Source organism: Sorghum bicolor, chromosome 7, assembly GCF_000003195.3.
Source record: "Sorghum bicolor cultivar BTx623 chromosome 7, Sorghum_bicolor_NCBIv3, whole genome shotgun sequence".
NCBI lineage: Eukaryota > Viridiplantae > Streptophyta > Magnoliopsida > Poales > Poaceae > Sorghum > Sorghum bicolor.
In genome coordinates this window covers 13,755,804-13,827,451 of record NC_012876.2, presented here as the reverse complement: position 1 = coordinate 13,827,451, position 71,648 = coordinate 13,755,804, and the positions used below count along the sequence as shown (strand labels likewise).

The window sequence follows — 71,648 nt, the reverse complement described above, 5'->3', positions numbered from 1 at the left end:
TACCACGGTGGAATCTGGCAATTACCTTGCCTGCTTCTGGACCGAGACTCTGGAGAAGGGAATGGTGGTCAACCTTAACCTTAACAGGGATCGCAGCAAAGGACTGGGACTCCATTGCTAAGAAAGAGAAGCTTGATGTGAGCACCGTGCCCGCGATAACTTTTTTTTTTAAGCATAGCAATTCAGGCCCTGTTTGTTTCAGCCTGTGGAATGTGGATTGTGAAATGGACAAGCATCTTAACAAATTAGCAGTCAGCTTGTTTGTTTCAGCTAATTTGGGGGATTAGAGCAAAGTTGGGGGCGCTAGTACTTTACAGCAAACGAGGCAGTTTCGGATCCCACCCGCGGCTTTGCCAATTTGGAGTCCACCGCTGCCGCAGTAGCACTGCACTTTTTTTTCCTGAATTGCAGACTCTCCTTGCAGTGTGGCAATTCGGGATCTATTTCAAGACGGAGAGTCCCTGGTTCTTGACTTCTGCTGCTTTCTGATTCTCAGGTTCCAGTGGAAGAGGCTTCTTTCGTGCATTCTGAACCTCCCCAGGATGGCAGCGCCCCACCCGTGGTTTCCTCTGACATGGAGGTGCTTCATGACAAGGTTAAGAAGCAAGTCATCAAAGAAGGCCATGGCAGGAAGCCCATCAAGTTCGCGACGTGCTTTGGTGAGTATGTCGGAAGTGGTTGGTTCAGTCCATATGCTCATGCTCCGGACGTCCAATTTTAGGATATATGCTAATATGTTGTGCCTTCCATGTTTCTTACTCCTATAATAATGGTCTCTGGTATGTGTTTTGTTTGAGCGATCATGGTCATGAGATGCTTTGGCGTTGTTCACACTCTGCAAATAACAGCTAATGACCGAAATGTGCATATGTAAACAGATTCTCTTGGTTGCTTTCTCACCAAAAGACAATACCTACCTTGCATGTAAACTTGTGGAGCTGCAGAAATTTTTAATTTTTCTTTATACTCTTTATATTTTTATTTGTCACTCACATCTAGTGCTCTCTCTTTTTTTAGCATGCATCGGGGGCGGCATCCAACCATGTCGGAGGGTCGCCAGGATCGCACGACGTGCTATGCACACATGGACCGTCGCCGGGATCGCAAGCTGGGGCGTCCCAACCCTCGCCGACATCGCACTGGACGGTCGTCGTGAGCTGTCTTTGAAGTTGTTTTTTATATATTGAACTTGTGAACTTGGAATAATATGTACTCTTGAACGTGTGGTTTGTAATATATTCTGAATTTCGTATAAATTTGGTCATTTGTGATATATATAAATGTGGTTTGTGATATATTGCTGTTGATTTTTGGATTGTGATATATATATATATATATATATATATATATATATATATATATATATATATATATATATATATATATATATATATATATATATACATATACATATATGCTTTGTTGATTAAATGAAAAAGCAAAAAAGAAATTTCAAAGTGGCTTCCCCGAGTGCACAAGCCTTGGCTCTCGGGAAAGAAGGTGCCTTCCCCGAGTGCCTGGGAAGTGGCTCTCGGAGAAGAGGCTGTCTTCCCCTAGTGTTTGGGCTGCAGCTCTCGGGGAAGAGGGTCTCTTCCCCGAGTGCCTGGGCCGCGGCTCTCGGGGAAGAGGGTGTCTTCCCCGAGTGTTGCACTTGGGGAAGATTTTTTTTTAAACAAGTAAATGGCGCCGGCTACCACCAACGGTGTCAACTCTTCCCCTAGTGCTAGGACGGCTCTCGGAAAAGCCTTCCCTGACTGCATGATTTTTGGCTCTTGGAGAAGACGCCTTTTCCGTGAAGAGATACCCCGGACATTCTTCCCCGAGTGTTGCACTCGGGGAAGGCTTCTCCGAGTGCAACTAAGCCTTTCCCAAGTGCATTTGACACTAGGGGAAGCCACTGCTTCCCGTAGTGAATCCATCCTAAGATATAGCCATTGATCAGGCAGCTGTATTGTTGCACCGTGAGGGCAACCTAATTAAGCTCTATGTCGTCTAGATCTCGCATGTATCAAGCATGCACGGGACTTCAGCAAGACTATGGCTAATTCGTCAAACGAGGTTTGTTCAATATGTGTTCTTCATGTATTCTGGTCCTAAAGCTTATGATCCTACAAATGGAACAATAGTAACTCAGGTATATTTCATATACATAAAGGCTAGAAATTCAAGTATATACTCTGGTCAATCGGACGTACTGTCGGAGTAACATATTTATATCTTCGCAAAAAGAACATATTTATATGCAGCAGCATCCACGGTTGCTAATTTGTTTAGTATCATTATAAAATTTCATCAGAAGAAAGAAGAGGAAAAATTTGCTCACGCGTCTGCAAGGAAGAAGAAGAACTGGTCACGGTCGACGCCAAAGCTCTGAGCCCAGAAGGCCTCGCACCGGCCCGAGCTGCGCCTCACGGCAGCGCGCGCCGCTGGCTGGAGGTCGACGCCGTTGGCTAGCTTGCCATGGTGGCGCATGTCGATGTTGCGCCACAGGTCGGGCTCCTCTTGCGTGACGCGGCGCCAGGGCCGGCACACATGGCCTGGCCCCATGAGGACGTCGACGGCATCCAGCCGGCGAAGCACGGACAGCAGCGCGTCCAGCGGCAGCTCCGCCCAATCCCTTGTCTCGTCCTCCACACCGGTAGGTAGCAGTAGCAGCTGCTGCACCGGAGGCAGCCCCTGATCAACAAGGTGAGGACGGTGATGTCTGTTGGAAGAAGACGCTGCCATCGATCGCCGGCCTTGCTACTTTGCTAGGATGTCGTATTGTCGTTGTTTGAAAGAGTCTGCTGGCACCCCGCTGCGCTTATATGGAGCAGAGGTTGATGCGAGGCCGGACCGATCGAAGTCCAAGGTCCATTTCACCGTTGGCGTTACGTACGTTGGTGCTGCGCTGGCTCACTAGAAAGCGACATATTTTGTAGCCGTTACTTAGCTTCTTGAGAAAGTCATGGAAATGTACAATCACTACAAGTTCGCTACATTTGGATAAGATATCATTTTTTTGATAGTATGAATTGTTTGTAGGGGATTTTATTTTATTTGATTACTATGGAGATATAAACAGTCACTACCGGAAACGCAGGCTTTGCCGAGTGATGTAGCCTTTGTCGGCACTCGGCAAAGTGACTAAACTTTTGCCGAGTGCCCCACGCGTGGCACTCGGCAAAAAAAATTTCAAAAAAAACCTTTGCCAAGTATCTGCCACATCGGCACTTGGCAAATAATTTTCAAAAAAATACCTTTGTCGAGTGTCTACCATGTCGGCACTCACGGCGCCCGTTACCTTTGTCGACTACTTCTTTGCCGAGTGGGCTTTGCCAAGTACTGCCGGCACTTAGAAAAGGGGGAGTTCCCAGTAGTGAGTGGTGGATCCAAAAAAATGGTAGGGGTTCTAAGGTCTTGTTTAGATGCAAAAAAAAATTTAAAGTTTGACACTATAACACTTTTGTTTGTATTTGACAAACATTGTCCAACCATGGCCTAATTAGGCTCAAAAGATTCATCTCGCGATTTACAGGTAAATTGTGCAATTAATTATTTTTTATCCGCTTTATGCAAGCGTCTAAAGATTCGATGTGATGAAGAATCTTGTAAACGCAGGCTTTGCCGAGTGATGTAGCCTTTTCATTTTATTTTCTTTTTCTTTTCTTTTCTATTCTATTCTTTTTTATTTTCATGCTTCTTTTTTATTTTTTATTATTTATATTTTACATATTTCTTATTATTCTTTTCACTTTCTTTTATACTTTGTATGTTTCTTTTATTTATTTTTCTTTTCTTTCCTTTTTTTATTACTTCTATTTCCTTTTTTCACTTTATCTTCTACTTTTTTATATTATATTTTATTTTTCTATGTCTATGACACATGTGTGGTATGAACTTTTATGCAATGACTGGGTTCAGTATTTTTAGAAGAATTTTTACATGATTAACTCCTAGTAAGTTGTTACATTAGTTTCTCTTTTTATTTCTTATATTTCTTTTTCTTTTTGTATTTCTTTTGTTATTTTACACTAATTAATTATTTTATTTTTCATATACATATTTATTTCTTATTTTGCTATACATTTATCATTTGTTATTCATGTTTTATGTGTATTTTCTCTTCTTTGCTATTGTTGACTTTTATATTATTGTTGTTGTTACTAGAATTGATTAATTTTTATGTTCAGCTTTTTGTATTCTATATTCCATGAGATTTTTATATAGTACAGAGTTATGTTGTATGATGTTTTTTTATATTCATGTGGTATATAATGTCATGTCCTGTGATGTTTTTTATGACGTTCATGTAATATATATTTGATGTTTTATGATACTTTTTGTGATGTTCATGTGTTATAAATGTAATGTTCTATGATGTTTTTATGTCCACGTGGTATAGATGTGTTGTTCTATGATATTTTTTGTGATGTTCGTCTTGTGTACATGTGATGTTCACGTAGTATATAATGATGTTCTACGATGTATTTCGTGATGTTCATATAGAATACATGTGGTGTTCTACTATGTTTTTTTGATGTTCCACGGTGTATCTAGTGGTGTTTACTTACTATATACGTGATGTTCTACGGTATATTTAGTGATGTTCACTTACTATATATGTGATGTTCTATGATATATTTAGTTGTGTCTACGGTTAGTGTTGTTCGTGTAGTATACATGTGATGTTCTATTATGTTTTCTATGTTTACACAATATACATGTGATGTTTTATGATGTATATAGTGATGTTCACATAATATATATACGATGTTCTGTAATGCATTTAGTGGTATTTTATGGTGTATTTAGTGTTGTTCACTTAGTATATGTGACATTCTATAGTCTACTTTAGGACGTTTATAAGTATACATGTTATATTCTTTTTAATTTTTCTTTATTACGTTTTCTCTTATGCTTTACACTAAATTTTATTGTTATTTATTTATGTTATTTGTCTATATTTATTTTTATACCATATTATCATGAATCTAAACTAGAATATTATTCTTATAAACTAAGAATATTTTTTAATAAAGATGGAACATTATTTCTATAAACCTAGAACATCATCTCTACTTAATAATGTTGTATCTTCATAAGATAAATGTTCATTAATAAAATATTATCTAAATATATCCGTGTGAGATCTTATTTTGAAGGATTTATAGTAACAAAACCGTTGGTGTAATTAGAATATAATTTGAAAAATGATTACTATAAAGTTATGATTTTTTTAAATCCGTTGAAAACTGTTTGCTTGCGTCAGCTCAAGTCTGACCTAGGATGGGGTGGGCGTGGGTCAGCCTAGAAGTATCCACCCACACGCTGAGCCAAAACATGTTGGGTGTTACTCTTGGCTTGTGCGTGTTGAGCGTGAAAATCTGTCAAACCAATGTTTCGGGGGGTGGGGGCTCACACGGTCGGGACGGCCGGACAGTATACTGACACCGATGATTTTTTTCTCGTTCACATCTTTTCCCGCCCACATGCCAGCACTCAGGCCGGTAGCCAATAATTTTCACGCGCAGGCAGCCTGTATCGTTTCGTGGCACAGTACACGTCAGCTAACTTACGGAATCAACTAAAAAAGTGATAACTACTAAAGTAAATATTAAAATTAAATTTTGATTATACCATCAGATTTCTTATAATAAATTCTTCAAAACTTTATTAATGAACATTTATCTTATAAAGATAGAACATTTTTTAGTGAGTAGAGACAATGTTCTAGGTTAGATAATAATGTTCTATATTTGTAAGAAAAATGTTCTTGGTTTAGAACAACAATATTCTAGTTTTAGATTCATGAATTTGGTATTTTAATATACACAAAAATAAATAAAATACATAACATAAATAAAAATAATAAAATCTAGAGCAAAGTATAAGGGAAAAAAATTAAAATATGTAATAGAGAAAATATTTAAAAGAATATCACGTGTATACTTTTGAAACATTCTCAAATATACTATAAAACAACACATGTGTACTAAGTGAACATCACTAAATATATCTTAGAACATCAGTATATACATTATAGAGCATTGCATATATATTTAGTCAACATCACTAAATACACTATAGAAAATCACTAAATACATTATTAAAAAGAAAACATAAAAGCAAATAAAAGAAAAAAGAAATAAGAAATAAAAGAAATATAAAAAATAAAAAGAAACGGATAACAAAAAGTCACATAAAACCGAAAAAAAGAAATATAAATAAAAATGAAGAACAGAAAAAACATAAAAGATATTTCTGGTCGTTCGGATGCGAAGAATCCCGATGTTTCGGTGGACACTAGCAGCCCCCTGTTGCATGCATAGTTTTAAATATCCCGCTATAGCTGCCGCTATAGCCAGCTATAGCATTTTGAGGCAGAGTGCCGCTATTTGTGTTCATGTACAATTTAGCCGCTATATTCCGCTATAGCCCGATTTAGCTCCGCTATTAGCTGTTTTAGACATGAACCACTAAACATCTTAACTTGCTATTTAAAACATAGGTTGCATGCCTCTGCGCTTTCTTGACTCTCGCGCGGATATCAGACGACGGTGCGTGGATATGTATATATGCACATGCAGAGATGATGAGAACATACTAGCTAGCGACCGCACACGCAGAGAGGCTGCCGATGGGGCGACAGCGTGTGCGGCATCGTCACGGCATACTTCTCTATTCTCTTCTATAATAAAACACGAGAAAAGCAATCGTCCACCCGACTTCCCCTCGCTCCCGCAATCCTAGTCACGCCGCACTCCCTCGCTCCTGCAATCCCCAGCGACGCTGCACTCCCTCCCCTCCCGCAATCCCTGATCTCAATCCAGATCCAGCTCCCCTCCCTATCGCCTTCAAGCTCACGCCACTCCCTCCTTGCCACCGTGCGCCAGGCACATACCATTCACAGCAACTCCCGTTGCTCCCTCGCCGTCGCAACACATCGCCCGCACCATAGCGCCGCCCACAGCTCGCTCCTGGAGCTGCTCCGCCCACCGGACGCGCCGGCTCCCGGAGCTGCTCCGCTGCCCCGATGCCGCTAGACGCACCACCACCTACAGGACCTGTGCCGCCGTAGCATCTGGCACCACATCCACGCCGATGCCGCCATGCCTCCTCCACGACATGCCCTGCTGCCTCCCAGCCCTCCCCACTGACGCCGGCAGCTTGCCGCTGCCCTCAGCCATCCCGCACCCAGGAGCGCTTGCCCTCACCGTCAACGTCGTTGTCATGAGCCACAGCCAGCCTAGCAATGGCGGCAGCGAACTTGCTCTCGGGCTCCCTTCTCCCAACTCCCCACTCTAAACCCTACCCAAACCAACCACCTGAACCAGCCAAAGTCCCGCAGCCCCTTCTATCTCTATAGAAAGCATCAGATCCTCCGCAACTTCGCTGCCTACCACAACGCTCTCCAGGGGCTCTGCTCCATTGTTGGGTATGTCAGCCATGACGGTAAACAAGAAGCTCTCCATGGTAAAGCGTCAACGAGCTACGACTCACCCTCCACATGGGATTCGACCCTGCTAGGTACAGGTCTCGCGTTCTTGGATTTCTACTTCCTTGGATGGAGTGGACGAGTGGTGTCATTGAGCAAATGTGTCCGCACTTGCTGGTGAAAGAAATACCTTTATGTTGTTGTTTATTGTTTCAATTTTGGATGAATTAGAACTTTCCTCATTGGTGATGATGAAGGGCGTTTCTGATATTAGGTTATTTTAGTGAGTACACAAACTTCTTTGGCACAGTAATACAATATGTTAAAAGATTTAGATCTCCAATTCTCGATTAAAGAGGCCAGTGATGATTATTAGTTGGTGTGCATGTTTTATACTCCCGGGAGTAATTACTCCCACCGAGAGTATAGGCACCAGGGAGCTTCCGGCAATTCACACGATGCTTAACGGGTCGGGAAACGTGACCCATTTAGACTTGCGGTGGATGTACAACATATGTATTTGTATTTTCTGGATGTCTAGATAAAATCGGATCAGATTGACGCTGGGTTTGTTGTATACGTAGGTACGTTTGCACGTTTCATACTTACGGCTTCAGGACTCTAGATCGAAAGTCATATGTGAACGTACTTTTTCTTAGAGAGTATGTTCATATACACTAAGACAAATATAGTATGTGTACTTACATACTAGGTAGTATGCGTTCATACCTTTTTATTAGAGTATGTCGATATACCAATGGAAGGAGCGTGTATACTTGTGTCATTGTGTGTACTTTAATAAAAAAAACTAGTATGCCTATAGAAGTGCCTCATTTATAGTATGAGTATACTTTTTTTAACTGAAGTATATATGTTAGTATGGAGTATATGTACGTACTTTTAAGAATGGAGTATATGTACGTACTTTTAAGAATGGAGTATATGTACATTTTTTCGGAGTGCAACATACATACTTCTCAGAATGTGGTATACGTACATATGTACATAATTTTCAGAATGGAGTATCGGTACATAATTTTCAAAATAGAGTATTCGTGCATACTTTTGTTAGTACACCTTATTTGTTCCCAATTTTGCTTGCCGCTGAGAGGGAATTTTCATAGTCTTGTTCTCTGACTAATTGCTGCCATGCATAGTCTCCATCTTGTGGTTGCTTGGCTTCAACTCGTCTCCGGCCAGTCACAATGTTGTGCAACATACTCCGGCGATGAAACCTAAGGAAAGAGAGGCGCTGCACTGCGTGATGGTGATTTGTATTAAGATCAGATAAATAGAATCAAGATATGAGTATATATGCAAGGCAGAGGTGTAGAGGCGTACGCGCCCGTGCGGCCGCCGCCAAACGTCTGCTCGGCGTTCTCGCCGATGAGAGGTGCGGCTGTTCCCAAATTAATGCTAGAATATGAATCCCATCTTTACAGGAGGAGGTGTGCTTAACATACTAGACTGCAACAACGATCTGGAACATCGACGGTGAGGCCGGTGATGCTGCAGATCTCGCTCGCCCTCCACCGAACGCCACTCCACACAAGATCCATGGCTGCTGAAGAACTAGCTAGAGATGGCATCGTCGTCGTTGGAGAAACGGTCAGCCGGTACATCGTGTCGTGCGCCGTCGTGGGGGAACAGGGTAGGGTTCGACGCCACCGTGGAACGGGGTAGGGTGCCGCTGGTGCGGTGGAACGGGTCAGAGACTGCCGCGACCAGGCCCCTCGGCCACGCGAGGCCAGCCAACACTCAAGGAAGAGGCCGTGGGGTGAGCACCGACGCTGGGTGGAAGCGCCGCCACCGCTCGAGAGGAATCGCCGTCTCCAGATACGGTTGGCCTCTGGAAGCACATGTCACGGAGAGGAATGAATTCGAACGGAAGTCGGACCTATCATCTAGCGAGTCGAGCGGAGAAATAATGATTAAAAAATCATTTATTTGGTGGAATATGGGTATACGCGCGCGTGGATTGTATACATGTTATTGGGTTTACTCGTTCACAACCCGCTAAGAGTGCCAGCGTGGGCAGTGCATGGTTATTAGAAAGGAGTAACTACTCCTAGGGAGTATATATATATATATATATATATAGGGTAAATTTTTCCTACTCTCTGAGAGTAACTACTCCCTCCTTCTAAACCCACGTAGAGTATGCCGCCCTCACCCGACGCTCCTTTCAAGCCATCCGGCCAAATGGATACCGGGCATATATAGGAAACCCGTTAAGAACTGTTGATCCTAATTTTACGTTTCTTCTTTCTTCTTATATATAATCATCCATCCGCCCCATTGCGTCGTTTCCCATCTCATCTTGGCCATCCCCGGCCTGCGTCATTTCCCATCTCATCTTGGCCATCCCTCGAGGAACTGGCATGCGGCCGGCCGCCGGTCGACCACATCATTGGGCAATTTTGTTGGAAGGTACTAGCATCTAAATGCAAAATCCTTTTTCCCATTATATTGATTCTTTTTTGGTAACACAGATGAACGTGCGGCAACGACGACAATTTTGCTGGTTTAGTCAGATTCAATAGCGTAGCTGTTGATCATTAGGCCCGGCGATATTTTGATGCGGCGACTAGAAGGCAGAAGCATCCATCGATGGTGAAATCCATACATGGGTGAGACATCATCCCAAATCTTCTGTTATTTGGATCAATATTTTCATTATCTAATGCCTTGCAGATTACAGATCTATTGACCATATCCTCTTACCTTGCAAGTTTGAGGTGAAACAACCAATACAACAAGCAAGTTTGAGGCTACAAACAATTCCCCCATCCAAAAAATGGACGGACTCAAGAACCAAAAATAGATCCTGCAAATCCAATGCTATACGTGCCATCCATTGCCTGTATTTGCATCTATTTCAGATAAAGCACATACCTTTAGAAGATTTGGGATGACCAGCTGCAGAGGACCATGCTAGTGTGGGCACACGATGGGAGCAAGTATGTCTGGTGCTCAGGCGGCCAGCACCTAGGCGAACTGTTGGCTGGAGCACTGGCTGGGGCACCTGGTAGTCCGGTGGCCGGCACCTGATGCAGACGTCTAGTGCACCGGCGACCTTCAGTGATGGAGATTGGTCGGCGGGCGGCGAGGGCAGGAGCAGGGGCGTGGTAGGGCGCGGGCGGCCGACAAGGGTAGGGGCCGGGGCGGGCGGCTGCCTAATGGCTCGATGCGGCGGCCTGTGCAGCGCCGTACGAACGAAACCAACATGGGAGCAGGGAGGCGGCGTGGGAAGGGGCAGCGGGAGCAGGGAGAGATGTGTGGATGTTTTTCGTGTGGTTGGTGTGTGAAAACTAGGGTTTCTATCTGGCCAAAATTTTTGTGGGAATGGGCCGAAAACTATGCGCCAATGGATAATTTATTTAGCAACGGACGATCGGAATCAATTACTGATATATAGCGACGGACGATCTAACGCAAAAGTAAACTACTTGTAGCAACGGATTATCCATCTAAGTATTGAATTTTAGCAACGGAGGATCCGAGGGATATGTTTAGCAACGGACCGTTCAACGACAATTTTAATATTTAGCAACACACGTCTGATGCTATTTTAGTGTTGTGGTGTAGTGTTAAGGCGTTTCTTGAGCTGCTCCAATAATTCATCTGCTGCATCGTCCCTAGCTGACAGGAGAAGTGGCATGCAGATCCGTCTAGGCATCACATTTAATTTCTATCTGTGATTAATTAATTAGGAACATCCGTCGATGCGATCCAGGTAAGGTCGAGATAGTCCTAATCCTTACTGCAGTAATCGAGATATACAACTCGTTTCACATCCTATATTCTCGAGAAAGCTATGTCTGCATTCGCCTATATCATCCACGTGGTCCGCGTGTCCATCCCTGCGACGACCACGAAGCATTGGGTGCACCGAGCGAGGACCATAAGCAAGCTGAGAGATAAATGCTAGTAGTAAAATAATATACTCGTAATAATGTATGAACCAATACTTTTATTCAAAGAAAGGTATCTGTATATATGTATACTCATTTGTCAAAAAAGTATGTACATATACTAAGCAAATTTTTGTGTATCTACATATACATATACTCTCATTTGTTAAAAAAGTATGACGTGCTTTCTTTCTTTTTTTAAAAGAGTATTTTTCATACTTTTTTTTGGCAAAAGTACTAATTCATACTAGTTTTTCCACCTTGTGTTATGTGTGTATACTTGATTACTGTACATGTTGTATGTGCACATGCGTACGTACTCTAGTATCATACTACATATTTTTTAATATGACCTTGTAGTATATACTCTATTATTGTGTGTATGTGCACATACTCTTATTAAAAAGGCCATATATATATATATATATATATATATATATATATATATATATATATATATATATATATATATATATATATATACATGGACATACTTACCTGGCACGTATCGGCACATACTACTACCTGGCACGTATACTCTCTAAAAAAGTATAAACGCATACTATACCATATATACGTATACTTGCCACGACACCTGTGCGTAACAACTTTTATAAGGCAAGCGAAGCCTATCAACTGAAATCTAGGAGGAGATAAGTTCTCATGCATGCATGCATGAATTGTGAGAAGGTGCGCCTGACTAATTGTGAGAAACGCGTCCTATATATATATATATATATATATATATATATATATCTCCAACCCTTCCTCGATAGATCGAAGCTAAGTCTATCTCTGGCAATTTTAATATTCTGCAAATTATGGAATTGGCTGGTTGTGTGTTTTAAGTCAATTGAGTTCCCTAAATAATTGTAAAAATACCATTTCATCTTGACCAACTGGTATTTTCTCTGCTTGTTGGAATCCAGTTGTCGCAGCCATGCTTTGTTTATTATAATGATCAATCCTGGATTTCTTGACTGATAAGGTTAAATATTATAGATAAAATTGAGCTGCACACCAATTTACTAATTCTCTACTCTATTTCAAGTTACAGCTGTTTGTTTGATTTTTGACTGGTAGGTTGCGTTTATCTCAAACAAACAACCAAGTTTGCAGTCGGTGGATGTTAAAATGGTGGGTGCTCCTGTAGTTAAAGTGATGTATCTTTTACTTAGTTTATGCTCTATCTTTCCATTTTTTCCAAACAATTGTTCTTCATGTTGCTCTGCCACAAGATAGTTCGTGTAACCGCCTACTACTCCAATTACCAAGGCCATGGCCCATGAGTTCAGACTGGAGCTCTGGACATTTCGAGATGTACCTGCACCTTCCAACAAACTAATTGAATATGCACAATTTTAGTGAAAATACTCAGGCAGGCAGAGTAACCTTGCTCAATAAGTTGCCATCTCAACATATACAGTACAAATAACTCTGGATAAGATTCTTATCTGAGCCTCAAAATCCAGTATGTATTGGTGGTGATTTCTCTTCTCCTGTTTTTTTTTTCAAAATATGTTGGCGTTGTGTAGATCATTTCCCTGTATTATGCTTGGGTCCATACCGTCGGCAGCAGAGAAGATGATGGCATTGACTGTTGGATATAATTTAGACAATTCTTAGAATAATCGATCTGATAACATAATCCACTATGATTACTTGAAAATTGATTTCCCCTTTGAATAGGCTCATGGTTTGTCCTTTCTCCATCCCCAACACTATTTAGAATATCCAAGGCAACAATTTCTTGATTTTTAGTTAAGCTTCAAGTTTTATTTCTTTTTCTGCTTGCATTTTTCTGAAAATTTTTCTTTCAACCAATGACAGCCCTAGATCATAACTTATATTAGTCGAATGATGTTGTTGTGGAACTTGATTATGCATGACATAGTTATATACATATTTTCAGTGCAATGTGAAGCATGAGAATAATAACTGCTTGATGACAGTGATATGACTTGTGAGAATACCAAGCTCTGTACTATCTTTGCAGGAACTAGACATAGTGGCAGTGAAATATAGTGTTGAACAAGAATGACATCAATGTGATCAACATAAACTAAGTTAACCATCAAAATCAAGAAACCACCCACTGTGAAACCAGAGCACAAGGAGGTCATGCTTCGTGCAAGCAAGTGCGTGGTACATTTACTTCTCCTGCCCTAATTTTTCAATGAACATAATTAGTAAATTCTGGGTTAAGATGGTTGTTAAATTCCAGTTCTCAAGATATTGATATGTTTGGCTCAGAAATATGTTGAGGATTTGAAGTGTGTAGGCCCTGAAGTTTCCTGCAATTGTTAATGACCAGTTAGTCACCCTCATGATTCCTTCAAATTGTTTAATATCATTTGTTTGACACTTAAAAATATTTGTGATAGTATGATATAATCCTGACATTTGGCATACTCAGTTTTTCTCGAATGTTTATCTAACAAATATTGAAGTAAGGCTACTATATATCTATAAATGAAATGAGCTAGAGAAAACTGCATTGTTTAACTTCAATTTACTCTTTTACCACGCTCATTAGGTGGGTTTGGAGTGTTAGAAAATATGTTGAATACTGGATAAAAGATCTATAATGGAAAAGCAATATTTTTCCATTGCAGGGATCGGACAAAACGGAAGCAATACTATGTCTAGAAGGCATATTGCTGGTCGCTTGTGAGGCATGAAGTGGTAATCCTTGAACATAATTTCTCAACCTTGGTGTACAAGCTCCAGGGTCTAGGCATCATTGCATGGTCATTTTGTGGTCGCGCCATTAATCCGAGACACAATAAGAAGGTTGTCATCTAAGTTGTGAATTTGTCACAATAGGTAGGATACGAAACAAGGTTCTGCATGAGTTTGCCCATTGTAGCTATAAGGGCTGAGATGGAATTGTACAACCCAAGATCAAACTTAAAAATACCATGACATTATTCTGTTCATGTTGCAATGTATGTTATGGTATTATTTTGCTCTCGTTACAATACACAAGCATTTGTAATGACATAAATTTGTACTTGTGCGGTTGTATGTCATGAGATATCTTGTTTACCCATAGCAATGCACGGGTATTCAACTAGTCCACATAAATATATGGTTAGGCCGCCCGTACAGCTTAACACTTGCCGCGTCGTGCACGTACTCGGTATGTCTTGGCGAGTGCGTAGCCGAGGGAGGTTTTTAAAGTTTAACCGGTATTATCACTACAAGAAATAGTGCTTTACATGACTTTTTTTATGACCTTCTCAGCAAGCATCACAGAATTATATTATTTGTGCCAAGGGTGATACAATTATGACGATTGGACATCACAGAGTATTTTGACAATGCAGTTGTGAATTTGTGATGGACAACTCGGTTTGGTCACAGGTGAAGCATCCAATAAGGCGCTGATGTGGACGACCACATCAATTCCGGATAATCCTACGTGGACATATATAATATTAAATAAATAGAGGTGGGATGCACCTGTGTATTTGGGATGGTGGGCCCACCTGTCAGTTTATTAAAATGTACAAACAAAAAATTTTGGCATACCGTTCGAAGGATTCGAACCTCTGTCCCCTCTTTTGAAGAGCTAAGTGCTTACCACTAGGCTACTGCTGTGTTACGGACTATAGCATATCATTTAGCATTTTTATACGTACTAGTTGCATTGAGATTAAGAGATAGCTGTTCGCACTCGGTTCCTCCCGCGCCGCAGCTCAGGCCGTCAGTCGCGTCTGCTCGCCCCGCCATTCAGGCGACCGGCGCCACCTCTAAGCTCCCACTCCGGCCAACTCGCCCCTGCGGCACTGCCCCCTTCCCCTCCCCACCGCAGCTCACCCCGGCTCGCGCCCTACGTCTGCGGCGCTGCCCCTTCAACTGCTGCGGCATGCGGCTGCCTCCTCCCAGAGCCCCAGCACGAAGGAGCCGGGCACCCGCGAAGGAGCCGGCACCAGCGGCGGCGGCAGCGCCCCTTCTGCAGCACCGTCGAACAACCCCCCTCGGCAGCTTCAAGCAAGGTGAGCACAGTAGATGCAGAACACCCTAGTCCCTAGATCCACCCTTCAGTCAACTGTTGAAAAGTTCCTTATCTAATTCTTTTAATTGCAAATTCTCTCCTACAATTTGGAACACGCTCCTGCGCGTCCAGCCAGGCCACGTCGGCCGAAATTCCTACGGCCGTCCGATCTGCAGATCGACGGTCTAGAAAACACGAAGCGGATTCTATCGGAAGCAGCTTCACGTGTTTTATCTAGCTTCTAAGTGGCTTTTCCTTGGCTTCACTAGCTTCTCATCCGAATCCGAGCACACCAATATATACTCGGGCTTCCGCTTCTCATCCCAAATTCTTCTCCCAAATTCCTCCCTCTCTCACCCGTCGGTATCTCCCTCTCCCACTCGATCTCCACACGGACAAGGCGGCGATGGCACGGGCACGGGCGGGCACGGCGGCGGCGGCTGCGGCCGGCCTCCTCTCCTCCTCCTCCTCCTCCTCCTCCTCCTCCTCCTCTTCCCCACGCCTCGTGCTGTGCCGGCCATGTCCGCACCACCACCTCACGGCACGAGGTGCTGTGGTGCGGCATACCCCGTGGACACTGGCGATGCCTGCCCCAGGCCATAGCGCGGTGCGAGGGTGCGAGCTGCTGGCCGCAGGTGTGCCTGCCCCTTGGTGATGCCTCCTCTCTCTGTTGTGCGAGTGCTACAAGAAACCCTAGCTGCCTATGCTGCAGGTCTCGACGGCCCAGCGCCGACCACACCCCTGCTGTTGGTGCCCTCCTCATGCGTGGAGATGCTCGCTGACAACGCAGCGGCGGCTGCATGAACAACGAGGTAAACTCTCAGCTCCCCTGTCTCTAGCCCTCACTTTCTTCTAATTTAGTCTTTGGTTTTAGTTTTATAGTACTGATTAAAAGGGTTTGCAGGTTTTCTACATGGTTACAGGAAACTAAGAATGAAACATATGTACTAGAGAAAAAAAATGCAGATTCTAACATGTGCACTTCTCCATTCTTATTTAATGACAACAAGAAATTCCTTTAATAGTAGGAGGAGTAGGAGAATTGTCTGGTTGATATATTGCCCTATTATCATGTATATGGTTCTAATTCTGCAGTACATGTTCCACTCATTTCATGTATTTGTCCACTGTTGATAGATCTCATGTTTTTATATGTGCATGTTTCCATTGATTTCTAGCGACAAGGATTTACCATGCTTCTTAGTTTTGTTTCAATGGTGTAAACTTTGCTATACCTCATTTACACAAAAAAAAAAAACTTCTCTGCACTGTTAATTATTGTCTCTTCCAATTTGTTATAGCCATGCATGTCCTTGATACTCTGCCAAAAAAGAACCTTTTCACCGTATTTATAGATTGTAGTTGTCCTCTTTCCATAGTTGTTTGTAACTGTTAATTACAGTCTCTTCCAATCTGTTACAGGCATGCATGTCCTCGATACTATATCAAAAAAGAACCTTTTCCCCGTATTTACATATTGTAGTTATCCTCTTTCCATAGTCGTTCGTAACGAACTTACCCATTAATCTCAGTAACAATTGAAGATATTATGTCGTCTCACACCAAAAAATATTTGGAATGCCTCATGTGTATACAATAAAATTATTTTTCATACTGCTGCTTGCCTAATGTACAATAAAATTCTTTTTCATAATGCTGTGTGCCTAATTTTTTTTAGTGTGCAGTTGTATGATCTATGAAATATCTGGGTCCTAACTTATTCATATGTTGAGTCACAGTTTTTCAATGCAATGATTACTTGGCACTTTCTGTATTTTATCTTTGTTAACCTTATTGGTCGGAGTTGCTTGCCTTTGTCATATCCTTTAAGCACCTTACTTTTATGTGTGTGTTTTCTTCATTCCTGACCTATTGTGTGGAATATAGAATACTAGCCACAGACACAAGTGCTACAACTAACCTGCAGGCTCAATGTAACTAGAAACAACTTAGCCAATACAGAAAGAAATAAGGCTACAAGGCCTCAGGGAATAGCTGCTTTTTTGTTTATTATTCAGGTTAGTATTGTTTCAAATTTTATATGCATGAAACTAGACTTATGCATCCTAGAATTAATCCTGCATGAAACTGAACTATCTTGGAAGGTGTCCCTTCCACCAATTACTGCTAAAACTAATTGTACTTTCTGTTTGTCATTCATCTTAATGCCAACATGATCATACAAATTAAATATATTCATGTACCTACCTGTCCCTTACTATTTACTTGCCATAGCAACTTGGGATTGGAGTTTCAATTTACAGTTATATGTAGCTGAATGATTTAGTCTTTTGGAGTGATCTGGTATTATATTCATATGCTTCCATGACTGTATGCTAAGAAAAATGCCTCCATTATTTTCTGCCATGAGAAAATTATTTATCTAAGGAGATTGCAAATGGCTACTACGATGTTGATAATATCGATTTTGAAGCTACATTGCCATCCTTTGTTATTGTACGTTTCTTTTTGCACAAAAGAGGTAGATAGTGGATGGTTTTCCATAAAGGTGTGTGCTAGATTAGTATACCATACTGATACTGCAGTAAGTCATTTATGTCCCTTCTTTTATATGCAACTCAAATGACAGTTGCCTTAGCCCATTATATTTGTACAGATAATTATGAACAAACCTTTTAAAATGTATTGACGAATAAATTTCAGGCATCTTCGCACCAAATAGAACAAGCAGCCACTCAGGGTAAACATGAAGTCCTCGAATTACGAAATACTCATGTTTATCCCTGATCTTCGAAAATTTCATATCGACACTTGCAACTACAATTAGTCACATAGGTTACGACAATCCTAACAATTCTTAATATTTGTTTCTATTGGCAGACACCCTCACCAGGATTACATTACAAATTTTGAAACTGTCAAATTTCTGTACATTACAAAAGATGATGTACAGAAAGCAATGAAGACCATATTAAATATTATTGATCCATCAGTACCTGCAGATAAATGGTTTTCCTTTTTTTGGTCCAGAAAGACAGCTATTTACAACTAACAACTCATTTGTTTTGTTTCCCTTCACTTTTGTTCCTACAAATCTACTGCAACACATGAAGACTCCACTTTAGCTCCCGGGAATGTTCGGAAGCGTACCACAACATAACACCTGAGGATAAGGTTTGAACTAATTCTCCTTTTGTTTACATGTATCAACAATGATATATCGACAACAACCAAGTGTTATGAGCGTCGCCAACAACTATGTTTTAAACTTCTATTTCTCGGTGCACTAACCAAGTTGGGTCATGATTTTTTATATGAAGTCGAGAGGCACACAATAATATATTTGCTTATTGAGTCTAAGGTGGCATCCTACTATAAGAATTTTAGTGAGCTTGGCAACTTAAATGCATTCCTTTTTTATAGTGCTGACAACTTTAAAGATTTTGGTTTGTATTATATGAACTTCAAGTACTACTAACTAATGTTACCCATCATTGTTTTTTAGCTTGAACGCTTGCCACATGATTATAGTGGATCTGCGTTGAGAGTGATTGAGTCATTATCAAGGTCTGCTTTATGAAACTATAATGTTTCTATTTTTTACTGCTCTCACATATTGTCTTTGGTTGTTTAAAATATAAACTGCTATATTTTCTGTTATGACACTTCTGTTCATAAGATTGGTATGTGATGCCTCTCTGTTTGGCTCACGCAGCCTTCTTGTCTTATGTAACCTAGCAAAATCTGAGAGACGAATTCTCTGGCTTCCAGAAATCTGACAGTTGATGTCTTTGTCAGTTTATGCTATTTGATCATGTATATATACAGGATTTCAAGAATCAAATCAGCTTTGCCCTCTGTCATTGTTTTTCCTTTTTTGCTACTCACTATAACATGGATTTGCACTAGGCAATTTTTGCTACCATCTACCTTGAAGAAGGTGAAACCTATTGGTTGATCATGGAGGCTGTAAAAAGTATTAGCTCTTTTTTTCCTTTTCAAACCTGACATGTGCCTTTATTCTAGTTTTTATTCAAACTGTTCCAAATATTCACTTGAGTTCCCTTATCTGGAAGATAAAATCATTTGTAGGTTGGCTCACAACCTATTACATCTATGCAAAAAAAGAAACTGGGTGTTGCAGAGAAAATTAATTCAATGCCCTTCAGCCTCCACACAGGTATGTACATTTTGTGAGCAATCATGTAGATTACGTGATTACTGTTCAAGAAGATTAGAAACCCTCATGGGTTCTAGCAGAATATGTTTAACTCTAAATTTAGCCTATATGTGACGGAACACTTTGGCGGTCAACTCACTACCAAATCAGGGAGTCCACGACGTGATGAAAGCAAGGTAGGGTAAAGACACCTTTCAGTTCTGCAAAATTTAACAATGCAACATTTTCTAATTACATTTCAGTTCTGTAAAATAGATTGGATAGAGCTACAACTTCAAATTCATACCTGCCTTGCCATGTTTGCAATTTGTGTATATATGATTTCGCTTGCTGATGCAGTAATGATGGTGTTTCAAAGGTGCCTTATGATTTGTACATAAAAGCATCGAGATTTTTTATAGTGCTATAAGGTTGCCTCCTTCAGCGCCTTGCTCTGACTTTATATGTTCCCTCCAGTTCATTTTAAGGCAGTACATGTGACTTCATTCAGTTGAACAGCTAATATATGTTCTGCAGTACCCTGTCGGATGAATTTGTGCACTGCATCTCACAAAAAAACAGCACCTATCTAATTGTGTTCTCTAATATAAGAGCCCACAACCATCCCATAATGCTTCCATATGTCCAAGGAAGCCTAGCATGTACGGGATATAAGCACTATGAATATCATGTATTGTAATTTGTATGAATGGTCGCCCTATGTGTGGTACTTTGCACCTACTCAGTTTCTACACTCATACACAGAACCATATACATGTATCTCCATTGCTTCCACACAAGCTTCGGTAAGCCTTTACTGGACGCGCGCAGGGGCGCGCGTTTCCTACTAGTTTGGTCTACAAAATGAGTTCAGAAATTGGTACCTGCATTGTGATTTGTGAGTCTTGCATGTTTTAAACCAGTCTTGCATGTTTTAGACCATGGGTGTGTGAGCGGGTTCATTTTCCCCCTTTTCTCCATTGGGTAGAAAGGATTACATGAAACAGTAAAAATACAGTTATTTAATTTGTTGCGCAGACTATGAAACATATTAATTTGAGACTCGACTCAAGTTGTGTATATACCAAGAATGCAAGTGGGGTGGCGGTGGGCAGCCCACGCCATACCCGCTGGAGCCGCAAAGTGCTTGTGGCCACATGCGGCAGTTCGCATAGCACCACTTGCTTTTTGTGGGCTTCGCCGCAGCCCGCATGTTGCCACAACCAAAACAACTCAGCTGTAATATCTGCTATCCACAAGACGATATACTTGCACAAACCTTTGGGCAAGCAGTGGTCCTTCATGTTTAATTGCTGCTCCATTATCTGCAAGTCTAACTGCTAGCTCATGCTAAACTGCTACTACTAGTTGAGACAAGAACAGTGAAAAATTAAATAAATAAACTAAGAACAAAGCATCTAGATTATAGAACAGAGGATCCCCTGTTACTCTTCAGAGGACATCCATCAAAGAATTGAAGAGGTTCAGAGATCATCAATTTGGTGCCCAGATGAAATCATCAATGAGTGATGATTACGTACGATCACAGCTGAGGGCCCGAAGGCAGCAAGTCTGAAGACGATGACAGGCTGCTGGGCAGGCCTACGGTGAAGCTTAAAAGGCCGACAACGCTAGGATTCGCAGCCGTAAAAGATGCGGGTTGTGACGCTGCTGGGTTACGTGGGTTGACCGCATTGCGCCGCTAAAAAGATGCAGGCCATAATGCGTGGTCTGGTGGGCTTGCGGCACGTGCTGCCCAGCGGGCTCATGGCTCAACCCGCTGCCGCTTGCAATCCTAGCATGTGTGCGCATGATAAATCTCACGCTGTTTTGTTCATGGAATGGTAATGAAAATAGAAATGAAATCGGATCACAGCATATTTGTTGGTGTAGTAGTGATTCCACTTTGTTTGGTTAGACTCGATAATGTTCTTCTTAACATAACTCCATAATGTCATCAGATATCGCTCTGCGCACAAGAGGGTGGCAGATGTTTCATTAAATCCAATATAATAAACCTTGCACTTATCTGTCAACACTCTAAAGGCCAACTCAGAGTTTTAGATATATAAAATCCTAAAAACTTCCCACCAACTCTATATATTGTGGTCAGTTAGCTAGTTTAGCTTGTTGAACATTCTTAGATATTTCTAAACCATTTGTACTTAATAACAGGTCCTTACTAGCATTACTTATCAGGCTAATTTTTGCAGCTGAAATATTCTAATCCTTAGAATTTTGAGATGCTTTAGTAATGGAAACATTCAGAGCAAGGATATAGCTGCATGTGAGTAAGGATGCATGCAGGCACCAAATTAATAAGTTTATGAAGCATGATCTGACAACTTGTGATTCCAAATTAGTCCAGGCATTTCCAAATTCTCAAGTAAGAATGGAAATGCTGAACAGGTGGCCATAGATTAACTGCTACTCAGTACTGAGCAATTGCTGAATGTCCTTGGAAAGGAGGGCATACCAATGCAGGAGGAGCTTCTCCAGGCGTTGTTGATGTGCTCCTCTTATTTGTGGCTTAAAAAAATGGCCACTTGGGCCTGTAAGCACAGGAAAAAAGATATGTACTGGTCAATAACAATAATCAACCATTCCAACCTGAGTTTCTTGAATCGTTGAGAGCCTTAGAATTCATACTATATTTCATTCCATAGATGCATTTTCTTGAATATTTTAGGTGCAACTGACATCAAAGTTCTGTCAAAAGAAATGTGAAATGCAGGATTAAATCTTATCTTGCTACCACAACCATGTCAGATCATATTCCAACAAATAATCATTCTCTAAATATAAGAAGCGTGCAAAAAAAACCCCTTATCTTATTGATGCAGCAGACCTATCATTTCTTTTTCTAATTCTTTCAATTGTACATTTGGTACATTTAATTTAGTGCTTTAGTTTGTTAGTCCATGTAGTGGTTCTAATGCATCGAAGATGTATGTTTTGCAATTTTTGTTGTAGATGGACAGACGTTGGGTGTATGGTGTGTTATTTACACCTCAGTATATTGGTGGTGTGAAATCTTTCATGGACTTCATCAAAGAGAGGTTTAATGAGACTGAACAAATTCTGTGCCCATGTACTAATTGTTTAAACCATAAATATCTACACCAGAATGATGCGGAGAGGCACCTACTGCTCAATGGCATGTCCACTACATATACAAGGTGGATAAACCATGAAGAGGGCAGCGATGTTCATGTTTTGGAGGAGCCAGTACCTAAGGATGGAAATGATAATTCTTTGGAGGAACCAGTACATGATGATGGATTGGATGCGATGTTAAGGGACCTTGTCAGCTCCGAACATGTAAATGATGATGGACATGATGATGGAAACCCATCCAATGATGCTGCATCACGTTTCAAACATTTGATTGAAGAGGCTAAGCATGAACTATATCTGGGTTGCACAAATTTTTCAAGGTTGACATTTGTGATCAAGCTACTCCATGTCAAGTCATATTATAGGATCACTAACTCAGCATTTTCTATGATTTTGGAGATGTTGTCAGATGCTTTCCCACAGTTCAACACTGTTCCAAAATCATATGTTGAAGCAAAGAAAATGCTTCATGAATTGGGACTTGGTTATATATCAATTCATGTGTGCCCAAACAATTGTGTGCTATTTAGAAAGACATATAAGGAATTAGATAATTGTCCAGTTTGTCAAGCATCAAGATGGAAAGATCCTGAGAAGAAGAAGGTTCCTGCAAAGGTGTTGTGGCATTTTCCATTGATCCCTAGGCTACAAAGGTTGTTTGTTTCTAGGAAATCATCTGAGGAAGCATTTTCCATTGATCCCTAGGCTACAAAGGTTGTTTGTTTCTAGGAAATCATCTGAGGAAGTACAGTGGCATAAGTTGAAGAGGAAACAAAATGAGAAGGAAATGACCCATCCTGTTGATGGAAAGGCATGAGAAGATTTTGACAAAGTGTTGGCCTAATTTTGCTAAAGATGCACGAAACATAAGACTTGGAGACTTGGACTTTGCCACAGATGGTTTCAATCCTTTTAGCAACATGAGTTCATCTTATAGCATGTGGCTTGTTTTTGTGATTCCATACAACTTACCACCTTGGTTATGCATGCAAGAATCTAATTTCATGATGTCTTTGTTGATTCTCGGTCCTCATTCACCAGGGAAGGCGTTTGATATTTTCTTGCAGCCTCTAGTAGAAGATTTACTTGAGCTATGGAGAGGTGTGGATACCCTTGATGCTATCACAGGAAAAGATTTTAAGCTTCATGCTGCAGTGTTGTGGTGCATTCATGACTACCCAGCACTAAGTACTCTATCAGGGCGTACCACTAGTGGTTACTTTGCTTGTCTCCATTGTGACACAAATCCTCTATCCTATGCCAGGAGCAAGATATGCTATATTGGGCACTGTCGTTTCCTTCCAAGAGGTCATCATTTGCGCAAGGCCAATGATTTTGAGTCTCTCCATGGTACTAGTGCAAAGCCAGGTACTTTCACTAGAGAAGAGTTGCTAGAAGAATTAGAAAAGGTTAGAGATGTTAGAGTTGGACAGAAAAGGAAGCGTTCTGGGAATCGTGTACCAATTTGGGGTAGAAGGGTTTGTTTGTGGGACGTACCATATTGGTCATCTCTAAAGCTCAGACACAATCTTGATGTGATGCACATTGAAAAAAATGTATGTGAAAGTCTGCTTGGTACCATTCTTGACATCAAAGGGAAGTCAAAAGATACAACTAATGCAAGGTTAGATCTTGCTGATCTGAAAATTAGGAAGGAGTTGCAATTGCAGCATAAGGGAGATGATGACTATGACATGCCTAAAGCTCGATATACGTTGTCCCAGTCAATGAAGACTCAATTTCTTAATTTCTTGAAGGATGCCAAGTTTCCAGACGGGTATGCTTCAAATATACAAAAGTGCTTAACTGCTGATGCAATCAAGTGGCAAGGCCTAAAAACTCATGACTGTCACATTCTGTTGCAAAGGATTATACCTGCTGTGGTAAGAGGGTTATTGGACGATGATGTCTATCAAACAATTGCTGAGTTTGGCAAATTTTTCAGGGAATTGTGCAGCCAAAGACTGAACACAGATTTGTTGGCTCGAATGAAGACAGAAATACCTATCATATTGTGCAAGCTTGAGAAGATATTCCCCCCTCCTTTTTTGATGTTATGGTTCACCTTGCTGTCCATTTGCCTGATGAGGCCATCCTTCGGGGACCTGTACAATTTGGTTGGATGTACCCAATTGAACATCGTTTGTATACTCTGAAGAAGTCTTAGGAACAAGGCATGTCCAGAAGGCTCAATTGCAGAGGCTTATGTGGTAGATGAAGCCCTCACATTTTGCTCTAGATATATGGAAGATGTGGAGACAAGGTTTAATCGGCTTCCAAGAAATGTTGGATTTTCAGATCAGTCAGCATATATTGTTGATGTTTTTGGGCACGGTGTTAATCTTATAAGCGCATATGATTATTCGTACTCTGAGGAAATTGATCAGCTGGTTTGGTATGTTCTCAACAATTGTGATCAGGCCGAGAAATTAATAAAGTATGTTCCAAAATCTCTATCTATGTATGTTATAATCATTTTTTTCAGATTAGTCACTTACTGATTTTTTTTTTAGTTACAGAAAGTTTCAAGATGACTTAACAACATCAGGGGTGGCTGCTGCAGATCTTGAAAGAAGGACAGAGAATGGCTTTGTGCATTGGTTCAGGAATCATGTTAGTCTCTTAATAGTATCCTAGTATTTCTGTAATGTTTTAGTAATTATAATTAGGCGCTGAGACATTTCCCATTGTAGATGTGGAGGTTGAATGCAACAGACGTGGTTGATGATGATTTACTTGCCTTAGCTTGTGGCCCTGACATTAGAGTAAGATCATACTCCACTTGTGTTGTCAATGGTGTTCGGTTCAACACCGCCGAGCGTGACAAAAACAAGACGACACAAAACTCCAGGTTGACCTGTACAGGTGCATATAGAAATGGAATAATTGATTATTATGGCACACCTAAAGAGATTATTGAGTTTCTGTACACTGACAAGGATGATGGTACAAAACGATCAGTTGTAGTTTTTAGATGTGACTGGTACAAATTAGATGGTAAGCATACCTCATTAAAAGATGATGAGTTCTATAAGAGTATCAATATTAGCAACTTGTGGTGCAAAAAGGATAGTTTTATTTTGGCAACTCAAGCGACACAAGTATTCTATTTGCCAGATAATAAGCATGGAAAGAATTGGCGGATTGTTCAAAGGTTTAATCATCGCCATTTGTATAATGTGTCTCAAATAGATGGTGTTGCATCCACTGCTGCACCCTATCAAGAGCAAACATGTGTTGTGGACCTTGGGAGGAGACCAGAAGTATCTGACATGCCTTTAAGCCGAGATGATGAGGCTGGCTTTGTTGTTCATGCTGCTGAGATTGCTCTTCTTAATAAGAAAAATCAACTAAATGCTAATAATGAAGCTGATATACAATTACCATCAAATTTTCTTAACAGCATCATGTATATATGTGAAGGTTGATATTGTATAGGGAGAGCAAATGATTTTATCTGAATATGTTACACATTTGACCATTTGGAATGGAGAGAGTAGGAACCAAGTGGAGACCAACCAGTCAACTTTTTGACCAATTTATAGTTGATTTACGATATTGTTTTTACTAGTCTGTCTAGTTATCTGAGCTGAAAGTTTATATATTTACAGATGTCTATGTATAGCAAGTTAATGAAAGTATGGAAGTGTTGAATAAAAGAAGCTTAGAGATTAGGGAGGATATGCTATTCACCACTGGACTAAAACACCACAAAACCAACCATTACACTGCTTTCTGGACATCTATTCTATTTCTTTCTTTCTGTTGTGTTGTACACAATGAAATGGGAAACGTCTCAATTACTGAATATATCTTATAATGGATGTTTAGTTTCAAATTTTTTTCTGCTCAAGTTTAGACACGTACCTTAATAGCATAAAGTGGACATTGGTTAGCCATGCCTAGTATTCCTGGAATAAGAGCCACTTGATCGTTTTTTACTTTTGTCTATCTTTTTAAGAGAATTTTAGTGTATATATGGCTGTGTGTTGCCACAAGATCTTTTAAATTTTCAATGCAGTTCAACACAAATAAAAGTAGGGGTGAATAGTAGGGAATTATGTGCCCTCTTAACTTCAGCAATATATTATCACAAATAAAAGAAAGAGGAGCTTCTTTAGAGTGCACTGTTATCACAGATCTGTATTTGAGGAAAAAAAGTGAGTTGTTAATTACTTAGAGCATTGATTAATGGAACATCAGGCAGTGCATCTTTGCCACCACGATATCACGGTCTTCCTCACCAACAATACAGCACGCCCTCTACAGGGGCATGGGCATCACCTAAAACAAAAAAAAGATACGGTTAGACCCATAGAAGCACAGAAACATGGCCAAAATGACACATTTAAGGTTTGCTAGAAAGGCATATGTAGTTATCACACTGAAATTACATGTTAGTAGTATAGAGCATAGCAGCAAAGCAAATTACCTAGGAAAACTCATGCAACTGAGATATTCAGTGAAGGTTCCTTCTCAACCTTTGAGGTTCTTTCTATGTCATAAGCAATAGCCTCTACTGTTTGTTTATTTCATGCCTTTCTAGATTTCTTTTTCTCAGCTTGGGCTGCATATTCAGAGGCCCTCTTTCACTCAGGGGCACTAAATTTGTACACCACAAGCCAACACCATGCATTGAATTAGCATTAAACAGGGTTAAGAAGGTGTATATACAGAAAAAAAAATATTTAGAGTTCATAATCCATGGACCATGGTCTATCACAAACTACAGATGGACAGATAGATAACAGCTGCAAACCTTATATAGTTTTATAGTTCTCTTTGGAAATAATGCAGAATAACCGAACTGTCCTTTATTGGGATGTTGTGTTCTTTAGGTGCACGATTGATCCTTGGAGTATAAAAGAACCAACTATTATTGTTATTTCAATATCTGTATTCTTATCCTATGATGCAGAGGCAAGGCAACAGACTATATCCAAAGAAGCAAGACAGAAATTTGAATATTCTAAAGTAGTTATATGGATTGTTTAGTTGCACAACCATTAGCATTTTGACCCCCTTGTTACCGACAAGAGGATGCCTACTAACTCCTTGTTACTGTTTTTTTAGGATTAGAGATTTTCAACCATTAAATTGTCTATTGAATATTAACTATTGATAATGTTGTTAAATGCAGTCCAAGTTTGACATGGAGAAAACTTCAATTCATGTGCAAAAAGCATGTGTGGCTATGCTGAAGAAAGTTGTTCATCAGCGGTGCTATAAGCCAAAAAAGACGTATTTTGATGCTTTCCACTACATCAGGTGCCCAAGAAATCTCCTATATCATTTATGAGTGATGACCAATGGGATGCACTTGTCGAACACTGGAAAATGAGAAAAAAATAGTAAGTTCATGCCACTGAGCAAAATCTGATGTTGATCTCATATAAGCCAAACTTTACAACTTTGTTGGTGCAGCTGACTTGTGAGAAAAACAAAGACAATAGAAGCAAAGTGCAGTTTCACCAGACAACTGGTTCTCGCAGCTATGAAATGGAGCTGATCAATTCGGTGAGTACAATTAATCGAAACTTGGCTAAGTCTTACTACTTGATTGGTCTGTACAACAGACTTGATTGCTTGTAAACAAACTGCTTAAAATTTGTCTAGCTATTGCATCCCATGTCAATTAGTTTACTTTTCTGCTTGTTACCTATGTTACAAATGGAATGATCCTGCTGTTACATCCCATGTAATTAACTGGAACTTGGCTAAGTCTTACTACTTGATTGGTCTGTATAGCAGACTTGATTGCTTGTAAACAAGCTGCTTAAATCTTGCTGTTTTAAATTCATTGTCAGGCAAACAAGTATCAAAATGAACCACCAAATGCACTGGATATATTTAAAGACTTGCACTACAGCAAAAAGAAAGGGTTCACTCCTGCAGTTCAATCTGCCATTGTAAGTAAAGTCAAAATTAGTGCACAATGAAATGATACATTAGGTCCATATATATTGTGATGATCATTTATCTATGTATTCCATCCATTGCTAGGTTGAAATAGAGGAGAAGATAAATGCTTCGGTAGATGATGAGGAACCAAAGGATGTGGGTGATGTTGTCTCAGAGGTTCTCGTTCAGAAGACTAAGAAGAATAGTTTTTTGGTAAATGTGGGGCTGAAAACATCATCTGCTAGTGAGGATAATGCAAGTAAGTGTGAGTTACAAGCTGAACTAGTGGTGGAGAAACAAACCTCAAATGATCTTAGGGAGATTATGAAGACCCAGCAACTGCAGATGGATGACATGATGAAGAAGTTTCAGGATGCTGAAACAGCAAGGGCTAAACAGGAGGAGGAGTTTAAGAAAAAGCAAGCTGAGACAGACATACTGATCAAGGGTCTGTTGTCTATGATTCCACCAAGGTAAAGTTGTGTGTGGCGTACCGGTTGCAGCACTCTCACTTGAGTTCGAATGTATGGGTTGGTCTGTTATGCAAGGCCCGGCTTGTGTGGTGCCTTAGCTTTTGTGAACTGGTATCAACTTGTGCAATGTTGGCCTCTGTAGTGACTGATTTTGTAGCAAGTAGTGCTGTAGCTACTTGCGTTTTAATGCTTTTGTTTGAACTTATGCCATTTGGTGTGGCTATCTTTAAATGTAAGTGATCTGTGATGATCTAAGATGTATATTTCTTTGTATCTGTGAGCTGGGACGTCTCTCTCTATATATAATATATATGTGTGTCGTGCTACATTTCAATATATGTGTGATGTTATTTGTGACCATTCATTCAGTCACTCTGTGACCATCAGTGACTATCTGTGATGATTTGTTTGGGTTAATTTAAATTTGAATTTGAATATTTTTTAGCAAAAATTTAAATTTAAATTTGAATTTAATATTTATGGCAAAAATTTGAATTTAAATAATGGGCCAATATGTTGCAAGTGGTTAGCCCAATAGTATGGGCCTATTAGAAAAAATCAGCCAACATGGGCCTAATGGACAAACATTATGAAGAACAACTGGGCCTTCTCCATATTGGGCTGGTTGTATGCCTGGTGCTAATGTGGGCCTTCTCCATATTGGGCTGGTTGTATACTTGGTGCTGACATGGCGATGTAGCTGCCATGTCAGATCCATCATCATCGAATGATGTGGCAAATGCTGACGTGGAACAAATTCATGACGTTTGAGTTCATCACTATTGGCTTTGGCTATTGTTGCTAACCTTGTATTCAATGACGATATAAAATGTCAATCGGTGACGACTTTTAGTAGGTCCAGCAAATGTATAACGTGAGATACGTGATTGATTTTTTGATCGTCATGGTAAGTTAATCGTGACATGCTTTTGACTATTTATGACCAAAACGATCGTCATGTAAAGCACCATTTCTTGTAGTAGTATTTTTATTTTATTTGGTAATTAGTATTCAATTATAGATTAATTATTAAACTTTAAAGATTTGTCTTACAAATTATTCTCTACATGTGTGTTTTTAGTTTTGTAAATACTCTATGTTTAATATTTTATACATGTATATAAACATTCGATATGATAGACGGTAAAGTTTAACATGTCTAACCAAACAGGGCCCCTCCATCCACAACTCTCACTGTTTGAGGAATTAAACAGTTTATACTTTAACTATAGTTATATAAAAAGTAAGTAATAAACATTTTTATACAAATAATTATTATTAGATTAGTAAAAATATATTTTATAATAAATTTGTTTATAGAGACATAAATGTTAATAATGTGACTATAAATTTAGCTAAATTTTAACTAATTTGATCAACACAGTTCTTATAATTGTATTTTTTTTTAAAGACGGAGAGAATATAATGCATAATAAAAAAAATAGCACACGTAGATCCCGCGTGCAGAAAGCAGCAGCATTCTCGCTGGTCCACTGTCTCGTCGGACTTTAGCAAAAGCGCCAATAATTCCCTTGTAACGAACGAAGTGCCAGGATTTTAGTGGAAGAACAGACTGACGAGGATGTCATGCACTGCAACCACCACTACTCCTACTCCCATCCAGACCATACTATCACGCCACCGATCAGTCGTATCCCCAACTGCTACTATTGATGGACAGCACAAAAGTACATCCTGTAATGCCCGGAGCAGATTAATTGATACTGTATATGTATGAACGCCAAATGATTGGAGTTTGCACTTTGCACATTCGAGTAGTACTACGCGCTTAATACAGCAAGAATGTTAATTGTTGCGTCTTTCCAAACATGCAGATTTAAATGTGTATCTGAATTGATTGGACGCAAGAATATGGAAGTACACTGCTTGTACGCACAGCATCCATTGCACTCATTTACGCTAACAGATTCGGTGTTGTGCCCTCCATTTTGCTCAAACAAACAGGTTAGAGCTGTGCCCACCATTTACGCTAGCAGATTGCTGCATTTGACACAAACAATTAAAAAATGCTTCAAGAATAAGAACCACATCCTTGTTTTCCTAGATATATGAATATAGATATATATGTTATATATATGTTAGTGTAACACAGGTCACATAAATCTGCAAATATAACATGTCTCTATATTTTGAACTGACGCAGATTTAGGTTTTTATTATCATGTTTATATATGCATGTCACAAGTATTTTATTCCTTTATCCAAAAAGTAGAAACAAAGCTTCTTTTCTTTACACAAGCAAAACTACAGTAATATATTCCCGCCCTCGCGTTGCTGCGGGGCTGCTTTTCAATGACAAAAATTCACAACAACAGAACAAGAATCATAGATATATATATATATCCAGCAAAAATAAATCAAGAACTTTGGCAATAATGGACGCCTGAACTGAGTCTGAAAGGATGGGAGACGCCGGCGAACGATCGAATTGAATCAGCTGCGGCTGCACTCCGCCGGCAGCCCCTGCGGGAACCTCCAGCCGTCGTCGCAGTAGTTGTAGCGCATGTAGTTGCTCTCGGCCCACTTGACGGTGCCCCACTCGGCGCTGTCAGGCTGCTTGTTCATCCACGCGCCGCTGCCGGCGGCGCAGGCGCCGCCGCTGACGCAGGCGTCGGCGGAGTAGCCTTTGTAGGAGACGACGAAGGGCGCGCCGGACCAGTCGATGGGCACCTTGCCCTTCTCGGTGGCCCAGTAGCTGCCGTCCCACAGCGTGGCGTGCAGCGTCATGGGCTTGGAGCTCGGGTAGGCCAGGTCGGCGTAGCGCTTGAAGACGCGGATCACGTTGTCGTCCACCTTGAAGAGGATGTTGGTCGGGTTCCAGATGATGGTGTAGGTGTGGTAGTCGGCGGCCGGGTCGAACCACAGGTCGAACTGGTGCTCCTTCTTGCCGTCGCCGTTGGCCCACACGTTTGTGTTGAGCACCACCGGCTGCCCCGTGGCGTTGCCCATGAACTCCATGTCGATCTCGTCATGCCCGTCGCCGTCGCCAGAAGAAAGCTGCATGAATTAATGCAGTAGTAGTAGATAGATAAGATAACCCAGGTATATGTGTAGAGCTAGTACGGGAACATCGATCTGTCACTGTCAGTGATAGATAGATATGATTCAGGTCAAGATTGATCGAGGCTATCAACGAACGAACGAGGAACGACGACGTACGTAGAAGCAGGAGACGGTGCCGGCGGAGTTGCCGGGGATGAGCTTCATCTGGACGCTGAACTGGCCGTAGAGGTACTGCTCCTTGGAGTTGAAGCCGGCGCCGGAGCTGCGGTCGAGGTTGAGCATCGCCACCTGCGCGCCGGACTCGTCGTAGTTGGTGCGGACGGTGCCGTCCGTGCTGAACTTCTCGTAGAGCCACGAGTCCGCCGACGCGACGGCCGCCATCATCACGAGGGCCAGCGACGACGCGAGCAGAAGGGCCAGAGACCGCCGCGCCATGGTGTCTGCACAGCACTCTGCACCTGCGCTCTAGAGCTTCCTGGAAAATGAAGAATGGTCGTGTTGTTCAGTGGAGTTGGGTGGTGGTGTGCTGCTCTGCTGTGCGGCGATGCACGGACAGGTGGTGCCGGCTTTATACTGGTGGCCGGCCCTCTGGTGCGTGGTTTGCTGCGCCCCTGCTGCCCTGGTGGTGGTGGTGCTGGGGACGACAGAGCAAAGGACGGCCGACGTCTTGTTGTTGTTGATGCGTGGCGTGGGGCACATAATTTCTTTTGCTTTGTCGGGTGGGCGGGCGGCGAAGGTTCGGCCGTTGGGATCGTTTTGGGACGGCCAGCACATGAACAGAAGCTGCAATGATATCTAGCTAGCTAGGGTTCATACGTGTATTGACGAATTGGGGGAGTTTGGTGCGGTGTCCTAAGAAACACTTAGATTATTGTGGGACCTGTACAAATTAGGTGATGATGCCTATGATCGTCGCACAGCGTATTTATCGCTTACATACAATCCGTCTTAAAATTTATCACGTTATTTGTATCCCCTAGTCCTTTTACATAAGACCTGATAATAACTCTTGTCTCTATCTCTACACTTAAAAATTTTAAAGTAATCATCTACTTGGTGATACAAATGTCAATCCACGTATCTCTTCTCTATCTCTACACTTGAAAAGGTTCTAATGTAATCAGCTATCGCCTGATGATATCAAATCTCGATACTGCTCACATATCTTTTTATATGAATCATCCTTCACTAGGAGCTCACACGTCCGCACCCTACCCCTGTTCCAATACGGAGACGGGATCTACGCGTCCACCTCTAATATGAAGTTCTCGGAGCTCACGTGTCTATGTCTGAGTAAGGAGGTTTAGTCAAAAAAATTGATCCCGGTGCAACGCACGAGCATATGTCTAGTAAACATACAAATTTCTACACCTATATAAAAAGAATCTAAAGTCATTATCTACCGGTGATACCAAATCTCGATCCTACTTAAATATCTGCGTCTGATACGAATCATCCTCCACTCAGAGCTCGTGTATTCACATCCTACCCGTTTCCAATACAATGAAGTCCTTGAGAAACGTGTATGTGTCCGAGTACTAAGGCCAGTCTCAATGCATAGTTTCATGGCACAATTACCAAGATTATAAACTAGGTAACCGAGCCATATGAGTTTCATGGGGATGAAACTCCTCTCTCATATGAGAAACTCCATCATTTAATGACTCTGCCAAGTCAGCAATTTTGCTTATGTGGCACACTATTTAATGTGTATGACACTCTTATGAAACATGTACTAAGACTGGCCTAAGGTTAAACCATTGTCCTGGTGTAACGCAAGGGCATATATCTAGTAACTATATATAGCTAGTGAGGGAGGGAGAAGAGAGGTGTTACCATGAAAAAAAAAGGTACTTCTGTCTATAAAAGATGTAACTATGAAATTTTTGTAAGACAAACTAGCCTAGTTTTAATCGATTTTATAGTACATATTCTCCAGCTAGATTTAATACAAATATATATTTCATAATTAATTTAATTTTACTTATTTTTTAATTAAATAAAGTGAGTACTTTTATGTAACTTTAGATAAATTTCAAATTACTTGACTCTTCAAAAAGTGAGAATTATATTCTTTTGTTGGTAGAGGAAGTATATAGCTATTTTCATTATAAAAAAAAAAATCTATCTAACAAAGGTGATGGATATATACCAGGATGCAGCTGGTGGTATGTATGGTTGATTTGCTTTGTCGGTGGACGTTCTTTAATTTTCTCCAGAAAGATCCGAAGAAGCGTCTCCGCTGGTGCCTTGCCCATAGTCTATATTCAGGCTACGGATAAATTAAGAAGCAAACGCGTAACGATATATGCCAATCTCACGGTGGAAACGCGCCGCGCTCATTCAACTGGGAACTGGTGCGGATTGTTGGCAAAGCAAAAAAAAAAAGGCGGAATCAGGCAAAAGTGTGACCGCCACTGAGTGATGATGATGATGGTCGCTAATCTCTGCCAAATTATTGCGTTAGTTGCGCGTTCGTTGGTTAACCACTCGGCTTCACACCAATCAAATCAGTGTAGGGCACCGACGTCGTCGAGGCCGTTCCATGTTACTATTAGCATGGATAATAACTAACGGCCGGACAGGGTCTAATTCTAAACGCAATTAGCAATTACTAGCAATTAGGCGGTTGGTGGCACGTATCTTCACTCGCACTCCACTGCATGGACCGGCAGGTATCTCTCCTCTCTGAAGGCGCTATATACGCTGCTGCCGCTGCGCCATCGCTATCTTTCCACGGGGGCAGGCCCTAGCTTTTATGCTAGCTAGTAGCGATGAAAACAGATAGGAACTGATATTACTGATATCATATTTGTTTTCATATTTTTGGTCAGATTCAAATTCGAATACAGATAATGTTAATCATGTCGGATAAGATACGATTGGATGTTGACATCATAAATATACGATTTAAGTATTCGGATACGGATACGGTATCGGATGTTCAATATTCGGGACTCGAATACGGACAAATCTGAACCGCTTTAAACGAATTCGGTCTCGAATATGGTCGGCCCGTATCGTTTTCATCCCTACTCGCTAGCTGCCGATAAGCATGCTGCAGGAGTCGGTGTGCCCTTGTACGTGGCGGACGGGACGGCCGGTTGTTGCCTGCGTGGAAGATGAGGCCGGCGGCGGCGTCGCGTCGGTACGCATGACTCGTGCCTGAATGTATGCGGCGTTCCTCTGCTAGGGTGTCCCTTGCGCGTCACGCTAACAACATATCATGGTCGGATCGTGCGAAATCCGAAGAAACACCGTGACCACTAAATCGTGTCTGACGTCCTGTGTGTGTTGCATTGTAACGTGGCGACTTGCGAACAGCTAGCCATGAACAAACAACGGCAAACACATATGGAAGAAATACTAGTGCATGACTAGGTAGCAGTTCCGGTTGAGAAACCCCTCTAGTTCCGCTTTTTCAATCAGGATTGCAAATCTGGGACTAAAGGCACGTCTTCTATTCCCAGGTAGCCAATTGGGATTAAATGGGGTGGTCTCGGCTACTTAAACCAACCTAGACTAAAAGGAAGAGAGCCGGGAGCTTGAGGGCGAGCCCGAGGGTGGCCACCTCCCGTCACTGTTCGCCTAAATAGCCGTTTAGACTGTTTAAACGCTAAACAGTGGTACACTGTTTCCATTTAATCATTTGTTTAGCCTGCTTAATTGAATGTTTAGCCTGTTTAATTGACTATTTAGACCGAGTAATGGCTAAACGTCATCGACTGTTTACCGTTTAGCGTTTAGGAAAACATTACCTCTAGTTAACCGAATTAAATTTTACTTTTTACTTTTTTTCTTTTCTTCTATAACTAAATTCAGGTATCGATATTTATAATTTTACCACAAGCGCAATGTAAGCCACAAGCGCACAGATAAAATACACCCGTTGTAGCATTTCACCCAGAAAAGCTTCAGGTATCGATATTTATAATTTTATCATGGGAAGACACTTAGAGGTATAAAAGCTATATCTTACACTTGTGATAAGAGCTCCACTAGATCAATACTTAAAATAGGGATCAATCATAAATAAAAGATAATTAATAATAGATCAACATAATCCCAAAGGGGTTCCGCCGAGCATTTTCCTACTTGGGCGTGATTCTAGAAAGAACTAGAAAATAGAGACTAACTCCTAGGGTTATTCTAACTATAGGTCATTGAGCTACATGAATTAGTGCAATTACATTTAGTAATCATGATCAGACTTAACTTGTATCTATACACAAGAGACATTGCTAAGGTGGGTCAGGAACATAACAAGACATCAACCCACAACTCAGCCTTACTAGTCCTACATTGGGGAGTGGACTACATAGGACTCAGCGAAACTGTCACCTTCGCGATCTAACACATGACCCAGAACATAGGGTGCATTCGCAGATAGGCAATGTCTAAGCACCACGCTTACGCAACTTCTATCACCTACCCCTGAATTCAAAGGGTAAGAGCTATACGAACAAGGGCATAAACACAAAGCTAAGCTAACTATACTAAACATATAATCAAAGTAGGCAATGAAAATTATTATTATGAATATATGATTATACCAAGTCATACCAAGTATTCAACTCAAACACGAGCTATAATAAGAACTAGACGGAAACATGAACTAGACAAGAACATGATGAACTAGACGATGAACTAGATGAACTAGAACAAGAACAAAATAAACTAGATGATCTAATTGATGAACTAGAAGAACAAAAGATGAACTAGAAGGTAAACACAATGAACTAGAAGACAAACTCAAATAGATAACAATATTGAATCAAGAGAGAAGTACAAGGCTTTACCTAGCCTCCTCACGACTAGATCTGGAATCCAAGCGTTGCTTGACTCCTCTAATTTCTATTCTCAAGTTTCTAGCTATTGTTGATGGTCGTTAAATACCAAATTTAACTATCAAATAAACAAGGAAAAGCATCTAAATGCAACCAACACCTAGACTTAGGGTTTTATCTGACAGAATTCCACGAGTTTTGGTGTTTGTCTATTTCTAGAGGGGGGTATTAGGAAATATGGAGGAAAAGCTCACACATCGGGTTTACATAGAGATATTAACGTGTGCGGCAATTTTCTATCATCTAGAAGACTCTAGAAGCCACGGGAACGAGCGGGTGGCCGAGGGGGCCCGGGGGCAGGGCGCCCGCCCTGGCCTGAGAGCCAATGAGGCTCTGCCTCACAGATCATGCTCCACCAACCAAAGGGATCAAGGAAAACTGTGTGATTAAGGTCGGTTTGATCCGACGGCCCACGTTCATTTGGGAGGGCTATATAAGCAAGGCCCCTGGCCCCTGGAGGAGGGCAGCTCTTTCAAACCCTAATTCTTTCATTCATCTAAGGAGAAGAGCCTGTGATCAAGCCCTAGAGCCACCACATCAACTAGATCTCTAGTTTAGCATAGCTACATAGGATTAGAACTAGAAGGAGTCAATCTTCGATTGGTTTCCGGATCTATCAAGAGGATTCTTGGTAATTCCTCTATTGTTCTTCATTTGTTCATCATTGTTCTTCAATATTATGAATATGACTTTGCTCTATTTTAATATATTGATTATGACTGTTAAGCGAGAGATGTATCCATTTGTGAAAATTTTAAACAAAGTTGCACTTTGCATTGTTAATATGATTTGAAAAATTTATGGTAAGATAATACAACCATATTATGATCTCAAGCCAAATTTTATGATTTTTGGACACCTTTAAGATATTATTGCTTTTTCAGTCGAAGTCACCAAAATACTTATAAGCATTTTCTTGGGTGCCAACCTCCAAGGAAATTCAATAACCCTCAAGGAAATGATAGTTTACTTGACGGTTTAGAAAAATAGCCAAGGAAATGAGTATTTCCCTTGGCGGTTGAGAATAACACTCATTTCCTTGGAGGTGGTTGGAAACAGCCAAAGAAACACCCATATTCCTTGGTGGTTTACTTAAACCTGCAAGAAATATATGTTTTCTTCAGTGTGGAGTAGGACCGCCAAGGAAACTGTCATTTCCTTGGCGGTTTGTTTTTGGCCCCCAAGGAAATTGAGGCCGCCAAGGCAATTATAGTTTCCTGTAGTGACTTGTTTATATTTGCGATTATATCGTTCTTAGTTTATCATGGTTATATGCTTGGCTTAGTTAGATTAGAATTATATACATGATTAGGATCGTATATCGTTTATCCATGTGTACAGTGGATAAATGATAAGTATTGTGTAGGCGTGGTGCATATACCGTATTTATCTGCAATTGTACCCTATATGCCGGATAGTGGGGTGGTTCATGGTGATGACAGCTCCGTTGATTCTTATATAGTTCCCCTCCCGTGTATAGGGCAGGCAGAGCAACATTATTACAGGGGAGTGATTGCTATGTTTCTCATCTTCTTTGATATGCATGGGCGTAATCTTGTCTCGCAATGATTGCCAAGTATAATTGCACTAACTATGATATACTAGACTTTATAGTTAAGAATAACTTAGGAAATATTCTTGTAGTTCATTCTAATTCCATGCTAATGACTTGCTAGAATATCTGTTGAGGTGCTTATCATTATCATATGTGGCTAGTTATGTTGATCAGAATAGTTATCTTTGTCATCATTCATATTTTATCTATATTTTATGTGACACTTACCCTGTATTGATGAGATAGATGAATACTCTCTAACACATGCAATGATACTCAGTTCTATATTTCATTCCATCATTATTAGTAATCCCTTCTCAGTGGTAAAAATATAAATAATGACACCTAGAATACTTCCCGGTTAAAATGCTACATCGGTATTAATCTGTGCGCTTGCAGATCCCATTTATTATTTATCTAGATGAGCAATTGCATATTTCAATACCGCGTCTCTTATGTCATGCTGTGGATGACAACTTGGCTTAAGTAGCATGAGGGATAGGTTCGGTATTTTTGGCGCCGTTATCAGAAATAGAAAACTAAGTCTACTTTTGGTAATGACGTTAAGAATGCCCAACAGCTATGCCCAAGTTGGTGGAGCTCTAAACAGTGGGATATGATTGACTGATTATCTATGATGAATTATGATGGATTGATTGATCAATGCCTCAGGGGGGTATGGCTCTGCTTATATAGTCTGGTGGGATGAACCGCAACCCTTAGATCAAACCGAAATAGAACAAGGGTCAAGATGTGTCGTAGAGGTCAGTTGGAGGCCATCACGCGAAGGAGAGTCCAACTGGCAGGGGGACAGGACGGTCAGCTTGGCATGTGGGGCCGGTCGGCCCCACCTGGTGGCCTTCGGTCTTCCGCTTTGTTCCCGTGTCTTCTAGTGTCTTCTACATCCTTCTAGTGCCTCTTTCCAATCGTTTGCACAATGAGTCATGTCGTGGATTGATTTTTTTCTTCCCCAGCTTCTAGATAAATCCCTAAAAAAGATTATTTCGCAGAGCTATGAAATCTTATCGGTTTAGCCTCTGTTCATGTAATTGATGATGGTTCTAGAGTCTTTTAGAGTCTTCCACGTCGTATCCATCGAGGACTTTGTCTCCGGTGCTCCAAATATGGCAAATTATATGTCCATCTTGATCACCTCGACGAGCTCTCCACAATGGTATACTTAGATTCTTCACTTGAAATACTTTTGTATGGTGAAATATTCAATATCCTGCAAGACAAGTAAGAACAACACAACTCGTGAAACTTGTTAGAATAAACCCCTATAACCTTATTTTATAAGTCATTTTAGATCACTCCTTTTGTTAGTTGAGAGTTGAAAATTGGAGTTAATTACCATCAACAATGTTCAATTACACACCAAAGTTCATGCAAGCGCAAGTAGATCACCGCCAAATTTGACTATGTCGTATTGTGTACTCGGTGAAGTGTGTAAGTCGCTGATGTGATATCCACAAATATCATTGATGTAGAGCAACACATTAAGTAGTGCACTCTCCCTTGCTTCAAAGTATGAGCATAGGGTCTACTAATGATGGTTAGCAGTGGTCGAGAAGTCGGTGGGTTAGATGATCCTGTCTTAGTCATAATCAGCTTTTCCTGAAATCCTTCCATAGTGAGTGTTGGCTATTCATCAACATATTTCCAATCATAACACAATGCATACATTGTTTGATTTAGAAGGGCTTCAAAGCTACAACCTGCATAGGTTAAGCCATAGTCCTCAACCTGTTAGTGTTGGTTGAAAAAATGAATATGAGAACAAAGCTTTCCAATAATAACAAATCTGATATAAGCTATGAGTTCATCTTCGACTTAAACACATCATTTCGATAGGTTTGAGCAATCCTTGCACAGAAGCCTGCAACATCATGATAGCAGTCTGCATCTATTGCTTGTATCGTTAAGGAAGATATTGTACGGAGGGTGTACCAATTATTCACAAGCTTATTCAAACGTGCAATGACAACATATTTGGTTGCAATTTTCTTCTCAAGTGCCTTATTTATTCCCATCTCTTAGATATGTACAACACCTGTACCCTTCCTATCAGCAATGGAAAATCCAATTCGACATTGGACCAATTGACCATTATCTACATCAAAGCTCTCAACATCCACTCCCTCAACCCTAAAATTTGAGTGTCTCTTCAAGCCAAATGATTGGATCAATTACCTATAGTGCATTTAAAAAACACATATATATATACATATCAAAAAAGATATTGTGTACAAGCATATTTAAAACATATTAATTTGTTGAAAACATATATATCTTTGCTTACTATGCTAGGATGATTGAATGGTACAACCGGCAACCTTGCATCGAATCCAACCATCAATTCTCACTAAAGTTAATATATAAAAATTTCTATTCTTGAGTCAATATATAAATTCATACACCAAAATTCATATATTTGTATATATTTATATACAAAATATCAAAATTCATATATGTCACTGAAGTCAATATTTTTCATATACCAAAATGCATATCACTATTATAAATGAAAGTATATATGCAAACTATATAAGCATGCAAAACTTAACATATTCCATACTATTGATGGGTCTGGGTGACGAGGAGCGGCCCTATTTTGCGGTGGCGCGAATGGAAGATCGCCATGGTAGAAACCTAGTTCCTGTGGCTGAAACTAAAAAACATCCCAATAAATATAGAACTATAGAACCCCCATATAAATATACAATGTAATATATTAGAGTAACATATAAAAAGTGTGTGTGTGTGTGTATATATATATATATATATGCCACGTAAACTTAAACATTTTTTTGCACCCTACTTGTTGGCACATAATTTTTTTAATGATTATTAACTCTCATCAAGAACTAATATTGCTAACAAAAATCTAGAAAATTACAAATGTTTAAGGTTATGTAGAAACGATGTATAAATAAAAATAAAATCTACCATTATTATTCCTAATTTAAATAAAACCACATACTTCTTTGTTATTACTAAACCATGAATTGATGATCTACATTATTAGCAATGAAAGAATAGTTGATGAAGTTGCTAACTTTTATAAAGTTGACTGGATGAAAGATTAAAAATCTTCTCAAGAGATAATGGGAGCAAGAACTTGCTCCCCCAAGCAACAAGAACATGGACCAGCACAAACCAAAAAATTCAACTGATGCCTTGGTTTGGGGGACCGTGGAAGTGTTTATATAGTGGAGATATTAGTCCCGATTGGTAGAGCCTAGCAGGATTAAAGGGTTAATCTCTAGTCCGGTTGGAGCCACAACCCAGATTAAAAGGGCAGTGGGACCTTTGGTCACGTTTAGTGGTTCCAAGCGGGACTGAAATGAGACCTTTAGTCCCGGTTTGAACCACAGGTCGAGACTAAATGTCTGGCTGAAAAAGCCTCGTGTACTATTTGTTGGGCACAGGATCTAGTTCCGGTTGGTAGTTCCAACCGGGACTGATTCTATTATTAGTCCTGGGTCCAATCTGAACCGGACGCCAAAAACTAAAAGTTGGTTGGTTCTCTATTACTAGTGAAAGAAAAAAATATAAAATATAAAGCAACTATATACATAGGAAAATATTGCGGTGATACAATTGTAATGTTCTTCAAGTTCACCACACACTGTTTTCTTTCTCAACTTACTGTGATCCAACCACAAAATAGGTTTGCGCAGGTAAAGTAGGCTACTAAGCATATATATATATATATTCCTCCAGTTCCAAAACTATAGAACATTTTCACATTCTCTACTACAGATTTCATCAACTATAGAGACGGCTAGAATGCCTGTATAGAAACGGTTGGCCTAGCTGCCTTTGCTCCTCTGCCTTAAAAAAATCGATTTCTAGAGATGACGGAAAACAGAAGCCGCCTCTAGAAACAGCCGAAAACACAATGAAAGAAGCGAGATTGTAGAGAGATGCGCAACTCCCAGCAAAACCAGCCTGTCCAGCTTGGAAACCGGCCCGGCCACTAGTAGGGCTAAAGGCGGCACGTAGGGTGAAAAACACAGGTATGTGGAGAGGTGATGACGCTTTTCTCATAAGGGAGTCGGTTTTGGGCTTTTGGCCATGGGAGGAAAAAGAAAAGGTCACACGCGATGACGCGAGCGAGGCCATCCTGCTAGCAAAGAGTGCACACGGGGACGGGGTGTCCGCTTGAGTGCATGGGAGCTGAGGGAGGGAGTTGGGCTTGGTGCACAAATGGAAATGGAGCTGAGCAGGCTCCTCGGAACACAGAACAGGGCGAGCTGGGCTTCAGAGATGGAAATGGAGATGGCCGAGGCGACCTAGCTACTGGGCTGCGGGCCTGGGCTGGGCTATCTGAAAAGAAGCGAGGGAGTGAACCGGGTGAGGCCAAGGTGACCTGGGCTGATTGCCACTTCGGGCCAGAAAGAAAAGAGGGGGAGAGTTTAAAGGAAATCTTTTTTCCTTTATTTAGAAACCGTGTTCGAACCCAAATTCAAATCATGTTTGTTTTCAAACCCAAACTCAAATAATGTTTTGATGTTTAACCAAAAACAGTGTCACAAAAATAGATGCACCGGCATGTATGCACATTCAAATTTCTAATTTGTAGACACTTGATTAGGTCACCACACCAATAAGACGCTAGACCGCTCATTTTCGGCAGCGGACAAACGCGTCCGCCACGGCCATAAAGCCACGGTACATGTACGGCCTAGCCGACTTTTAGGTCAGCCGATGGCCGATGCCTAGGAGATGTTTGCACCCGGATCTCGTGCTTTCAACGATGAATGCGATACACAAGATATGTCCGCTAGAGAAGCCTTGCCAGATCACGATATGCAATACATGCCAACGAGGTCTCTTAAGACCAAAAACTCCCACACGCCTGGGAGGATCTCGTTGGGGTGTGCGACGACTATGGGCTGCTCTAGCTAGCCTGACCGCTCTAGAGCTTCGTCATCATCAATCCACCTCCATTCAACGCCCACAAAAGAATGAGAAGTATAAGGAAAGAGGGTAAAAGAGACTAAATTGATTTTTGAAGATTGAAAGTTTGAATACTCAATCGGCCATAATCCTCTTATATATATAGAGTAGTCTTGTCCAAGTAGGAAACATTTTTTTTCTAAGTTTTGAGTCTGAAGTAATTTGGATCAGGCTCCAAAAAGCCAGCCTGTTGGTGTACCGACATCCAAGTTTGCGCCAATTGTCACCAGCATCTCAGTACTACCGTTGCCTAGGCTTACACCAATTGTCGGCAGTACCAACGCTACCGCTGCCTAGGCTTACACCAGTTGTCGGTAGTACCAACGCCGATGCTGAAGTATCCTCTGAAAGACATAACTCTATCGTCCGGATTCTGAATTACAACATTTCATATATGTTTTTACCATCTCGATGAGAGAAACAGTAATAAGGTCCATGTCCTATCTTAACAACTTCACAAAATAAATAATTTTGGTTGTCAACATATTTTTTTATTTGATTTTATAGCTAAAAAAAATCCCCTATATTTAATGCACACAAAATTGCATAATGAGATCAAAACTATTTTTTAAAAAAAATGATGTTTTAGGGTGCTACAAATTTACTAATCACTACATATTTATAAAAAAAATATGTCTCATTTAACAACTTTACAAATCATGACTTCCAATCTATGAGGCTTTTTTTAAAAAATAACATAACACCGACTATTGCAAGAACATGCACTAGTAACATATTGAACACCATAGGTTTCACACCATGTTTGGCCTTTGGGGTAGTAGGAGGTTGTAGAACTTGTCTTTTAAGAAGAAGCTTCGGCCTTTGCTGTCGACAGACTTCTTCCATCCGCACCACCCGCCATTTACAATCTTTTTCAGATCGTCAGTACCAGTGTAGTGCGGATCAAGGATAAGAAATGCACAGTCTCCACTGGCTTCGTTATAATCAACTCCGATAAGGGTGTAAGCCAAGACTCCACCACCTGGATTTGCCAATTCTATGTCAGATAATATTCACAGAATCAACTGTAGCCATCTTAACATTGTATATCAAACACGTTAAATATTAGACCCTTTAGACAAAAGCACATACCAATCATCACAGGAGTTCCCTGGGTGTCAAAATGCCTGGCAAGTTCTCTGCACTTTTCAGGAAGCTCATCGCCAGATCTCACATTGATAACCTTACAACTAACCTGCAAGATGCAGTTTCTGCTAAGCAGAAATGGAAGCACGTGGTACGGTACGGACATAAATAATACAAGATGTGAAGTGAACAATGGTAGCTACACTCCCACTCAGGTATGCTCAGGAAGCTCACAGAAAAAAAGACTGGATTTGTCCTGCTTAAGGGCACCCACAATGTTGTGTACAAAAAGGGGTATATAAACCAACCAGAGTGTCCGTATACACTATGTGCTAATTTTAAAGCAGTTCACATGTGTCAGGCCTACAGTAGTCCATATGCTTATGAACCGGCCATGAGTAAACAAACTTCATCTTCCCTCCCCACCACATGCACCCGATGCTTCCCACGAACTCGCGAGAGGACTGCCTCCTCCAGAGAAGTCCACTTTGTGATCAAGCTGAGAAAGCATTAATCATCACCTAACTGAATGTGTATTTTCAAGGCAATTTTGGTACTATATATTGAGACAGGTCGGTCTCCACTCTCTAGCTCCACAGCCATCTGACACTTCATTCGGTGATTGGTGGGAAAGAGAAAGTGCAGCAACTTCTGGTTTAACACAAAAAGGTTTGAACTCCCTAATAGTTCTGGGAGCATGGATAATTTGGAATCATCGCAGTAGCTGCGTCTTTGATGGAGCAATTCCTTACATAGCTGAAACCTTAAGTTGACCGGTGACGAGCGTCAACAGTGGACAATAGCAGGGGCTCATGGGCTATCCCACTTGACTGCCCCTGCCCAAGCTGTTAGTTGATTTGTTCTAGGTGCAGGGTCGCTTTTTCATTCTTAACCGGCATAAATGTATCTTATGAAATAACGATATGTGTGTGTGCGGGTGTGTTGTACTAAGGGTTCTTTCCTATTTCTTCTTAATATAATGAAGCGCAGCTCTCCCATGTTTTTGAGAAAAAAATCAAGAAAAGAATAGTGAAAACTCACGCCCAGCAGTTTGTCGAGGACAAAGCTTAGCTCAATGGCTCCAATCCACTCACAAGATCCGATAAACGATGAATCCTTGTCACCAATTTCAACAAGAACTTGTTGAATCTCCCTGAATAGGAATGTTGGAGTTGGACAGCAATATGAATCAAACTGACATCATATATTTCAATAACAGGCAAGAATGCAAGATTCCTCTATGTTTCTACTTAAAAGCATTTGTTCAAACTATACATTATATGGTCACGTCCATATTGACAAATAAATTGCAGCATGACAGTTTGCTATGCCTAACATTTGTAGCATATGGGAATGGGCATGAAAAAAATTGCCCTTGGTCCCTTATAAAACGAAGGAACGAAATAATGGTAGAAAGGAATGTTTGATTCACATTGTTGGTAACACCATTAGGTCCTTCATGTGTGATGCTTTTTTGAGACATATTGAAATGCACGCCCGTTCATTTTCTGAATTTCAATGGGTGCAGATTGCAAGATGGTGTCTTGTAATAAGGCTATATACTGATTTACTTAGCACATCCTCCTCTTTATGCAACATGTAGATAGAATTGCACATTTCTAATTGTTTGATATACTAATGCCAGAAGGTCAGAATTATCAACTGACCATAATCCTAGGGTCAGTTCGCAGTCAATATGACCAAGTTATAGTTATTCAAGTCAATAAGGAAAATAGGCACAAACCTGTGAGAAGGAACATCTATTGATGAATATTGTTGCAATCTGTACCAAGAGACAATTGTTTGTAGAGACCGATATGCACATCCCCATCCCTGAAACATTGAAAGAGAACTAAGACTTGCCAACCCAAAAGAGGGAACAACAGTTTAATTTCTACAAAATAGTGAGGAAATTCATAAAAGCCTAATGCTGGGCCTAACAGGGCAATTTCAGAAAGGAAATTTTGAAATGCAACATTATTAATTTGAAACATGATCATATCACTGAAAAAATATACACAAGAAATCATAACAGGCATATCCTCTGAATGTATTCTATGGTCAATAATGATTTTTGTATCAAATATACAAACATCAACAGGAAACTGTATACTGCATTTTATTTATCACTATGCCGAGAGTAATAAAATATAAGGGTATGCAGCTCTCTTGCGTGTTCGAGTTGAGGAATATCAATCCGTATTAATCATATAAGTACATGAACTATGCACTCAACACCATCAAACTTTCAACTGAAATTATATTTGCATTGAACTTCAAGTATTTATTTTATGGTAGCATTGTTGTAACTAGAATTTGAAACTGGCTGATTGTGCAAAACTTCAAAATAAAATCTTTCTTTGTGCTGCAAGTTCATCACGCTTGATTTTGGTTCAAAATTTGCAGTAAGTAACACCATATATCGATGGGACTATATGGATTTATGATCTTTCATGAAGGTTGGCAAGCAATCTACTACTATATAGGTTGAATAAAACAAACTGCAAAAGCAATCTTAATATAATTTACTACCTAAACATCACAGGAAACAATCTAGAAGGGAAAGCATTTTTTTAATAAAATTGATCTTATGCATTCATCAAGGAAATAATGTAAGATGTAATCCCCCACACACTGAGGTCTGGGGAAGGACATTTCCAGCTGAAGAAACACTTTAAAATTAGATTGGTTGTCTGCATCACATTACATTGTCATCAATACCATCGTGAAGGTAGTGATAATACTCATACGAACCATCAATCAAAGACATAACACCTCCAGATACTGCAATAAACATAAAACTTTACGTCACTATCTCCTTCGAAAATACATTCACCAAATTTCTTATTTTGCTTAAAGCAAGAAATAGAGATACAACTAACCACCACTAGATGGAATTTCTCTGTGGACTTCTCGAAGCAGCGAAGAACCTGAATGTGAAAACATAACAGAAGGCTTAACTAGCGCAGTATTACATATACAAAGATAAGTTCTTATCTTCATGTTAGATGATGTTATTAGCTTCTCACATAGCATAATATGATATTTTGCAGTTTTTACATATATTATACTCTGAATTGCACAAATTTACCACAAGATCCCACATGTAATTCAGGGGGAAAACATAGTAATGGAGTATATGTTGCAACATATGCAGGATGAATACCACTTCTTGGCATGCTTTTCTTCCTCTTTCCCATGCTGCCAAAAGTCAATGCATTAGAAATTCGCAACAAAGGCCGATCTAAGGGAAGTCCTAGCCTTATATGCAGTTCTTTTCGCAGCTCACCTGTAAATAATAAGGGATATTTTTAGGTATAGAGATAGAGAGACAGTATAAAGGCCCCATAGTTACTACCATGCTTCATGAAAGAAATATGAACTTTTCAGAAATAGAATTTTTCATACTTTGCCTCTCCTCGATCTCACCATATCTTGTATTGTATATGGCTGTTACTGGAACATGCAAACCAGAAGGAATGAAATGGAATGGACAAAGCTGCAAACAAAGTCAAGAAGCGTTTGAGAAAACATTCTAATGAGAAATTAAAGCATTTAATAATCATGTTTATAATGAAATGACACACTAAAAGAATCAATGTTAATGATTAAGTGAACTTGATTTGACTTGTATGTGTTGCAAGAGAAATATGCAACCAAGAAAATACCAAACATCAATTGCCCAATTGCCCACACAGATCCAAAATAGTATGCTTTACTTCTTTTTTATTTAGAAGTAGCTGAAGTCCAATCCATAATACACCAATACACTGAGAATCAAATTCCGAAGGCCTAGAATGAACATGTGTGCGAATGATTATCAAGGGTGGCGATATGAATGAGTTCTTGACTTCGTGTACGTTGTAAATGACATGGTGACACAATGGTCATTGGTCATAGTCACATTTAACGTAAAAGAACCAGAAAAATTATTAGTTCAGAAATGAACCAAGCATGGTTAAACTTTCTGCATGTCGTTGTTGTGGAAAGGTATGGGAATCACACCACACACACCCAATGTGGGGAGAGTACCTGTCATGTATATAGCCATGATCACAATTAATGTTTTCAGGTCGTCCGATTAATCGCGATTAGTCGTCCTAGTCGGTCATGAGTGCTCGATTAGGAGGTCCGACCCGACCAGGTTGACCAGAAACCTAGTCGTCCGATTAGTCGTCCACTTTTCGCGATTAATCGTCCGATTAGGACATGGACGACCAGGTTGTGTGCTCTATTTTTGGGCCTCTTTGACTGGGCAGATATGTGGGCTACTGGGCTTATAGCTTGGCCTGTTAGGGTTAGAATATAGCAGGGAGGCACGCAGGACACTCTTCCCATCTCCCAATCGCCGCAATTTCCTCCCCTGGGCGCTGACTCCACTCTCCCGCACGGTTCCTCTCTTCCTGCGTGGGATTCCTCTCTTCCTGCACGGGATTCCTCCACCCCCGCGCGCTTTTCCCTGTCTCCTGCGGTCTTGCCTCCTCTCTGCTAGTCTGGTGTGCAGCAGGGAGCCATTGACGCCCTCTATCAGGTCCCAGGTGAAGTGGTCACCGCCAATCTACATGATAAGCTGCTCCAACGATGGTATGTGCATTTCCCCTCTCCATCTTCTTCACTCCTCCCCCATCCCTCGCTCTGCACTTCTGCAGCCTCTCTGGCTCTCTGCTAGGTTGCTTGATGCTTGTTGTGAAGTCCCTCTGTGCTTCTGCAGATGTGGACCGATGATGTGCAAACGTGGAAGTGATAATGCCTATGACTGACCTTGAAGGAGGTCCTCCAGAATTTGTTGGGTCAGATGCTGCCTCATCTGCTCTAGATATTCCTTCCATAATTGAGAGGGCTATAGCAAAACTACCTCCAGATCTTGCTGCCCAAGCTGTTGACAAAAAGAGGAAGGCAAGATCACAAGATCCAGGATGGAAGTATGGGTGGTGGGAAGATCCAACCAAGAAAGACTTTGTGACATGTATATTTTGCAGGAAGATGGTCCCTGCAGGCATAAATAGATTCAAACAGCACCTTGCTGGGGGTATGGAGATGCTGTTGGTTGTCCCTGTTCTCCAGAAATAGTCAAGGAGATGTTGGTTTACATCAAAAAAGAGTTCAAGGACTGCTCTAGTAGAGGCGCCAGCACAAGTTGAAAATGAAGAGGAAAAGATGTTGTTGCTGCAGAAGAAGTTGCACCTGTACGAGTACCAAGTTCTGGAACAAAAGGTAAGCAAGTCAAGAAGAAGATTGCTCAGGCTGCCATCACTTGTTTCACTGTTACTGCTGCAGCAAAACCAGCAACTCAAAAACAGTCCAGGTCAGTGAGTTCCATGCTGTCCAAGTCACCAGAGCAAGTAGTTGCAGAGAGGCACAAGTCCAAGCGCACTCAGCCTACACTTGAACAATGCACAAAGAAAAGTAAGGAGGCCAAAGTAATTGTTGATGATCATGTTGCAGATTTTTTTTATGAGAATCGCATTCCATTGAATGCCATTAATTCAAGGAGCTAGGAAATTTTTTGTGAGTCAATTGGACAATATGGTCCTGGGTACCGCTCACCATCATATCATGAAATTAGGAATCCACTGCTTGAAAGAGCTGTAACTAGAACATCAGAGTTGAGGAAGAAGCATGAGGAGGCTTGGAAGGAATATGGTTGCACCATAATGTCTGATGGGTGGACTGACACAAGCCACCGCCATCTCATCAATTTCCTTGCTAACAATCCAACAGGGACTTTTTTTCTAGGATCTGTTGATGCTTCAAGTGAGATAGCAAATGCACCTATGTTGGCTGACTTGTTGGAGAAGCAAATTCATAAGGTTGGGAAGGAACATGTGGTGCAGATTGTCAGTGACAATGGAGCCAACTTCAAGGCAGTAGGGAGGCTTTTAATGGAGAGGATCCCACATCTTTTTTGGACACCATGTGCAGCCCATTGCTTGGATTTGTTGCTGGAGGACATTGGGAAGATCAAGGAATTCAGCATTTGCATTAACATGGCAATGAAGGTGACTAGATTTGTGTACAAGCATGGTCTTGTTCTAGATCTAATGCGAGATAAGATTGGAGATCTTGTGAGGTCAGGTGTAACTCGTTTTGCCACTTCATTTCTCACATTGGCAAGCTTGCATAAGCATAGTCGTACATTGAGGGGTTTAGTGATTAGCGATGAATAGAATGCTCTTTCTTTCTCTACCACTCCAGAAGGCCGGCGCGTTGAGAACATTATCCTTTCAGCGGCAATTTGGGGCAAAGTGGAATTATGCCTAAGAGCTTCACAACCACTTCTTGTTGCTTTGAGGATAGTAGATGGAGATGAGACACCAGCTGCTCCTGAGATTATGGCAGCCATGGATGTTGCAAAGCCTGCAATCAAGGAATCTTTGAAACACAAATCAGATTTACTCAGGGATGTACTAACATACTATGATAAGAGATAGGAAAACCAAATGGAACAGCAGCTGTACGGAGCAGCGCTATACTTAAATCCAAGCAAATTCTTTGCCATAAGAGAAAAAAAACATGAGACAAGCCGCAAGGCTGAGGAGTGAGGACCATGTTTAATAATATAATGTGGAAGATGGTGAGTGATGAGGAGGAGCAGAACAAGATAAGCGCAAGCAGGCAGATGACTATGAGAGGGCTGAAGGTGAATCCTTCTCAAAGCAAGGAGCAATAAGAGACAGAGATAGAAAAAATCCTAGTAAGTTCTCTAATTTCCTTCTCTTTTTCTAAAAGCAATCAACAAAGAACTAATAGTGGAATTCTATGCTTGGAATGGAAATTGCAGTTCTATGGTGTGTTGCATATGGTGGCCTGACAATTGAACTCCAATGTTTAGCAAAAAGGATTGTTAGCCTATGTTGCGCGTAATTGGAGTGAATTTTCTGGTGTAAGTGCTACTGTACTGCTGTTAAATTGAGTTTGGTAGCCTTAGCAATATTGGATTATTGGTATGTTATTGTGATTGTGATGGTGCATTATGTAGGTCCATACAAAGAAGAGAAACCGGTAAGAGCATCAAAGGTTAAACAAGTTGGTATATGTCAGTTACAACCGGAAGACGGAAGACGGAAAACAGATTCAAAAAAATTAGAGAGCTGGGTTCTAAAGGAAAGAGAAGCAATCCACTCTTGCTTCAAGAATTTCATTGGGAAAGTGAATGGGTCGATGAAAACTGTGGACCAGTTATGGAAGGTGGTGGTAATGATGTGACTTGGGCTCAACTGGATGAAGCTATTGGTGCGACCCAGGAACTAGAGGGACGTAACATGCGCAGGACTGCTGCTCGTGCCCCTGCCCCTGCCCCTGTGAGTCACACTTACACTAGGACCAGGAAGCGTCAAAGGAATACAGTGGCTCCAGATATTGAGGAAGATGATGATGAACACCAAGTTCAGAATGTGGAATCTGATTCAGCAACAGTAATGGAGGAGGATGAACTCGATGAAGTTCCTGCAACTGAAGATGGAGATGGAGAGTTCCATTTCAATGATGAATTGCTTGATTAGATGGCTAGTTTCCTACTTTTGTTGGACTATTGAATGTCAATGCTTGTGACTCTGTGTTGAACACGCTTATTTGTACTGAACTAGTTGGACTTTGGTTATGTAATATGCTGGCCTTGTGACTGCTATGATCTGTTAAATGTTAGTTATTTGCTACTGCATTAAAGGTATGTGAAGATCAAGGCTGCGTTAGTGTTGCTACTTGATAATTATGGTTTCTTTGGTGTTCCAGGCTACCAGCAGCAAGTCAGCAAAGAAATGGAGTTTGGGACAGGAATATGGAGGTATGGATAGTGCAGAAAAGAGAAGAAAAGAACTCCCACAAGTAAGTCACCAGTTGAACACTAATGCAGTCTTAATGCTTCCTTTATTGTGTATATATAGAGGGGTATATATAGGTCGACCAGCTGATATGCCTGGACGACCAGGGTCGATTAATCAACATGGTCGCTGATTAATCACGATTAATCGCCTGGTCGGTCCCAGGTCGACCAGGATCGACCAGCTGACCAGAAAACATTGATCACAAGTGGTACAAGGTGGAAGACCCTTGGTCATTGAAAGCAATGAATATTGCGTGGAATAATAGATTGGATTGATTGAGAGACCTATGTACATATATATATAGGGAAGAGAAGATCCGGTGGTTTATAGAAATAAGACCAACCGAGATCTTCTCATATCTCTCTAATCAAGCAGGGCTGGCCGACTACCATACCAGGCACATGCCTACCATATACACACACGCACAGCACATATATATATACAATCTAACACACCCCCGCAGTCACAGCGTCGAGTCGTCGGACGTTGAGACTGGACCGAAACTCCGTGAAGAAAGAAGTGGGCAAGCCTTTGGTGAAGATGTCAGCGAACTGTGACGTCGTCGGGACGTGGAGAACGCGAACTGCTCCAAGGGCCAATCGTTCTCGAACAAAGTGAAGATCAATCTCAAAGTGTTTGGTACGCTGATGCTGAACGGGGTTAGCAGACATGTATACAGTGTTGATGTTATCACAGTAAACCAAGGTGGCTTGACCCAAAGGAGTGTGAAGTTCTGCAAGCAGCTGACGCAGCCAGGATGCCTCAGCCACAGCATTGGCGACAGCGCGATACTCCGCCTCGGCACTGGAACGGGAGACAGTATTCTGACGCTTGGAAGACCAGAAAACCAAATTGTCACCAAGAAAAACTGCGTAGCCTAAGGTAGACTTGCGAGTGTTAGGACATCCGGCCCAATCCGCATCAGAGTAGACCACCAGCTCAGTCTGATTAGAAGCACGCAAATGAAGACCCAAGTCAAGAGTGCCACGAACATAATGAAGGATCCGCTTGAGGGCTGCAAGATGAGGCTCGCGCGGATCATGCATGTGTGAAGACACACCTGCTGAACTGCATATGCGATATCAGGCCGAGTGAAGGTGAGATACTGTAAAGCCCCAGCTAGACTGCGAAAATCCGTAGGATCTGAAATAGGGTCACCATCAGCAGACAACTTCGGATTGAGATCTACTGGAGTGGAACAGGGCTTACAAGCAGCCATCCCAGCGCGGTCCAAAATGTCCAGCATGTACTGGTGTTGGGACAGGAACAGCCCGGAGGGAGTACGCTGAACTTGCATCCCCAAAAAATGATGAAGTTCACCCAGATCTTTCATAGAGAACTCTTGCTGGCTGCAATGATCCGACGAAGCAATTCTGTGGAGGAGGCCGTCAACACAATGTCATCCACATACAGCAAGAGAGAGGCAGTATCTTGACCACGGTGAAACACGAACAACAAGGTGTCCGTCTTGGCTTCCACAAAACCCAGATGAAGAAGAAAATTTGCAAAGCGACTGTACCAAGCACGCGGCGCCTGTTTCAGCCCATAGAGGGACCGATTTAGGAGGCACAAAAAATCTGGGTGAGATGAATCCTCAAATCCCGAAGGCTGGACACAGTAAACTGTCTCATACAAGTTCCCATGAAGAAAAGCATTCTTCACATCAAGCTGATGCACTGGCCAATGGCGAGAGACCGCAAGAGACAGAACTGTTCGGACAGTAGCAGGCTTCACAACGGGACTGAAAGTCTCATCATAGTCGATGCCGGGACGTTGAGTGAATCCACGAAGAACCCAACGCGCTTTGTAGCGCTCAAGAGAACCATCAGCCAGCCAGGCGCCGGGATCCATGGCGGCGCGAGGTCGTGCAGAGGCAGCGAGCAGGCGCAGGGGAATAAGCGGCCAGAAAGGAAAAACTAGGTCTTTGATACCATGAAAGCAATGAATATTGCGTGGAATAATAGATTGGATTGATTGAGACCTATGTACATATATATAAATAGGGAAGAGAAGATCCGGTGGTTTATAGAAATAAGACCAACCGAGATCTTCTCATATCTCTCTAATCAAGCAGGGCTGGCCGGCTACCATACCAGGCACATGCCTACCATATACACACGCACAGCACATATATATATACAATCTAACAGTCATGATATCCGCGAATTGGTGCGCTGAGGGAACATGAAGGATGCAAACCTGTCCCAATGCCACTGTTTCGCGAACGAAGCGGATGTCGATCTCGATATGCTTTGTGCGATGGTGGTGGATGTGGTTAGCAGTCATATAGATGGCACTAACATTGTCACAGTAGACCACAGTGGCCAAGGGAAGGGAACCCAGATGTGAATTCCTGAAGAAGTTGCCGCACCCAATGGCACTCGGCCATGGCATGCGCAACGGCACGATGTTCGGCCTCAGCACCGAAGCGGGAAACTGTGGTCTGGCGTTTGGAGGACCAGGACACCAAATTGTCGCCAAGGAAGACATAGAACCCGAAGGTGGAGCGGCGTGTATCTAGACAGCCTGCCCAATCAGCATCGGAGTAGGCGGTGACCTAATCAACTAGCCAGTGCCTAGGTGGAGCCGAGCGAAGAGCGTGCCCTTCACGTATCGCAAGATGCGCAAGCAGACCTACTGAACTGCAAAGGCCAAGTCAAGCTGCATCAGGGTGAGGTACTGGAGGGCCCTAGCGAGGCTCCGATACCCAGAGGGGTTGGCGACCGGGGCACCACCAACGGCGGACAGCTTGGTCCGTGCATCTTCTGGCGTGCCATAGGGTGGCACTCTGACAAACATGCCAGCCTGCTAGAGGGGGTTGACAGCATACTGTCGCTGCCACATAAACAAGTCGGAGTGGTCCCATGTCACAACAATCCTAGGTCACTCGGGTTGGTCATGGCAAACTTCGAGTGGAGGCGCGTGGTGATGTGCTAGAGCAGCGTAGTGGACAACGCCGTGAGGATCATCGACATAGACGACAAGATAGGCAACGTGATCTCCAACTTGTACACAAAGAGAGACGGTCAGACTTGTACATAGCGAAGCCAATGGTGCTGATGTAGTTGGCGAAGCACTGGTTCCAAGCTCGGGGCGCCTGCTTGAGTCCGTACAGGGACTTCTGCAGCAGGCAGACGTAGTTAGGAGTAGCTGAGTCAATGAAGCCAGATGGCTGCGGGCAGTGGACCGTCTCCTCGAGGTGACCATGGAGGAAGGCGTTCTTCATGTCGAGCTGGTAAACAGGCCAAGCACGCGAGGTGGCAATGCTCGGGACGGTGCGGATCATCATCAGCTTGACAACCAGGCTAAAGGTCTCATCGTAGTCAACACCAGCTTGCTAGACGACCCACCGCGCCTTGTGCCAATCCAAGGTCCCATCGGAGTGGAACTTGTGCTTGAACAAGCACTTGCCAGAAATGATATTGGCACCAAGCGGTCGGGGTACCAGGCGCCAGGTGCCATTGGCGATGAGAGCATCGTATTCCACCGCCATCGCAGCACGCTAGTTGGGGTCAGCAAAGGGCGCTGCAATAGTTGGTCGGGATCGGCGAGGCCGTCATGGCAGAGAAGCCAAAGCAGTCAACCGGATGCACGCTGCCTTGCAATCGTGAGCACTAAAGGGGGTCAGGGACGTCGCTTATACGTGGAGCCAAAACAGCCAGTCCCACCCGAGCGCGGAGCGAGGTGCACTAGGGCCAGAGGCCCACTCGGAAGTATGGGCAGGGCGCGACCAGGAAGGTGCACTGGGCCAGCATAGATGATTGTCGAGTCCTAGAGGTCCAGCTACTGCTCAGCCTCGCTGCTGGAGGGAGCAACCGGATGACAGCACAAAGATCTGCATATAAGGCCACCAACGGAGCTGCAACAGAAGGGAACACAGACTCATCGAGCACATGTCGTGACACGATGACATGTTGAGTGGCCATGTCCAGGCAGCGGTACCCTTTGTGAGAGGAAGGGTAGCTGAGGAACACGCACCGGGTCGAATGAAGGGAGTTTGTGGGCTGTTGTGGCACTGAGGTTGGGGTAGCAGAGACAACCAAACACACAGAGGGAAGAGTAATCCGGGGGCTGCCAGTGGAGAAGTTGGTAGGGAATGGCATGCTGTATGGACGTGGAGGGGCACCAGTTGAGCAGAAAAGTGGCGGCTAGGAGAAACTAGAATTAAGAGGCAGCAGCCACGGGAGGAAGCCAGGCGACGCCCAACACTAAAGGAAGCACATACTGAGATATTTCCAAGGAGGCTGCCAGCAAGCAGTAAAGACAGCAGTAGAGGGTGCCATTAAGCAGCAAAGACAGCAATGAAAGCATTAATGATGCATAGGGAGCATTGCGAACCAGCCTCTTCAATTTGCCAATTTATGGTTACACCATATATACATGGTTGATCAGCCATTTAGGCACGTAGACGACTAAATGGGACTGATTATTGACCCCGAAGTGGCACGAGTAGCCTCAATCATATGTCTGATAACATTGACGGGTGGCGGGTATGGACACGGGTTTGAGAAGACAGGTCTATATTAGAGAGAGCGCTCACCTTTCTTTTTGTAGTTTCTCCATATAAAGCAGCAGGCAGGCATCTTTAGTAATGGCCCTGACTAGGTTGTAAGAGAACTACTTGAGCTTTAATGCTCTAATCCTCCTATATAGGACTATAAAACAAAGACGACCTTGCTTGCCCCTTTTCATTTGCTCTCTCAATCATAGTTCTCAATGCGTCGCCTAGGCGTCCAGGCGCCCCCCCCCCCCCCATCGCCTTGCAGAATGGGCGCCTAGGCGAGCAAGGCGGGTGCCTAGGCGTCCAGGCGCCCCCCCCCCCCCCCCCCCCAATCGCCGTGCCTCGCCTTTACGCCGTAAGAGCTATGCTCTCAATAGTCATAGTGCTCATTGCACGTGTCTGTAGGCTCCACCCATGGGTAATGTGTCTGTTGCCATCCCTAGGTTCTAATGTACATGGCACGTTTGTAACTATACTTCTCTGGGATGCCTACTAGCATTTCCTTTTTTTTCTTTCTTAATGAAATGAGACAAATCTTCTGCGTCGTTTGAGAACAAAATTATCTTCACATATGCAGTGACAAAGCTTTTAAACTCCAAAACATGCAGCAACTGCAATAGCTAAAGATCTTGTGTTTTTTTATCCGACCTAGGTTTCAAGTAATCTGTAACACCAAAGCCATATGTGGTTCTACAAAGATATCTATGCACCATGTGTATGTGCTGCTTCAGTAAAGGGAATTAATCAATTGTGACATTGAGCAAATCACATACCTGTACTTGTTGAGTTATCTCTGAAGCAATAATCCTCTTCATTACAATCATCTGATCAGCTAATCCTGGAATAACAAGTTCAGATACAGCAGCTGCCACTGGAAAATCTATTGATGTGTAGCATAGTATATCAAGCTTCAAGATGATTACTCTGAGGCTGGCAGGTGCTGAGGCTAAAAAAAAAGAAAACAAGGTATTTTCAGCAACATGAGAACACAAATTACCACACTTAAAGTGGAAAGAGGGAAGGACTAGAAAGGAATCAAAAGAATTGACAAGCAAACTTCTGTTAGTACATGTTTGGATCCTATGAATTGGGATGAATTGAAATTACTTTCTTGGGCAATCTTGTTTGGATGAACCAAGAATCGGAAAGCAAACATTCTGCCCATTTCCACGACCAGAAACAGCAGCCTACTAAAAATTCACAGGCTAAAATGAGAAATACAATTCCAGACCACCCCTCATCTCTCTCCCGACTCCTCCCGAGCGCCGCCGCCCCCTCGACTCGTCCAGACCACACCAAGTTCCTCCTCCTTGGCTGTGGCCAGGCTCATCGTCGCACTGGCACAGCAGGGCAGACCCGGAGCCGCATGCCGCTGTCGCTGCAGCAGCACGCCTCCTCAACTCAGCACATCAACTCATCGCTTGCAGCTTGACACCTAAGTCCTCAGATTCGGCCAGGATCGTCGTCGCACCGCCATGGCAACGCAGACCCGAAGTCACGACGCAGCGTGCGCACACCACCCAGCACCGATGAGCCCCAGCAGCTAGCACCCAATGACTGCAAATCTCTACTATACGAAGAAGGAAGTGTGTCAGTCTGCCCCGACGGTTTTCTTCGGCCTTCCTCTGATTTCGTTCCCACGACCCCATGACATCGGTTTTCCTTTCTCTCCCAGCTTCAACCACCGTGTGAGACCAGTCCAGCCCACCACACATGCGATTCTTCCACAATCATGAATGCATGGTTACAGTTTTGATCCCCTCAAGGCATCAGCTTTGTTGTAGGAAAAAAGGCCTCAGCTGTCGAGTCAATCCCATCACACGACCGAGCGTCCAAGACCGTTGTTGCCGGCAGTGTTCTCATCACGACGTCCACCACTGTACCTCCCCATCCTCGTGACCATAGTCTACTCTCTGCCCGTCGTGTGCCGCCCTCATCCTCCCGGCCAAGAGGAGGCCACAGGCCAGCGAGCAACTGCGTTGGGTGTGCCGTCATCGCCCTCACCCGCCATCCTTGTGCTACCCACCAAGAGGAGGCCCACGAGCACCTACCGGCAAGCCTTTGAGGTAATATATCTTCTCTTCTCCATTGTCGGCAGCTATCCGTAACTAATTTCAGTTTCATGGTTGTCCTATTTGTTGTGTTCTGTGCAGGTTAACTTCTACCACCCTGCCTCCACCACAGCGCCACAATGTTGCCCTGCCTTGCCCACAATGCCTCCCCTGCTGCTACCCCGTGTCCATCAGTCGCTGCTCCGCCCCGAGCCACCACATCTCCGCGCCGCCGCGTCCCAACACCGCTCCAGCCCAGCCCCCACTGCCCTGGGACATTGCCTCCCAATGCCGCACCAGCCCAGCCCCGGCACGAGCCACCCCCAATGCACGGGAACCAACACACAGTTTTCCAGGGATGCATTAGGAGAAGGGCTGCGATTGACTCAACCAACGAGGCAGGACCCCATGCTACATTACACAGTCGATAGGCCAGCGCAGGCCAGGATGAAGTCTAGTCGCCACTGTTCTACAGCGACCACCTACTTTTCATTTGCAGGCATTTGAACTGAAGCGAACATGTTGTTTGGTTTTGATGCAGGGAAGTCTTGCAGAGATATTGGAGTTTGTGATGGTTACAGATTTGATCAATGCTGATAGGGAGATTTAGCATGTTCGAGGTGTGCTTTTTACAGAACAGGAGGGGTTTGCACCCTACTGGAAAGCTTTATTGAAAAAACAGAAAGTTGCTCACTTACAAAGGAGAACTTACGAAACAAAATACAAAAAAAAAATTAAAAAGGTTACACAAAAGCTTCTAGCCATAGATCAATCCAGGGATGAAGAGCTGCCTTTGCTCGTAGAGGTGTGCTATTGTTCCTCAATTGCATCAGAAGGTCTGACAGGATCAGTTTCGGTCAAATTGGAACATGTGAGAAAATATTCTTGTTCGGAAGCCAGGATTAGAGGTATGCTGATTAACTGGAAGCAATATATGTGGTGCCTAGGTTCTGAAAGCAACACAATGAGTTAATTACTCTATTTATCCATAACAACATCTTGCAGGATTGATTGCATTGTTTGTGTTCTTTTGTTTGAATAAAATGGCCTGTGTTGGGGGAGATGAATCTGAAGTTGGTGAGAAGCCATCGCGAGATCATGGTCCCCCGAGATCTCAAGGCTGGTTGGAAGCTGCTAAATCCTTATTGTACAGTGTACAATGTACCTGAAGTTCTAGGAGATTATCTTAGATGCTACATTAGTTTCATATAAAATAGAAAGAATTGACTGTAGCATGTTTCTGTGATGCAGAAGATATACTGAAAATTAAGTTTAAGAGATCTATCATAATCAACATATAATATTTTCATCCTCTTTGCGCTGCTTTTTTTCTGATTTTCTTTAGCAATCACATGTGTGTGTGTGTGTGTGTTTGCAAACTTGCTGACAATCTACCTGCATTAGTTCTCTTGTAGATAATCCACAAATGACTCTTCAATTTTGATTCCAAACTCACATCACATTAAGGCTTCAGCTGTAATGGGGTTAATAAGAAGCCGGAGGATTAATTCAAGGCACAGTGATAGTTGCCTTTAAAAGTGCATCTTCCATGAGTTGGATTATGTTTTTCTCTTGCGTAATTTTATTTTTGTTGCCCAGCATCTTGCATTTGTCTGTTTTGCATCATATATTTTTTTGAATAATTGTTATTTTATTTGTGCCGTCTACTCCTGTAAGTATAATCTAACTGTGCTGCCACTGAATAATCTGAGAGTGTTGCAAGATCAAGCAAACTGAAGAAACAGTCAGAAGAAAGCCAAGCATAAGAAGGTGTGTAAAAATTAAGCATCACATGTTTATCCTCTGCTAAGAATACGATGGACTTTAGAATACAAAAAAAAACTGATGGCAAGAGACTGCTAGGAGAACTAGGAGAATCTAGACTTGCTTATGTTTTTACTTTTGGATATTTGAGTTTTTGAATGGTTTTGAGCAGCTATGAGCATATATTTAATAAAATGCTTCTACAAATTAAGTTACTTATTTTATATTGACTATATTCTATATTTGTTTTGCCCATAGCAACACACGGGTGCGAACCTAGTCCTTCTCAAATCTCGACTACTACTGTGTCTCTCTCCTTGACTGCTCGACACAGATTGCTGGCATGTGCTATATCTATTTCCCTCTCTCACATGCATGGATTCTCTGGAAGGAGGCGGCAGGGCCAGGTGGAGGTGGCGTGGGAAGGAGGCAGTGACAGCAACTTAGACACAACAGCGCCATGGCCATGGCCGCTGGCTGGTCCAAGGCGTCATCGTCCACAGGGCCCAACGTGCATTGCAGGAGACGTAACAGATAAGGGGTTTGATGATTTCCACTTTTTCTTATCCAAACAGTTTTTGTAATTCAATTCTTGGAAATATTATATGTACATCCAAACAAGAATGTTATATTCTAATTAAATTCTGGCCGATTCAATTTCCATGAAAGCAATTGCTGGAATCCTATTACTTGAATCAGATTCAATTCATAGGATTCAAACAGGTCCTTACATAATTTCGCTAAAAAAGAAAATGTATGTCTGCTGGTAACATTTAAAGCAATATGGTGAAAAAGTCAACTTTGAAAAGCAGAATTTGAACACGGGTAACATAATTACCAGGAAAGTACTCTACCACAGGGGTAGTGCCAGGCTTCAAGCTACTCGCTGATTGGTTGACAGTTATTGCAATTGCATCTGCATTCTAGCAAACAGAAATTGTAGAAAGTTTTGACCCAAGATGTCATGTGATACAGAAGTATGCATGGAAAAAGCACTCTGCATTATCCATTTATCCAACTATAGAACTCCAGAAAAGAAATGGCAGCTCATTAGCAGCTGGCTTTCATATATTTTATATTGACACACAACCCCTCAGTTCAATTTATAACAGATCTTCATGAAAAATAAACAATTATACTCAATTTTGATGCTTATACAAGAAAGATAAGCGAGCCAATTCGATAATAACTACAGTCCTCAAAAATAACTTTAAAGAACAAGTTTGATTGAGTATCAGCTTACCTCTCTTGTCAATGAGAAGTTGTACCTCTTTTCTGTGAAGAATTCTGAACAAGATACAATACTTGTGGTACAATTGTTCTTTCTTGAGTTTCCATGTGTATGTGAATCAAAGCTTAAATCATCACCACGCAAGATAATAGAATGATGTGATTCACTAGATGTAATTGGCCCCTCAACTAAATACGATACATGAGGATCTCTGAGTTTAGCAATTGTAGATTCAATAAGTGAAGAAAACCGTTCTTCGATGCCTTCAAAGTAACACACAACAAAGTTATCTCATTCCCTTCAGAAGCAGATAGTTGGCACCTAACTACCCGATACAACTGTTTATACCATAAACAGAGAAAAAAACAGATTTCATATAAACTACTAGTACAGTCAGACATGATTATGCACAGTCAAACCTTTTTGTTCTTTGCTAACTACAATTTTAGAAATTACACTGGTGTTAGTTGTAGCGGTATGTTCTTCCACCTTCACCTCTAAAGGATATTCTGTGAATTGATCTACGACTGCATGTACATGCAAACTCTATGTGCAAGTTAAAAATTAGTAACAATTTGTTCATGATAAATAGGTTTACAAACACAGTTCGTCATTTTAATATTTGATTAATTTGAATTGTTACATTAGCTCAATGATTTAATGCAAAATTTTAGTTTCAGTTAGAACAAGAAGCAAGAGGCGATCCACCTCTTGTATGTTGTTACAATCATATTGTTTGGTTTTAGATTCTAGATTCTCTATATGTTTATTGAATATGGAAATGCAGAAGCTCTCTAATAGCTTCTTTCATATTTGAATATTTGACAGGCTTAAGAAATCACATAGTTGAAACAAAACCCTCCAGCTATGCAAGATGTAGTAACTTGCCACCTTATCCAACCAATTATTAGCTTCACAGATCACGGGTGGGTTCTGAAATGAGAATTGCTAAGAACAATGATTTTTTTCTAAGCACATACTAAGGTAGAAGCAGTATCCTAACACAATATATAATAATCCAAAAAATTGAACCAGTTGCAGCAAAAAGAATTCACAGAACTCCATGTTCTTCAAATAGATGTCAAGACACATCATATCATGATTGATTGAACTTTTGCCCATTCATTTGTACGGTAAATGATTAAATAGGCAGGTAAGCTTCCGAGCATTTACCAGAATTCACATCAGGCCTAAGATAGAGTGGAAGCTTCAGGGGCAGTTGGCAGCGCAGGAGGCATCCCTTCTCCCACAACAACCTCCCCGGCTCATCCTCCCATGTAACCACAGACCCTTCCACCGAGTCCGTCCCTCCGCTCTCGGATAGAACAAATCGAATCTCCCCGGTGGCTGCATCCATGTGGCCTCCGACCAAGCCATGGCTCGCCGCCACACCGAACAGCAGCTCCCTCAGCACCCGAGCCTGCTCCAGTGCGCAAGTGACGTCCGCATCAGAACCCCCTCCCCCCACGAGCAATGCCCCGATGATGTCGAAACCCCGCGGCAGCAACCCCCGGATTTCATCTGCGGGAGGCATAGAGGTATAGGGAGATCGTCAGGCGGAATCATGAGCGGTTGAGAGAGTGGGTTGGTGAGACTTGCCTGCTTCCCTGGGGAGATCAGGGGCGGCGTGGTCGCCGTGAGTGGGACGTAAGACAGCAGCGACGGTGAAGGGAGGGAGGACGCGAGGCGCACCGACGAGCCAGCGCAGCAAGGAGCGCGAGGGCGGGGAGAGTAGGGATATCTTAGGACAGAGGAAGCGCAGGGCTGGGCCGCCGCGCGAACCGGCGGCGGAGGCGTCCATCGGCTTAAGGACGGGAAAGAAGTGGGGCTCACCGGCCGGAATTGGGGAAGAAGCGGGCGACCTCTAGCCGGGGAGCTCGGCCGCCCGGCGAGATCCGCCCGGCCACCGCGCGGGCGAGCGCACCCTCGACGCCGCCGAGGGAGGAGGCGGAGGAGTCAGGCGGGCGCGGAACGAGGCGGAGGAGTCACTGTGAGAGATAGCAGTGGGGAGGGGATTGGAAGAGCGGAGAAGGAAGGGGGACGGCGGAGGAAGAAGAACAGTAGTCGGAAGTTCTTAGGTTTAGGTTTTAGGCCTTGTTTAGTTTAAAAAAATTTATAAAATAGACATTGCTCGTTTGTATTTGATAATTTGACAAATATTATCCAATAATAGATTAACTAGGCTCAAAAGATTCATCTCATAAATTATAGACAAATTGTATAATTAGTTATTACTAGCAAAATATGCCCGTGCGTTGCTACGGGAGCAAATAGACGTCCGTAGAAAATGTGCACTTTGTTATATTTATTTGTGTTTTATCCTTTGTATTAAATTTAAAAAATTTTAAGCTTTTAAAACTGACTTTGAAGCAGACTATCCATATATAGTTTATATACATGCTCTTAGATTTTTTAGGACTTTTATTTCACGTGTAATGGCACCTTATACTCTCTGGTTGAAAAGAGCCTAATAAACTTTTGAATTATAATTTCTAGATTTGATTTTGATTTTATATAGATTGTATAAGTTTCTATCAATTTGTGCATTGTTCGTGAAAAGACAAGAAGCTAACAATACACTTTTTATTGGTAAGCCGAAGTCTATGTAAATCTTGAGATTGATTTTTACTGTGCGTTGTAACGGGAGAAAAGCATCAAATGACCATAGAAAGTTATGACATAATATTACATATCTATTTATATTTATTTTTTTATAAAATTTGAAGTCCATAATTTTTTTTATTGATAACCATGACATCTATGGTATTAGATAGTTAATATTTAAAATAATATGTAGCTTAGAGACATATTTATTTAATAATAAAAATAGAAATTAGTCAAACATTATCTTACTTTAATATTACCTCTTAATATACTTTAGTATTATATTAAAACATGAGAAGTTTGTTGCTAGCTTTATTTTTTATTTAGATTAGGATTCTTATAAAATATGATATATCAGTTAAATGTATATAGATTATGAACATATGGACTTATAAAGTGTTCATATGACATAACACCACATCATGTAAAGGTAGTGGAAGTATCCTCAAGCATAAATTTAGGTAAATTAGTAAATCAGTGAGATATACAGGAATTGTGTTAAAACTTTTACCACAAATCAAGCATCACATTAAATAGGCTATCATAAAATTTTGATAATAATTGGAGTAAGATAATTACAATTTTAATTTTACATTAAAAAGTATAGGCAAGCATTTCCAACAAAAACAAATATACTAAAATTTGTGATATTTTTTTTTACTACATGGATCTAAATATGTGGAGCTAAACAACATTTGTTTTGTAATTTTTAGATTTATCTATGAATTACTATAAATTTATTAATTTTATAGGAGATTTTACATTGAGAACCTTAGAAAAAAAAAATTCTCTTCCAGCAGTCTCCCTACAGGCCGATTGACGGATGCAGAGAGGATAGATTTGCACTTAGATCCTTGTTTATTTTTAATATACTCTAATATATATAAGAGATTTTATATTGGTAACCCTAGAAAAATTTCTATTCTTTTTTTTTCTACTCCACAACGTACCAGCCTCGGATTCTAGATGGAAGCGGATACGGTGGGCAGAAAATTTTTGGGCAGACTGAAATTTTCCCTCTTTGTAGATAGGTATAGATTTTTATTTATATTTAATACTTCATGCATGCGCTGCAAGATTCGATGTGACAGGGAATTTGGGAACTAAACAAGGCCTTAGAATAGTTTCCTATAAAAACATGTCCCATCTCTCAAAAATTTTCAAGATTTCACATCATATCGAATCTTATAGCACATGTATAGAATATTAAATATAGATAAAAATAAAAACTAATTATATAGTTTGTCTGTAATTTGTGAGATGAATCTTTCAAGCCTAGTTAATTCATGATTGGATAATATTTATCAAATACAAATAAAAATACTACAGTATTCGAAACTAAAGAAATTGGCAACTGGACAAGGCCTAAGTCTTATACTCATTAGCCATTACAGAGGCGCTGCCTCTTTAAGCATGCAAGTGATATCTTTGGGCCCATTGCTCGCCAAAGATCTTCGGGTTCGGCTTCTTGGACCTCTGCTCCCTGGGTTGGGCCTTAGGTGTGACTTCTTCTACTTGGATTTGGTCATGACAACGGCTGACATTCCCTCCCCTTGGGACTCGGAAACTTCTGGCCAAAAGCCTCAAAATCTTCCAAGTGGCCAAAGCTTCTGGTAGATTGTTCCACTTCACCATCACCTAGAAGATATTGGAGGAGCCGTGAACCACTGTGCGGCACTGCAGGATCTTTTATGGAGCTAAATGAATAGCAAAGTCAGTATGTAAGGTTCGAACTACCTAATGAGCAGCACTGACGGCTTGCTTCAGTTGGGAGACATAAAACACTTGATGAATTTGCAGAGTGTGCAGAAGATCAAGCTTGTAAGCCACGGTACCGATGTGTTCCATAATACGGTATGGCCAGAAGAAACGAAAAGCCAACTTCTGGTGGGAGCGAGGGGCTAAGGAGGACTGCACATACGGCTGCAACTTCAGATAGACCAAATCACCAACTGAAAAGGTGTGTTCTGATCTATTCTGATCAGCTTGTTGCTTCATACGGTTCTTAGCTCTAGAGAGGTGATGGTGGAGAAGGTGATCCATCCACAGTCGGTCTGAAGCCCACATGTTTACCTCAGAATGAGCAGTTATAGAGGGGTCGATAGCCAAGAGGCGGGGAGGATAGCCATACAATGCCTTGAATGGTGTGCGACCAATAGCTGAATGGAAACTTGTGTTGTACCAGAATTCAGCTGAAGTTAACCATTGGCTCCACATGTTGGACAAGCATGCACGAAGCAGCGTAAATATGTCTCCAAGCATTGGTTAAGCCTCTCATTCTGACCATCAGATTGAGGGTGATAGGCAATGCTGCAACAGAGGGTAACATCAGCCAACTTGAACAACTCTGACCAAAAGTGACTAGTGAAGATGCGGTTGTTGACGGTCCTTAAGTATCAAATTTAATTATCAAATAAACAAAGAAAAGGATCCAAATGAAATCAACATCTAGACTTAGGGTTTTATCTGACAGAATTCCACGAGTTTTGGTGTTTGTCTATTTCTGCAGGAGGTTATCAGGAAATAAGGAAGAAAGGCCCACATGTCAGGATTACATAGAGCTATCAACGCACCGCGTAATTTTCTACCATCTAGAAGACTCCAGAAGCCACGGGAAGGAAGCGGAGGCCGAGAGGGGCCAGGCCCAGGGCGCCCGTCCTGAGGACCTGGGCGCCCGCCCACCTCTGGACTCCGTTCCAGACTCTCTTCGCACACGACGTTCCACCGACCTATTGGATCAAGTAAAAAACATAGTACCACCTCGCCTACCGACCCAAAAACGCATAGAGGAGGAGGACTATATAAGGAGACCCCCCTAGCCCCTGGAGAGGACAAGAAATTATCATAGAGATTGAGGGGTGCCCTCGAAGGAAAACCTCTTCTCTAAATAATATTTCTTTTTAGGCTTAGCAACCAATGTAAAGTAGAAATAGATCTTCTAGTTTCTACTAGATTGAGAGAGATAGAGTGGAGGTGTGGATCGGAGGAAGGCCGGCCTGTCGGTGTCTACTCCGAGTTGTACCTACGGGATCAAGTCTCCTAACCCGAGGCTTGCTTCTAAGATTTTTCAGTAATTCGACTTCTAATACTAGTAAGTTCTTGTTTTATTGTTTTTTGGTTTATGAGTTTACTTTAGTCCTCTTCCGGTTGAGTATTAGAGTAATCACTTGCTAGCGTAAACGTGGTGTTTAGGCTAGGGTACTCATAGATATCCCCTGACTAGCTGGACCGTGGTAGTAGCGAGGAACGTGACAATTCCGAGTTACCTTTGCAGATCACATCTCGTTAGCAGGACGGGTAGGTTTATAGGTGCGGGTCGAACATCCTTTGTGTTGTCTAGATTCCGTGAGCCTCCCCAATAGAACAGTAGATCATCCTTACCAAGGTTAGAACGAGACTACGACTGCAGTCTTCTCTATACATCACTCACATCGAGAGACATTCTTTGTAGCCTAAAAGGATAGTAGCAATAGATTTGGTTAGTCAGATGCACCCTTTCTCCCAGTGGTAAAAATATAAATACGATAACTCTGGATAACCTCCCGAGTGAAATGCTCACCGATATCCGTGCGCTTGCGGATCATTTCCTTATTGCGTTACCAAATATCAACAAGCATTTCTGGCGCCGTTGCCGGGGAGAAAGACGGTTTGCTGAGATAACTTTGAGTCTTGCTATTATCTTGTATTATACTTTTATACTTTTATTCTTTTATCTTTTTATTTTTATCTTTATGGATAACTCAAATTCCATACCTATTATTGAATTCTTTGCATCTTCGGAGACCAGCCATAGACCATGGGAGTCAACACGTCCTGCCCCTAATTATGATCTGTGTCCGGAGTTGATTGTAATAGGTCAAAACCAACCCTTTTCTATAGCCGAGGTCCTATCTTTTAATCAAGAAGATAATGCACTTTTAGCTACACCTAGGGAATCTGTTAATCTTTTTATAAATTCTGGTTTAGACCTAGCCCTACAAGACCATGTTTTTTCTCGATATTTTCACATTGGTCTTAATCATATAACCTATGGTAGAGTCTTTCTTTCTTTATCTATTAGTAAAGGAAGGTATGTCTTCATTTGTGGACATCCTTCTTGTACTAGTCTTCATAGAAAAATCATAGAGATAGAGAAGGAATCATCTCCCAGACGAGGAAAGGAAGTTTCCATAGCCAATTTCCAAACATTTCAATCCCATAATTCGGCTATCCATCCCATCCTTGAGCTTAATAGTTTCTACTATGCTCTTTCTCTTGAACCTCTCGATAATCCTATGAATCGCTCGAGACATCCCATGCATAAGAAGGAGGATCGAGAAGAGCAACATCAATGGCTAGAGGGCATTAAAAATCCATGTGCTATCACCATTGAATGGATAGATAAAACAAACTTGAGAGACAATCCTAGAGGAATTTTAAGCATTCATGAAGAATCATCCTTGGAGTTTGAGAATGAGAGAAACAACAGTGAGCATGGATGTTATTTCATAAATACCTTACCAAGTCCTTGCTCATATAAAACATCTCCCCAATCAATCGGTCTCTCCATCATCACCACATTTGAGATCTCCAACCCCCTCTTCCTTTCTATTTATAAAAACTTTAAAAGGGCAGTTGTCGATGCATATGTCTATAATAAATATTATAGATCTCGTTGAGTTGATCTTGATATAGGTAGGTGTTGGAGGGGAAACCACTTCACCAACATAACTTGATGGTTTCCCAAGGATAAGCTTAGCGTCCTTAAACAAGCACTTATCAGATCGTAACATGAACTTCTAATTATTTGCAACATTGCCTTGTGTATTGAGCATATTGAGATAATTATAGAAATATTCCTTCGGGTATTCTTGTCACTAACCTTTCCAGGATTGGAGCAAGAAGAACGGATGAATGACAAGCGCAAGGTATGCCCAACCAATCATCATGCAACATTAAATTAAATTCATCCAATCTTGAATTTTGCAAAATTCAAGCTTGGGGGAGTACTTTACATAAAACATCCTTTGCCATGCTACTATGTTGGTTGTCCTTACCTTTGAGACATGCTCAATTTGTTAAATACTAATCACACTACTTCATCTCCACGTAAGTAGATCTCTATAAGCCATCATGCTACCTTTGTTTACTCTAGTAAGTGTGAGTTTGGAAGTACTGCACATACTTCTATTGGCTTTTAAATTAAGTGTGGTGCTTAGGTTAAACAGCCTTCCTTAATCTGATTAGACATGGAGTCTAGTTTGGTTACTGAACTAAAAAACTACTTGAGTAGGCATTGGTATATTTTGTCGGGCTAACCCCTGCAGGAAAACTTTCAATATCAACCTGGGAAGTCCTGAGATAAAACTCACATTGGAGATGAAGAAAGTGACACATGAAGTTTAACAATTTGCACAAGAAAGACGTACCTCATAAGAGATGATTCATGGAGGGTGCCACAAACACGATGCACAACCGCTAAGAAAGGAAAGCTTCCACAAGGTGATACTGTACCGTCACTCTTCAAGTAAGGTAACATTTTAAGGTACTTGACTATCGCTTTTATAAGCTTCTCCTTGGTTCTAGCATTCACATAAATAAAGAGACAAACATGTATGATTTATAACTCCAGATTAACCAACTCAATTAATTCAACATGTTTAGTCCTTAATCTTTGTTCTTAGTACTACCTTCGTGATCCCACACTCCTAATCATATAAGCTAAAATGTTGCACATTCAATCTTTGGAAGATATAAACAAAACATAAATATAGATAGATTATCTTTCCATTAGGTTGAGCCATCTGATCAAACAAATGTTTTAAATGCTACACTCATGATCTATCAACTTTGTCATGCTCACTATGCTTAAGGTTAGAGAAGAACAAATACACTTTTGGTTCTGTTGGTGTTTTCCACCAACAGGGCCCATGCACTTGATCTCTGCCTTGTCTCTATGAATAGGTACACTTCAAACAAAACATGGAGGAGTTTTACAACTCCCAGATTTCACCAAGTGAAGAACCGGGATCTACGAGCACAAACACAATGGAGATGAGACACTTAGTTTCCCAAAGGAAATATTGAAGAACCTCTGTGTCCGAGTTGGTACGTTGTACGCTCCAGCAAACTTCATGGTGATAGAGATTGGTACTGAGGAGAGGGCACCCATCATCTTAGGGAGGCCATTCCTAAACACCAGAGCTGTCATCTACGCTAATGCTGCCAAGATTAGTCTCTACATCAAGGGGAAGAAGGAGACTTTCCTTCAAGAACAAGAGTACACAAATTTCAGAGCAATCCCGACATGAACCAAGGAAGAGGACCAACAGGAGGAACAGGAACAAGCAAATGTGGACCGAGTCAGCTAAGATGGTCACTGCAGCTCAAGGAGGTCAAGATCGTCGACTCAAGTCACCTTTCTTGATCAAGAAGAACGACCCTGGTGTTCCAAGCATCGAGTACACAATCAACGGATACTCTTTTCAGAAGACACTCTACGACACCGGATCTGACGACAACATAATGGCCGCAGTCACTTATCAGCTCCTGCATGAAACCATGCCCCTATAACCAACATACATTCAGCTCCAGATAATCTTCAGGTCATTGACATGGGAGAAGACGAGTATGATCCATCCACCATCCTTGGAAGACCGTTCCTCAGCACTATCAAAGCCATTATCTATATTGGAACCGGAGAAGTCCACATGCACTTCCCCTCTGAGAAGGTACGCCACTACTTTAATGATTCTAACTATATAGTTGAAGATTCTAAGCAGATTAGGACAAGAAGAAGACAACACAACCGCAACCAGAGTGGGCAAATCATCAAGGACGGATGGGTAGACTACGAAGGAGAAGTGATAAGGACTGAAGACATACAGCTTGAATACAACTATCCTGAGGAGACTGTAGCACCGAGTCAGGTGTGGAGAGAGAAGATAGTTATACACGAAGAAGAGGCGCCGCCGGAACCACCGACTACGCCACCTAGCGAATCCCAGGACGACTGAGAAAACGGAGAGTCCCGTTCGGAGGACTTAAAAACACCGAACGCCTTGCCAAGAGGTAAACTTGGTAGTTATCCTTTTCCTTTCAATTATTCAATTATAGTTTGCTTAGTTAATCAGGTTCATGCTATCTTAAAAAGAAAATAAAAAAATGTTAAAAAAAAATAGTAAGCCCCATGTGAGTTTGCTCATGGCATAAAACTCATAAGTACATTCACTGTGGTGGCATAAAAATAAAATAAATAAATTTTCATCTTACAATA

General features: G+C 41.6%; 5 protein-coding genes and 1 long non-coding RNA gene across 52 annotated transcripts in view; 3 read left to right on the top strand and 3 right to left on the bottom strand.

Annotated features, from left to right (window-relative positions):
* The window catches only part of LOC110437043 (proline-rich receptor-like protein kinase PERK9), a 6,461-nt gene extending 5,166 nt beyond the window's left edge, over positions 1 to 1,295 (top strand). For 2 of the 3 annotated variants that reach the window (XM_021465132.1, XM_021465133.1), the window contains exons 2-4: positions 1 to 137; positions 497 to 659; positions 1,018 to 1,295. The exon at positions 1 to 137 is cut by the window's left edge. In XM_021465132.1, the coding sequence (XP_021320807.1) occupies positions 1 to 137; positions 497 to 659; positions 1,018 to 1,187 (470 nt within the window). In that variant the 3' untranslated portion in view covers positions 1,188 to 1,295. The remainder of the gene's footprint in view (positions 138 to 496; positions 660 to 1,017) is intronic. The other variant, XM_021465131.1, reaches the window with a different exon arrangement.
* LOC110437044 (putative F-box/LRR-repeat protein 9) overlaps positions 1 to 2,985 on the bottom strand; it is a 4,759-nt gene extending 1,774 nt beyond the window's left edge. The window contains exon 1 of the mRNA XM_021465134.1: positions 2,324 to 2,985. Within this exon, the coding sequence (XP_021320809.1) occupies positions 2,324 to 2,727 (404 nt within the window). The 5' untranslated portion in view covers positions 2,728 to 2,985. The remainder of the gene's footprint in view (positions 1 to 2,323) is intronic.
* Positions 9,555 to 10,300, top strand: LOC110436849. Of its 2 annotated transcripts, none has more exons than XR_002454712.1 (3): positions 9,555 to 9,847; positions 9,910 to 10,047; positions 10,119 to 10,215. It is a non-coding gene; the product is annotated as an uncharacterized LOC110436849 (long non-coding RNA). The 2 variants fall into 2 exon arrangements; XR_002454713.1 differs by having other exon boundaries at positions 9,567 to 9,847; positions 10,150 to 10,300.
* LOC8072978 lies at positions 15,654 to 29,270 on the top strand. 42 transcript variants are annotated; one of them, XR_002454908.1, is made up of 7 exons: positions 15,659 to 18,466; positions 19,202 to 19,268; positions 19,385 to 19,472; positions 19,623 to 19,648; positions 22,425 to 25,005; positions 25,082 to 25,181; positions 25,262 to 26,106. XR_002454908.1 is itself a non-coding variant. In XM_021464697.1 (7 exons), the coding sequence occupies exons 4-7, from the start codon at positions 27,878 to 27,880 to the stop codon at positions 28,944 to 28,946; spliced, it is 612 nt and encodes a 203-aa protein (XP_021320372.1). In that variant the 5' UTR covers positions 15,660 to 18,859; positions 19,385 to 19,472; positions 19,623 to 19,648; positions 27,709 to 27,877; the 3' UTR covers positions 28,947 to 29,270. The 42 variants fall into 42 exon arrangements, 7 of the variants coding, with proteins under 7 accessions (XP_021320368.1, XP_021320367.1, XP_021320372.1 ...); XR_002454907.1 differs by lacking the exon at positions 19,202 to 19,268 and adding an exon at positions 18,798 to 18,859; XR_002454904.1 differs by having other exon boundaries at positions 15,659 to 18,859.
* Positions 31,128 to 32,645, bottom strand: LOC8072977 (xyloglucan endotransglycosylase/hydrolase protein 8). The gene is made up of 2 exons (XM_002446377.2): positions 32,123 to 32,645; positions 31,128 to 31,960 (listed from the first exon to the last, which is right to left on the bottom strand). The coding sequence occupies exons 1-2, from the start codon at positions 32,399 to 32,401 to the stop codon at positions 31,397 to 31,399; spliced, it is 843 nt and encodes a 280-aa protein (XP_002446422.1). The 5' UTR covers positions 32,402 to 32,645; the 3' UTR covers positions 31,128 to 31,396.
* Positions 43,876 to 63,874, bottom strand: LOC8075279 (probable Ufm1-specific protease). Of its 3 annotated transcripts, none has more exons than XR_002454949.1 (13): positions 63,389 to 63,874; positions 62,963 to 63,310; positions 61,802 to 62,052; positions 61,397 to 61,481; positions 57,517 to 57,689; positions 47,828 to 47,918; positions 47,586 to 47,708; positions 47,302 to 47,349; positions 47,174 to 47,203; positions 46,164 to 46,252; positions 45,461 to 45,572; positions 44,426 to 44,528; positions 43,876 to 44,315 (listed from the first exon to the last, which is right to left on the bottom strand). XR_002454949.1 is itself a non-coding variant. In XM_021464796.1 (13 exons), the coding sequence occupies exons 1-13, from the start codon at positions 63,588 to 63,590 to the stop codon at positions 44,086 to 44,088; spliced, it is 2,007 nt and encodes a 668-aa protein (XP_021320471.1). In that variant the 5' UTR covers positions 63,591 to 63,872; the 3' UTR covers positions 43,876 to 44,085. The 3 variants fall into 3 exon arrangements, 2 of the variants coding, with proteins under 2 accessions (XP_021320471.1, XP_021320472.1); XM_021464796.1 differs by having other exon boundaries at positions 47,127 to 47,203; positions 47,511 to 47,708; positions 63,389 to 63,872; XM_021464797.1 differs by having other exon boundaries at positions 47,127 to 47,203; positions 63,389 to 63,870.

Excerpts from the sequence above, each read along its gene's own strand:
- LOC8072978 (XM_021464692.1), top strand. The coding sequence starts at position 24,812 with ATGGAAGATGTGGAGACAAGGTTTAATCGGCTTCCAAGAAATGTTGGA. Across the intron at positions 25,006-25,081 it reads CAGGCCGAGAAATTAATAAA|TTACAGAAAGTTTCAAGATG; the intron begins GTATGTTCCAAA and ends TTTTTTTTTTAG. Across the intron at positions 25,182-25,261 it reads TGCATTGGTTCAGGAATCAT|ATGTGGAGGTTGAATGCAAC; the intron begins GTTAGTCTCTTA and ends TTCCCATTGTAG.
- LOC8072977 (XM_002446377.2), bottom strand. The coding sequence starts at position 32,401 with ATGGCGCGGCGGTCTCTGGCCCTTCTGCTCGCGTCGTCGCTGGCCCTC. Across the intron at positions 31,961-32,122 it reads GCACCGTCTCCTGCTTCTAC|CTTTCTTCTGGCGACGGCGA; the intron begins GTACGTCGTCGT and ends TAATTCATGCAG.
- LOC8075279 (XM_021464796.1), bottom strand. The coding sequence starts at position 63,590 with ATGGACGCCTCCGCCGCCGGTTCGCGCGGCGGCCCAGCCCTGCGCTTC. Across the intron at positions 63,311-63,388 it reads TGATCTCCCCAGGGAAGCAG|ATGAAATCCGGGGGTTGCTG; the intron begins GCAAGTCTCACC and ends TGCCTCCCGCAG. Across the intron at positions 47,919-57,516 it reads AGATAACTCAACAAGTACAG|CTTTGTCCATTCCATTTCAT; the intron begins GTATGTGATTTG and ends CTTTGTTTGCAG.